General features: G+C 43.6%; 1 protein-coding gene across 1 annotated transcript; it reads left to right on the forward strand.

Moving 5' to 3' along the window:
* The first annotated feature begins 21724 nt into the window (after window positions 1–21724).
* Window positions 21725–53236, forward strand: Stmnd1 (stathmin domain containing 1). Its single transcript, XM_032885107.1, has 5 exons — window positions 21725–21811; window positions 33384–33564; window positions 37878–38029; window positions 51967–52098; window positions 52778–53236. Exons 1-5 carry the CDS (start codon window positions 21725–21727, stop codon window positions 53060–53062), a joined length of 837 nt encoding a protein of 278 aa, XP_032740998.1. The 3' UTR covers window positions 53063–53236.
* The last annotated feature ends 18853 nt before the right edge of the window (window positions 53237–72089 follow it).

Here is a 72089-nt window from a genome sequence, read left to right on the forward strand (position 1 = left end):
GAAAATCCCATATAACATCTGCGGATCACTTCTGACTATCATGTGCCATTTCCTTTTCAAACCCTAAGCTGAATTCTACATCCTCTGGATTAACTGGTAATGCTTTTGAGTCACCGAGGGGCTCTTCATTGTTCTGTGTAAGTTCTCCGAACACAAGTGAATCCATCTGAAAAGATCTTCCCTCTGTTTCCACAGGTCCCCACTCTCTGTAAGTACTGCTTCTTAGTCTGGTCCTTAGCTGGTCCTCCTGGGTTCTTCGTACACTTGCTGTACTGTCCCTAGAGGCAATCTCATCTATTTCTGGGGCTTTTCACGGGTGACTCCCAGAACTGAGTCTCTGCCTTACGTCATCCCCCTTAGCTCCTTACCCCCCCCCCCACTTGAATCTCTCCTGGCGTCCGAAATGATCATGTGTAAAACTGAGCCTTGGCTCTCTTTCTGTTCATCATCCTCCCTTCCCTGGTTCAGTAAATGTCACCTCCTTCCACCACATCCCATGTTAGATGCTAAATGGTCACCTTTGACACCCAGCTCCTGCCTCACCTGCTTTGCTCACTGTGTGTCTGGGGTCTGTTTTGTCCTCTCTCTCTTCCCTGTGAAGCCCTTGTCACGCGTCTCCTGGTGACGAGACTCTCTCCCTGTCTCCTCTCCATTCCTCCTGCTTTGACTCCAGCTCCCTTCCAAACATTTCCCCAAAACGGAAGCCAGGCTGACCTTACAGAAACGTTAATGGATCGATCGACATTTAATTTTCTGAATAAAATAAATCTCAGACTCTTAACATTATCTGGAGAGTATCCTGCCATTAAAGGACATCACATCTCTCTAGTCAGTCCAGCTTTCCTTGGGGTCAACCTAGAGCACTGTTCCCTGAGTTGGTTCTTCATCTGTCTCTCAGATATCAGTTTCTGACCATCCCTTCCCATAGTAGACCATCTTGCAGACATTTATTCTCTTCACATCATCTGTGGGATTTGCGAGTAGAGGGTTGATCATTAATCCATTGTGGTAGCCTGGCCCCGGGCTACACTTGTATCGTACTGCTACCTCTGCAGGACACAGTGCCTAAGCCTACATTAAGAACTTAAGAAGCCTATATTAAATGTAGCAGACTCATGCAGGAGCTGAAGGACAGTCAGAGCTCTTAGATAGGACTCCAAACATCCGACTCCAGTCGTATTTCTTTGAGAAGGACGCTGGGAGGATCACCTTGTGTCTGGTCTCACGTTTATTGATAAACTTTGCCTCTTAGGCATCTCCACCTGCAGCCTAGTCATTTCTCCCTTTCTCCAGAAGATTCCCCTGTGAAAGGGAAACAGGAAAAAGGGAGTAAACGCTCCCTGCTCAGAAGTCTGCCCCGCTGTATGGGCTGCTTCCCCTGATTATTACTGTTACTTTGAGAGGAGACGTAATTAGTGGATTAGTACTTAATTGTAACGTAGACAGTAGCACCAGATCATCCACCTAAGTTTATTCGGTGCCTTGGACGCCGTAGAAGCCAGAGTAGCACTTAGTATTGATGTGGTGATATCGCCCCCCAGTGGCCATTAGTGACTTAATCCTCTGTATCAGCATCTCAAAGCTGCTGTTCATAAAGAAGGCTTGCAGCTTCTGTGACAGGCTGGGAGAGAGTCACCATTTTCACTTCTCTCAGAGTAAAGCCGGAAAGTGAGTCTCTCTAGGAGCATCGCCCTAGCCAGCACCCTTTCCTTGAAGGAGACCTGAAGACATTGTTGTCCCTTCTCTGGCACTCTCTCAATAAACAATTGGCATAACTAAGAAGCCTTTTGGTCCTTAAAAGGAACACGACAGGAGTTTGTAGATCCATGCTTAGATGCTTGGACAGGAAAAATTATCTACAAGATCACAGAGCTACTGCCAAGTATGTGACATGAGATCACGGGCAACCATTGCTGCATGTCCTTAGGAAGTGCCATTGTTCAAGTGGCTTCAGGCTTCTATGACAAGTCTCTCTAAGTAGCCCAGGCTGGCTTAGAACTCATTATGTGCCCCAGGCTAGCTCAAACTCACATCTATTTGTAGGATGATGTCATTATGCAGGTGAAGGCATGTACAAGATAGAATGAGGCCTGCCATTGGACGAGAAGGAAGGATGGGCGGGAGAAAAGTTTTAGAAAGGGGAGGAGACTGAAACAAGAGAAAGGAGAAGCAGCAGAGAGAACATGGAGGTGGATGTTAAAATTCCTCTCTGCACATTTACAGGTTGTTATGAATATTCTTTTTTTTTTTTTTTTTTTTTTGGTTCTTTTTTTTTGAGCTGGGGACCGAACCCAGGGCCTTGCGCTTCCTAGGCAAGCGCTCTACCACTGAGCTAAATCCCCAACCCGTTATGAATATTCTTAAGGGATGGATGTGTACAGCGCTTTGTACGTCTAGATGAGCAAATTATATCTTATCAATTGGATCAGAGGTTATTGTGTTGTGTGTTCTTTCATATGGCAATTCAAGTTCAAGAGAGCGTGTGGTGGCTAGACACGCTAGCCCACCATGAAATTGGGATGTGTATGTCTGGCATGGTGGCAACCTGCCTGGGGAACTAGATGGATAGAGAGATTGTTGCCAGACTCAGAGAGAAGCCATCGGCAGTGTGATATGAGCTGGAGCAGAGCGGGTGAGAGGCTTTGCTGACTGAGATGAAGACATCCACCAGATGTCATGGGGCTCCTCGGTGCCGGATCTAGTGCGGGATAAAAGACAGTATTGTTTATAATTTTACAGTAACACCTATTCTCCTGCCTCAGCCTCCAAGAGAAAAGACTACAAGTAGGAAGAGTGTTTTGAGGGGCATTATTTTTGTTTGTTTAGGGGGTTGGTTTTTAAATCTTTGGAAACTGATCCAAAGACATTGCCAGGTCTTTTTCTTTACTTCAAGCATGTTTCTATCTCTCCCCTCCTCATCTTGTGCTGTGATTTCATGTCGTACACTGTATTTTCCAGTTATATATTTTGGGGGTGCGTGAAACTGTCTATGTGTTCATGATACTGGCCCTTTGGGGTTTTGATTCTTTTTCCATCGTAAGTTTTATTTGGGATAATTTCATTGCTATTTCTTCTGGGTCTCTCTCATCTTTTCTTCAGTAATGTCTAATAGGTTGTTAATTCCATTCAATGTACTTTTTAATCTCATGCATGAAAGTTTCAAATGGAAAAGTTCATTTGGACTTGGCAGTGGTGGCACATGCCTTTGATCCCAGAACTTGAGAGACAGAGCCTGACGGATCTCGGTGACTTTGAGGCCAGCCTTGTCTACACAGTGAGTTCCAGAACAGCCAAGGCTGTACAGACAACAAACAACAACAAAAAAACAACAAACAACAAAACAAAAGCAAACAAACAAATGAAGAAAAGAAAAAAAGCCCATTCAGATCTTTTTAATGTTTCTCACAGTGGTATTCATCCTCCTTGATTCTATGAGTCTATGAGTGTGTGTGATACAATAATAAAATGTGTCCTAGTGACATTTAACTGTCATTTAGACACAGCCTAGAGTCACCTGAGAAGGAGGTCTTGATTTTGAGAATAGCCAGATCTGATTGGCTTGTAGACAATGTCTGGGGTCAAGGAGATTGATCAATTATAATTGATTATTAATCGATGTAGCAGGGCCCAGCCTGCATGGGAAACAACATTCCCTGGACAGATGAAGCGAGAACAACATTCCCTGGACAGAAGAAGCATGTGTCTTAGGGCAAGCCAGCAATCAGTGTTTGTCCACTAGGGCAAGCCAGCAATCAGTGTCTGTCCACGCCTTCCCCTTGAAGATCTTGCTTGAGTTCCTGCCCGGATTTCTCTCAATGACAGACCGTGACAATGAGGAAGTGCCAGCCAGAAAAACCCTTTCTAAATTGCTCTGGTTGTGGTGCTTGTCACAGCAACAGAAAGGGAAGTAGAACGAACACTAGTGTCTTTGTTTATGATTCAAACATCCGTGCTATTCACGGAGAAGGTCTGACTGATCTCCTCTAGTTACGGCTCCATGTTTTCCTGCCTTCGTTGCCTGGCAAGACGTCAGGTAGACGTCAGATTTAATCAGCTTTCACTTTTGGGGGTGGGGGGAGGTCACAGGGTTGGTTTGGGTCCAGTGTCTCTAAACTGGGTTCTGCTGTGCAATTTCATTGCTTGGAACTCAGTTTCGGGTCTTGCTCCTTTCTCTCTTATTTGGCGCTAGGTATGGAACTCGGTGCGTCCCGCATGCATGCTCACGAGGCAATCGCCCCGTGGCTAAGCAACATGCCAGTGCTGGGCCTTTCTTTACAGTAGGTTAGGAAAGATCACACAGTCAAGAGCGAAAGGCTAACTTTTCCCCACTACTAAGTCCGTCTTCCCATCCGACCAGTGTGAACGGGTGCCTCCCACTGTGCCCCGCCTCCTCTCTGCTCCCCTGTAGTAATTTCCCTCTCTGCTTTGGGTAACTTTCTCTGCTAATGTAAATGAGTCCTCACTACTCCAGTCTCTGCACCTCTCCACAACCCTCCCCCTGGCTAACCTGAGCTCCCGCGCTCTTTTTTTTTTCTCCCCCCCCCCCAACTGGGGACCAAACCCAGGGCCTTGCGCTTGCCTAGCAAGCGCTCTACCGCTGAGCTAAATCCCCAATCCCGCTCCCGCGCTCTTATGAATCCTAGCCATCCTTTTCCTGCCCGGTCTCTCTTCTCAGCTGAGTCCCTTCCCCTTCCCTCTCTACACTCCACTTAGGTGTGCTGCCCTGCACTATTCATAGCCTAGAGACTTTCTCTGGGCAGACACTTGGGTAGGGGCTCACCCAGTTGGTGACCATTTCACAGAGATTCCCTGTCTCATGCTGTCTGGTGCCCCAGGTCTCAAGGACTTGACAGCCAGGTGGCATATATGGTCACTTGTTTTGAAGGACAGAAAACACCTCTCTCCATGAGTCCACAAGGATGGGAGGTTGAACTCTCTGGACCACCATACGTCAAGAGAAAAGGCTATAGGAAGTTATCGTGATGTCATGATATATGGTAATTGTACAGTTGGGATAGTTTTACTCTCTACCTTGCCTTTTCCTCATTCTGTTGGTTGCTCTGTTTTGTGTATGTGATGTGTATGCATTTATGTACTGATTTTTTATTTGAAAAAGGGTCTCACTTAGCCCAGGCTAATCTCCAACTCATTATGTAGCCCAGGCTGGCCTTGAGTTCTTGATTCTTCGATCTCCACCTACAATGAGTGCTAGGATTACAGACATAGACTACCGTTCCCAGAGTTCTGATTGTTGTTTGTTTGACGGGTTGAGTTTGTAGACATTCACCCTATGCTGTGTAGACCAGGCTGACCTCCAAGATCGTAGCAATTCTCCTGATTCAGCCTTCCAAGTGCTGGGATTGCAGGCCTGTGTCAACCACACCAGGTTTCGCATTCTATGTTTTACTAAAACAGATGGAGGGGAAGGAGAAAATGGGGTGAGGAATAAAAATATCTTTAAGCCTTTGCTAAATTTTCGTTCAATCAAAGCTAGAACTGTAAGGGACTAGTAATCTGAACACTTCCCTGCTGCCGTTGGAGCGCAGTCTTACCACGCTGTTCTGAGCCCTTTGCAATTAAGATCTTCCCTGCTAAGTGACCGTCTTTGCTAATGTCACAGCAGATAACGGTCACTCTTACCTTTTCAGAGCTCATCTGTAATTGCTCACTCGGTCTAATTGCAAGTCCACCAGAATCGACTCTAAGAGGGCATGGGGAAAGGAATAAACTCGGCAGCAAAGTTTTCAGGCTAGCCCACTCCGGATATCTCTTCAATTACTCCTTCCAAGTCATTGGAGGTTCTCTGCGGCCAAGCACCAATGGGGCTGCTGGCTACAAAACCTGCCAGGGAGAGGGACGTCTCCCGCCGCCGCAATGCTTTCTGGGAAGTAGCAGCATCTGACTATAATCCCCTTCGCAGCATCCTCCTCGATTGAGTGCTAAGGAATCTGGATTCTGGGATTCGCACAAAAGGAGGTAGAATTAAGGCCACTGGGAGTGATCACGGCTCGCCTGTGGCATGGCCTGTCTTGGACCTTTCTTACTTAGTGCCAAAATGTAAACATGCGGTGACAGGTAACCCCACTGCTAACCTAGCCACCTGCAGACTCTTGGGCAGTGTGAAAAACCAACATGGAGCCTCGGATTAGCATATCCCCTTCCAAACTAGTACTGACCTTTGGGTTTGTTTTTGAACAAGGAATGTTCGATGATTTCTCGTTCTTGATCTCCCGGAGTCTGAAAGTCCCCACTGCTGGGTTAACGGTTGTCATTATATGGCCTCTGCCTGGTGAGCAGAGCTGGGTGGGTGAGTGGAGGCACTTGTCTAGCATGTACCAGAGTCCATGCCTGGCATCTCAGACAATGCTATAACAACGTCCCCCACTGCTGCCGCTGCTGCACAGCTGAAGAGGTGATCCGAAGTGGCTTGGACTGAAATGTGGCCCCGAAGACTATCAAATAGATGCTCAATAATTATTTGAGGAATAAAATCTAGGAGAGCCATTCCTGTAAGCAATGACGGTGTTGCCACCAGTTGTGTGGTACAGCCCAGTGAACCCCAGAAAGCTGAAGGACTGAATTCTTCTTTTCCAGTGGAAGCTGGTTCAGGGCATACCTAAAACTATTGTATTAGTCAGGGTTCTCTAGAGTCACAGAACTTATGGAACGTCCATCTCTGTATAGTAAAGGAATTTATTGTAATGACTTAAGTCTATAGTGACTTACAGTCTGTAGTCCCACTAACCCAACAATGGGCAGCTGTGGCTGGGAAGTCCAAGAGTTTGTAGTTGCTCAGTCCCACGAGGCTAGTTGTTTCGCTGATCTTCTGCAGAAGTAGGTTCCAACAGATGTGCTGGCAAGTAAATGCAAGCAGTCGAAGAAGAGTGAGTCTTCCTTCTTCCAATGTCCCTATGTAGGCCTCCAGCAGAAGGTGTGGCCCATATTAAAAGTGTGTACCACCCCATTTGGATCTGGGACTTACTTTTCCCAGGCTGTCCTTGAACTCAGAGATCTCCTTGCCTCAGTCTCCTGGGCATAAAGGTGTGCACTACCTTGCCTGGGCCTAAACTTTCATGGCCACTATGCCTCAAGGTCTCCATGCCAAGATCCAGGTCAGAAACTTGTATCTGCCAGTCTCAAGACCTGGATCATAGGTGAACCCTTCAATTCCGGATTGTAGTTCATCCCAGATAGAGTCAAGTTGACAACCAGGAATAGCCACCACAATCCACCCCTTGTCAACTTGACACAAGTCATATCTCATGTCCAAATGAAACAATAGCCATGTCGTAAGTATGCCTAACATGATATAACTATTCCTCGTGCAGTCACAAACACATTTGTAAATTTAGAATAGGTCAGTGTCCCTTGGGAACATTCTTTTGCTATCTCAACTTAAATACTGATTGATGGTAAAGAAATTGGGAGAAAACACCAAAAGCTATACAAACGTGTTCTTAACAAAATAAAACAGAAGCATTCATACTACTTTATAATCTTCATTTCTGCAACTGGTCATAAGGCCTTAGATGGTATTTATTTTGGTTGTGAGCCTAGCCTTTAACGGCTGAGCCATCTCTCCAGCCCCTTAGATGGTATTTATAACTACCTTCCTTTCCTACCCATTCTGTATTTCCTCCACCCTCTGCAAGCCCCTCAGCAGGTCTTGGCTCTTTTCCTGGAGGAGTGACCCATACCTTCGGTCCTGACGGGTCAGCGCCCTTTGTCATCCTGCTTGGATTAGGCGGTTGTAGTTTCCCACTGACTTTAATCACAGGATATGTTAGTACTAAGAGACATCCTAAGGGATCTCTTGCACTCCAGACACAATCCTTCTTACCTCCATTGTGGAGAGGCAATCCAATTTCCCCATGGTAATCTGGATCTCTCACCCTCCAAACACTGTTATTCTTTTTTCAGCCTGCAGGCTTAAGGGCATTAGAAGCCCAAAATGACCATAAGGGGGCTGGCGGGGGTGTGTCTGAGCTTCCAGCTCAAGGAATGTTTGTTGTGGCTCCTGGCAGGAGCACTTCCCCCGCTCTGGAACCAAAACGTCTAGGCCAGCAGAACCTAGAGTTGTGGGGACAGAAGCAAAAAATTTCTTAGAGGGCCACTAGGAGTGATAGTGAGTGGAACTATTCCCCTTTCCGCCCCTTGAATCCTGGACCCATGCATGGATCCTGGCTATGGGAGAAACTGTACCATATGTCGGATACTGATTCAAAGCATATGCGGCCTTCTGAAGATCTCTGCCCCAGCCCCCCGTCCTGCTGCCACCTACGTGGCACTGGGTGTCTTCAAAAGGCCATTCCACCTTTGTATCAGACCAGCTGCTTCAGGAGGATGGGGAACATGGTAAGACCAGTGGATTCCATGATCACGGGCCCACTGTCACACTTCTCTGGCTGTGAAATGAGTTCCTTGGTCAGAAACAATACTGTGTGGAATATCGTGACGATGGATAAGGCACTCTGTAAGTCCGTGGATGGCGGTTTTGGCAGAGACATTAGATGCAGGAAAGGCAAATTCATAACCAGAATAAGAATCTACTCCAGTAAGAACAAAACATTGTCCTTTCCACGAAGGAAATTGTCCGATGTAGCCAACCTGCCACCAGGTTGCTGGCTGGTCACCTTGAGGAATGGTGTTATATCTGGGGCTCAGTGTTGGCCTCTGCTGTTGGCAGATCTGGCATTCAGCAGCAGCTGTAGCCAGGTCAGCCTTGGTGAGTGGAAAACCATGTTGTTGAGCCCAAGCATAACCTCCATCTCGGCCACCATGGCCACTTTGTTCATGTGCCCATTGAGCAATGACAGGGATGGCTGTGGAAAGAGGCTGACGGTCCACAGAATGGGTCATCCTATGCACTTGATCACAGAACTCCTCCTCAGCCGAAGTCACCTTTTGGCGAGCATTTACATGGGACATAAATACAGTCACATCCTTTGCCCATATCTATTCACATACTTCTTCCCCAGATGTTCCAATCATGATCTTTCCAAGTCCCTGACCATAAAACCAATCCATTGGCTACAGCCCATGCGTCAGTGAACAGTTAGTTATACATCTGGCCATTTCTTCTTCCAAACAAACTGTAATTCCATGTGTACCGCCCAAAGTTCTGCCCACTGTGAAGGTTTTCCTTCACCGGTATCTTTCAGGGTTGTCCCGGCAAGGGGTTGTAAAGCTGCCGCTGTCCACTTCTGGGTGGTGCCCACATAACGTGCAAGCCATTAGTAAACCAGGTCCTAGTCTCCTCTTCTTCAGTCAGCCGATCACAGGGAACACCCCTTGAGGCTATAGGTGCCTGCTTGGCAGAAGACAGCATTGTAACAGGAGTAGAGACCATGGGCATTTGAGCAACTTCTTCATGTAACTTGCTTGTGCCTTCTAGACCTGCTCACGCCCAGTCACATATACACCACTTCCATTTGATAATAACCTGCTGCTGTGCACGTCCTATTTTATGTTGGAGGGTCTGATAACACCCAGCTCATGATGGGCAGTTCAGGTCGCACGGTAACTTGGTATCCTATCGTCAAACGTTCAGTTTCGACTAAGGCCCAATAGTGGGCCAAGAGCTGTTTTTCAAAGGAAGAATAGTTGTCTGCAGATGATGGTAGACTTTTGCTCCAAAGTTCCAAAGGTCTCTTCTGTGATTCACCTACAGGGGCCTCCAGAGGCTCCAAACAGCATCTCTATCTGCCACCAACACCTCAAGTACCATCGGGTCAGCTGGATCATGTGGTCCAAGTGGTAGGGCAGCCTGCACAGCAGCCTGGACAGGTAGAGTCTTCTCCTGTTCCAGGCTTCACACACAGCTAGCAGCTTTCTGAGTCACTTGGTAAATGGGCCTGAGTAACACACCCAAGTGAGGAGTGAGCTGTCTCCAGAATCCACATAGACCCACTTTCTTCGTGGTGGGAGGGGCCAGGAGCAATAACTTGTCTTCACCTCAGAATTTCACTGAGGTAGATGGTCCTTGAATTTTGGTTGGATGTATTTCCCATCCTCTGGTACACATATGTGTTACCAAGGAGTCCCAAGTGGTTGTTACTTCCTGCTCACTTGGTCCAATCAGCATAATGTCATCAATATAGTGTACCAATGTGATATTTTGTGGAAGAGACAAACGATCAAGGTCCCTTCTAAGTTATGACACAGGGCAAGAGAGTTAATATATCCTTGAGGCAAAATTGTAAAGGTATACTGCTGGCCGTGCCAACTGAAAGCAAATTGCTTCTGGTGGTCCTTAGGGACAGGTACTGAGAAGAAGGCATTTGCTAGGCCAATAGCTGCATACCAGGTACCAGGAGATGTGTTAATTTGCCCGAGTAATGAAACTACATCTGGTACAGCAGCTGCAATCGGGGTTACTACCTGGTTTAGCTTTCAATAGTCAGCTGCCATTCTCCATGATCCATCTGTCTTCTGCACTGGCCAGATAGGAGAGTTAAAGGGAGATGTGGTGGGAGCCACCATCCCTGCATCTTTCAAGTCCTTGACAGTGGCAGTAATTTCCGCGATTCCTCCAGGAATACGATACTGGTTTTGATTCACTATTTTCTTTGGCAAAGGCCACTCTAAAGGCTTCCATTTAGCCTTTCCAGCCTTAATAGCCCTCACTCCACAGGTCAGGGAACCAATGTGAGAATTCTTCCAACTTCTAAGTATATCTATCCCAATTATGTACTCTGGAACTCGGGAAATGACCACAGGAGGTGTTGAGGAACCTACTGGACCCACTGTGAGTTGGACATCAGCCAAAACTCCATTAATCACCTGTCCGCCATAAGCCCCTACTTTACCTGGAGGGACACAGTGTTTCTTATTAGCACATCTCCTGGTACCCCCTATGCAGATATTGATCTAGCAAATGCCTTCTCCTGGAATCTCCTAGAATTTCCTGGGATCAGCGTCAATTCAGAACAAGTATTCAATAGACCCCCAAAAGTCTATTCCCTTTCGCCCAGTACACAGTTACCCCTGTAAAAGGCCATAGGTCCCTCTGGGGATGAACTGGAGAAAGGCTAACAGTAAAACTTTTGGATGTCATATCAAGATCCTTCCTCGGGGGAACCTGATCACTCCTTCATTGGAGGGGTTTTGGGTCTGCAAACTGGCTCAAGTTTGGAAATTGATTCACTGGCCGAGATTGCCTTTTGCCATGATCCAATGTGGCCTTTCTTTCATTTGTTTGAGAATTTTCCTGCTTATACAGATCAAACAGATATGGAGTTGGCTTCCGATCTATTTCATGCCTGGAAACAACGTGAATGATTAGCCAGTACCAAAGGTCCAAACGAGTCGTGCCATTATAAATTTCACCTCTCCTGTGCTGGCCATTACAGGCTATGTCATTATAAACATTGTTTTGTCTATGCTGCCCATTATAATAACTACGATCACCTTGTCTCTGGCAATTCAGTGCTGCCACCTGGCCCTTGGTACCTCGAGGCCCAATTAAACCATTGCATTTAATTCATCCAATTGAGCAGCAGCGTCTCCAACTCTAAGTTCTGGCACAAGGAAAAGGGCAAGAACAAAACCCTTCAAATGTGCTGGTGCCTCTCTCACCAGTTTGCATCTTACAGGATTTGTGAAGGGCGTATCTTCTGGGCCTTCCCCATTGTGGAGGATTAGGTTTTACACGATGTATCCACTCTAGCATTGCAATTTCCCTGACCTTAAAATCCCTTCCTCAACACTAAGCCAAGGGATATCAGCCATCTCCAACTCCCTCTCGGTAGGCCATCTTTTGAGGAATGCTTCAGCCAACCATTTGAGGAAACTTCTGACACTTTTTAAAACTGTACGAGCTTCCATATTAAGCCTAGGATCTCCAATCAGAGGGCTCATGTCAATAAACCCAGTTTTATGTTCCTTCCACCATTATCCCACGCCCTTAAAATTCATTCCCACACACATTCCCCAGACTTCTGCTTGAATGAATTAACAAACCCATTAAGCTCCTTAGTAGCGTAGCACATCTCCTCATGGACAACACTTTCTACCTCACCTCTTGAGGCCTGCTTTGCCTTGAGTCTGGTTATGGGTCTAGAAGAAACTATCGGTGGATCTTGAGGAACATCATTTTGTCTTGTCCAGCATTTTCTTTAGAGAAAGTCACCGCTTGTTTATCAGACTCTGATGGATTAATTTCTTCATGTGAAAGAGGCATCATTTCAAGGGGTGGGGCTGAGGGCACTACTTTCTCAAGTGGGATAAACCCTTGAGAATCTGAAGATTCAAAACTCTCAGCTTCAACAGGATCTTCCCACACATCCCCACCCCAAGTTACAGGATCCCATTCTTTGCCAATTAATGCCCTTAATTTAGTGGCTGACACCCCCTGAGGCTGAGACTTGAATTTTCGCTGTAATTCAGCCAACCTTACAATGAGGGCTTCAGTTTGATTTTCTGCAACTCGAGCTCTATGGCTGCTGGAGGGAAGATTCTCTTCAAGGGCACGCTTAGAAACTTTTAGACTGCTTACTTGCGTCTCCAGCCGTTCGATTTTTTCGTACAACTCATTCTTTTCCTTCATCAATTTTTCCAGAGACACTAAGAGCAACGAGCCATCAAAATCATTTTCTTTTTTTCCCCCAAATTGCACAAAATTCTGTATACCAGAATTCATTGTCAGTTACAGTCGAAGGATCAAGATAATCAAAGGCATTAGCTTCTTTAAGTTTGAAATGTAGTTTGCACAACGGCCTTCAATAGTCTCTGAGCTCCCAAGAGAGTATCTGGAGAGGTTTCGGTAGTTGAAAGTGCTGGTGAATAAGAAGGTATGGGCAAATTATTAAGCCAATTCCAGATTCTTAAAACATGTAGGATGATGTCACAGGTGAGGCAGGTACAGGATAGAAGGAGGCCTGTCATTGGAGGAGAAGGAAGGATGGGTGGGAGAGAAGTTTGAAGGAAGAGGAGGAGACTAGGGGAGAGACAGGAGGGAGAGAGGGGAGAAGCCGTGGCAGGACAAGATGGCAGGTGATGTTAAGACTCTGCTCTGTGTATTTACAGGTTATTATTAATGTTCTCAAGGGATGGATAGTACTGGGCATTGTATGTTTAAGTGGGCAATTATATCTTACCAATTGGATCTAAGATTATTGTGTTGTGTGTTATTTTATGTGAGGGTTTGAGTGTAAGAAAGTGTGCGACTAGGCTGTGTTTCCGCCAAGATATCTAGCAGATATCTCTGGACACCGTGATAAGGACCTAGCGGGGTGAAAGACTATACTTCATTATTTTTATAATTTTACAACAACAAAAACATTCATCCTTATCTGTCTTCTCCTCTAGAACCACTCCTGGTACCAACTTCAGTCTTGGTTAAGGTTTTACTGCTGTAAACAGACACCATGACCAAGGCAACTCTTATAAAGGACAACATTTAATTGGGGCTGGCTTACAGGTTCAGAGATTCAGCCCATTATCATCAAGGTGGGAGCATGGCAGCATCCAGGCAGTACATCTTCATCTGCAGGCCTCTAAGAGAAAACTCACTTCCAGGGAGCTAGAACTAGGGTCTTAAAGCCCACTCCCACAGTGACACACCAACTCCTACAAGGCCCTGCCCACTGCTACAAGGCCACACCTCCTAATAGTGCTACTCCCTGGCCCAAGAACATGCAAACCATCACACCTATGCACCCTTGTCTGTTAAGGAAAAGCGGCTTAACACTCACTCTCATAAACTGCCTCGATATCTAACTATCTGTCTGTCTATCTATCTCCCTTCTCTCTCCATCCCTCTCTCTACTTCTAGATCTACCATCTATCTACCTATTAGCTATCTAGTCTATCATATCTACCTAACCACTTACTTTCCATTTATTCGCCATTTATTATCTGACTATTTGTTCTTCTATCTATCCATACAGCTATTTATCTATATAATTTCCTACCTCCTATACTCATCTGTCTAATTTTGTCTATATCTCTGATATTCTCTCTCTCTCTCTCTCTCTCTCTCTCTCTCTCTCTTCTCTCTCTCTCTCTGTGTGTGTGTGTGTGTGTGTGTGTGTGTGTGTGTGTGTGTGCCCTCTCCTAATGCATGTCTCCTGCTCCCCTTCTCTCTCCTCCACAGCAAACCACATTTATCTCAGTGTTTCCCAGTCCTCAGTGAGAGAGAAATCAATAGAGGCCTCCATGTGAGGCTCAGCTGGCTTTCTTGAAGACCCCTAACCTCCCTCCAGGTCATTTTGGCTCTCAGGCCTTTGCTGCAGCTGTTTTGTAAGAGTACAGAGAAGAGGCAGCTCGCTGTACTGCTGTCACTATGGCGCCAGGTGAAGGAGAAGAGGGGAAGGCGCTATAAAGAGCAGTGGAGGGTTGTGAAGATGTACAAAGCCATCCCTACTCAGAGCGGAGCTCCCCAGGGGAAGAAGGGCAGGGCTAGAGTCCAGTGAGATGAGAGGAGACAGCACTGGCCCGGCGGTTTGATCTTCTTAAAGCTTTTAGCCGACACATCAGGCCAGAGGATAGCTGGGCTGTGTTGGTATAAAATGAGATAAGGGTGGGCTCTGGGAGGAGTTGGGGGAAGTGGGGGTTGGATATGATCTAAGTATAATGTGTTCATCTATGAAATTACCAAGGGCTGTATTCTAAAATGAGATGGAATTGAGCTCGTGGGTTTAAAAGAAACTCTAACTACAAACCTAGTTTAGTTTACTTGCAAGGAAGTGAACTTGATCACTGGCGGCGGCGTTCAGCCCGAGTTTACAATTTTACTGGGTTTTCCCATTTAAAAAACAAAACCGGAGAAGCCGTGGCAGGACAAGATGGCAGGTGATGTTAAGATTCTGCTCTGTGTATTTACAGGTTGTTATTAATGTTCTCAAGGGATGAATGGTACCAGGCTTTGTATGTTTAAGTGGGCAATTATATCTTACCAATTGGGTCAAAAAAAATAATAAAAATTAAAAAAAAATAAAAATAAAAAACAAAACCAGGGTTGGGGGTTTAGCTCAGTGGTAGAGCACTTGCCTAGCAAGCACAAGGCCCTGGGTTTGGTCCCCAGCTCCGAAAAAAGGAAAAGAAAAAAAATAAAATAAAAAACAAAACCCCTTAAGTAGCCAAGTATGGATTAAGCCACCTCAGTGCCCTGCTTTGCATAATGACAGTGAGGGAAGGCACTTGGCAGCCACAGCTCCCCCTTTAACTTAGTGGACAGACAACACTAGGAAGTAGTGACTGCTGCTCTGTGTGTGTGTGTGTGTGTGTGTGTGTGTGTGTGTGTGTGTGTGTGTGTGTGTGTGGTGAGTATCGTGCATTTGTGTGAGGGAAAGCGCATGTGCATATGTGTCAATGCCATATGCCTATTCAATGGCTCTCTACCCTGATTTTTTTATAGACAGGATGACTCACTGAACCTGGAGCTCGCTGATTGGCTGTGGGTGGCTAGGTGAGCTCCAGGGAACTGCTTGTCTGGCTGCTCCCAAGCACTGGGTGTTGTGTTTTATAAAAAAGATCTAGAAGAAGGGGTATGTTTGGAGGGGGCGCAGTATGATGTGGGGGAATGGGGTGCCTCTGTGGGATCATGCTGAAACAGCCACATGACCATGACAGTATAGTGGAATAGTATAGAACAGAGTTTATTCGGGGCATGGGCAGGGGAGCTGAGAGAAAAGCAGAGAGAGAGAAATAGAGAGAGAGAGAGAGGGAGACAGAGACAGAGACAGAGAGAGACGGAGAGAGACAGAGAGAGACAGAGACACAGAGAGACAGACAGAGACAGAGAGACAGAGACAGACAGAGATAGATAGACACACAGAGAGAGACAGAGACAGACAGAGAGAGAGTATAGGAGTAGAGGCCTGCCATGAACACATGGAGAGAGATGGGGGATGGGGCTGACAAGCTGGGGGAGCAGGAGAGAGAGGACAGAGCAAGAAAGCAAGAGAGAGAGAGGAGGCACCAGCAGTCCCTTTTATAGTGAGTCAGGCACACTTGGCTGTTGCTAGGCAACTGTAGGGCGGAGCCTAGAAGAAATGCTAACATTCGTGTCTCAGATGCAAGCAGCCATACCCAGCTCGAGTTCTGGGGATCCTAACTCGAGTCCTCATGCTTGCATAATGATTACTTTACCAGCCTACTATCTCCCATCTTGAAGACTGAAACGAGAAAACGAATTCATTTCCCAAGGTTTAATTGCCAGCACAAAGGAATTACAAGCACAGATTTAATCTATCTGTTCATGTTGCTGAGAATCTGCACGATGGCAGGCATTAGAGACGATTCCAGAACAGTTATGATAGGTCTAGCTTTGAGAATCAGAGTTCCAAGAGCTGGTGACTCCCCAGCCTCTCCGGGACAGCCCCCTCATCTGAAGAGGGAGGAATTAGTACTCCCTCCCTCCCTAGATGACTCCCAAGAGGCTAGTCTACAGTCCAGAGCAGCAAAGCTGGGACCATATTCTCACCAGCTGGCCCAGCGTTCTTCCCGGCACATTCCAGCACACGAACTAAAAAAAAAAAAAAGTCAAGTTTCTTAGAGAACTTTCTTCTTTCATTTTCCCCCCAGTGCCTTAAGCAGCCAAACTCCCCTGGAGCGTCAAACAATATCCTGAAGGCCAGCATGGGAAAAATCACACCACTAATTCAAAAAGTCTCAGCGCTTTGTGCCCACGTACTGCCAAAATTAGAAGGGGAAAAAAAATCGCTTAAATATTACTTTTCTTTCATTGTGAGGGTATCAGTGTGTGAAATTGCCATGCGGAAACTGAAGGAGTTGCTGCCGGTTTCTGAAAGGCAGGCTCGACTTCCTAGATGCCAGTTAGCAGAGACTGCAGCCTCCTCATCCACACCCCCCACGGAGCTCTCCCTGTACTTAAAGTCTAAGCTGGGTTCAGCTCACACCGGAGTCACAAGGGCGGATATCAATGAAAGTCTCATAATTCCATGGGACTCTGTCAGCTTCTTACTAAATTGCCCTTCTCTGATTGGTGTCTCAAGATCAGTGCTCTCTCCCTGGGTTTACCCAGTCTGTATTGAATGCGCAAACATCAAGATTGTTGGCCTAACGCCAAGGAGGCCCGAGGTTGGGCAAACAATTGTTCCCCTGTTTATGGGCTTGTTTGTTTCTGGTTGCTCTGTGCTTGTCACACCAAGTCCCTTGAAGGGGCAAAGCAAACATGCCTGCATTCTGCATTGGGGTCAACTCTATTTAAATCTTTGGCTGGTATTACTATGAGGGCCGGCCCGGGCTTTGTGTTGTCATTTTGTGTGAGGCGCATGGATGCCAAGATTTTTTTTGGTGAGAATACTTCCCCTCTTCACAAAATGCTTTGCGGACTGCCTTGGGAGTAGACTCTGGTAGAGTGAGTTAAGAGACAGAGAGCGCAGCTCTGAGTAACACGACGGATATGGAGGTCGCAAGGGTTATTTCTCAGAACCACAGTTATCAGGTTGAAGTAATCATAAGAGGGATGCGAAGACCTGGAACGCGCGGCTTTAAAATGAGACCTTCGGGGGCTGGAGAGGTGGCTCAGTGGTTAGAGCAATGGCTCTTGAAGAGGAACCAGGTTCCATTCCCAGCATCCACTTGGTGGCTCACAGCCATTCCATAACTCTAGTTTCAGGGGATCCAACGCCCTCTTCTGGCTCCCACAGGTACTAGATAAACAAAATGAGATCTTTGAAATTAAGGTAGCCCTTGAACTTGCTACCCCTGTCTGACAGTCTGCTACTTTCCTTTCTTGTTTCCAGAAACTGCAAAGCACACTCATCCCCAGTTCTGATGAAAACCAGAAAATCAACCAAGCAAGGTTTTACTCAGCACTGTGTAGTTTTCTTGTGGAGTGGGGCACTCCAGCAAAGGGGAGGGAGGGGCTGCGCAGCTGAATGGAGCCACATTCAGTGTCTTACAGGCTGGAAGCTCGGCTGTTTAATGAGTTTACCCACCTCCCTACTCCTAGCCCTGTGCCCAACACACACACACACACACACACACACACACACACACACACATAAACACATGCACACACACCACATATACATGCACAAGCAAGCACACGAATGCACAAGCAAGCACACATACATGCACACATACACACGCACAAGCATTTACACACGCACATGCATGTGCACCCTTTTAAGTGTAAACATGAAGACAAAGTCAAGATCCAGAGTCAAGACCCAGGCAGGCACCGATCATCACAGCACAGAAGAGGTTTGAGGCAGGAGAATGATGAGTTACACCGAAAGACCCTGTTTCAGAGAACCAAAATATAAACAACAGACAGAAGTCAAGAGCCTTGACTATTTTCTACAAAGTCTAAGTAGTAACTGTCCTGAGCTTCGCAGGTCATATGTTCTCTACGGCAGCTACTTAGTTCTGTGCTCGGTGATGCAAACGCACCATGACTGGTATGTAAGCGGGCCAGATGGGCCAGATTCCGATAAAATTTATTATAGATGCAGGGTTTTGAATTTTGAATTTTTAAATTGCTAAATAAAGGTTGTCTCTTGGTCTCTCTCAACCCTTTAAAAACAGAATCTATCCTTAACATACGGGTCACGTAAAGGCAGGCTGTGGGGCAAAATTGGTTTTAGGTCCTGGTTACCTAACCCTACTGAACCAGTAATAGATTGATGAACTAGAAATAGAAATCATCAACTTCGTTTATTAACCTCATCCTTAGCAAGTGCTCAAGGTGTTAGCTATCACTGTGACCATGAAGCAGTCTCGAGTGTGTGGGGACGAAAGTCAGGGTAGGATCTTTTGATGCTTTGAAAGAAGGCTTAAAGACACGGTGAGCCGGAGTTGACACCCACTTTTTGCAAATGCCTAGAGTTGGAACTAAAACTGGAAGGCTTTCAACGTTGAGCGCCATGTGCCTCTTACTCCATGTGCTCCCCTCTGACTAAACTAGGAGTGTCCTGTGTGGATGGAAGGTCTCACTGCAGGTTAACCGCCCTTCCCAGGCTGGTAAACTTCCTAGAAAGTGGGGTGTGATTGTACACACCTAATCCTAGCATTCCTTGGAACCTGAGAAGGACTGTCATGAGACTGAGGAAAGCATTGGCTATGTAGTGAGGGAAGGGCCAGCCAGAGAAGAAGGGATGAGAGAGAGACAGACAGACAGGAGAGAGAAAGGGAGAGAAACACATGCAGAGAGAGAAAGAGACAGAAATGGGAGGGGGTGGACAGAAACACAGAAAGACAGAGACAGACACAGAGAGATAGAGATAGAGACAGAGAGAAACACATACAGAGAAAGAGACAGAAAAGGGGGACAGGGAAACAGAAACACAGAGAGAGACAGAGAGACAGGGGCAGAGAGAGATAGAGAGACAGAGAGAGACAGAGAGACAGCAAGAGACAGAGAGACAGACACAGACAGAGAGAAAGACATAGACAGAGACAGAGACAGACAGGGACAGAGAAACACACACACACAGAAAGAGAGACAGAGGATAGGGACAGAGAGAGAGGTGGGGGATGGGGGAAGAGGTGAGTGACAGAGGGGAGAGAGAAAGGGAGAGGGGGGGAGACAGAGACAGAGACAGAGAGACAGAGGAGGGAAGGAAGAGTAGAAAGAGAGAAACTGAGTTTTCTGTCTTTTACAAGCCAACTGAACAAAGACCCCTTCTCTACCCCCAGGAAAAAGGGACAAGAAGGTAGAGTGCATCACAAATCCTGCTTGTAATTTTGGTATAGAGATCTCTAACCAGAGGCCAATGTGTCCCTTCCTTCAATAGACTTGGTGATCATTACCCCCACCATTTTTTTCCTCACCCCTTCTCTTCCCTTTCTTCCTTTTCCTTTCTGTATTTTGAAGTAGTAAGGGATACGCCATTGCTACTCCTAGTCCCTGTTTGTTTTAACTGTTGTTTTTAACATAATTCCTTGTAAGGTTATGAGATTTAATTCTGATACCGGCTATGTTTAGCAACTGGGACCCAACAGTGCTAGCTAAGGGCTCTTTTGAGTCAGCAGGAGTCGGTCCCAGCACACTCCTAGGAAAAGAGTGCTTTCATAATTTTGGACCACAGTCTTAGGATGCTGGCCTATAGAAAATGGCCATATAACTCATTTCGGTAACTATCCCATATATTCCCTGAAGACTTCTGTCTACAGATCACCTTAGAGAAAACACAGGCATCTGCCACAGTTACCCTCCGGTTTTATCAACACCCATTGAGCTTTCCAAGGAATATTTTTTAAGTGTCTTTTGGGTTGGATAATCCTAGGTGAGATTTTTCCAAACTAACTTAGTTCAGCCATGAGCCTGTGCTTCCAGAGGTAAACATCATTCATAAATCTTCCATGTTCGGTCGGTGTTTCCTAATTATAAGACTTGGGTTTGGGCTTGATACATCTTTCTCCATGTAAGTAAGACTTGCCAAACAGCATTATTTGAGCAGCAAGAGAGCAACAGAGTGTCTGTAAAACAAACCTCAGGATGGCGATTCACATTTAGAATCCCAGTACTTGAGAGGCTGAGGCAGGGGGATTTCTATGAGTCAGAGCCGGACGTGTGTTCTATACTGAGAACCAGGCTACCATAGGAAGACCCTGTCTCAAAAAGAAGGCCAAAAATAAAAATTTTAAAGTAATTTCACACCATGTAATTGCGACACTTGTGAGGCAAAGGCAGGAAGATCTGGAGTTCAAGGTCATCCTGAGCTATTAGTAAGCAGAGGCCAGCCTGGACTTCGGTAAACAACTGTATTTTATAGAGCAGCTCTATAATCTAGCTATTTACAGCAGAGCTGGCCTCTGCTTGGGAAGATCATGGGAGCTTTGAATTTCCAAGAAGCCTGTGTTGCATTTTCCAGTTGTCTGGAGATGTGGAGGGACAGAGCTGGCCCCCTGGGTCCTGGTCACAGCTCCTTCCTAACTAGCTCCCTGGAGATCTTGGGAAAGTCACGTGGCTTCCCTGAGCCTGAATTTACCGCCTTGAAAACAAAGGGTTGAGACAAGTCAAGCATCTTTTCAACTCCACTTTCTTAGTCCTCAAAAATGAAAACGGAGTTGAAAATAAGATTTAAGAGTTCTGAAACATGTGCTGCTCATGGGAGCAGCCCACAGTCCCCTGACCCACCCCTTTTGACCCCGGCGAGTGGGCGTAGGGGGTGGGGAACAACCCCTGTTGGTTTCATTCTCCGCAGAATTTACGTATTACCACCCCCACCCCCACCCTCCGCTGCCCAACCACTCCTGAAATGGACTTTGCAAGTCAAACAAGATTTTAAGACCCGCTAGCAACCTCAGAGCTATTTGTGGTCCTGGGTGATTTTCATCATGCAGTGGGGTTTATTTCTTGTGTGACCCTCCTTTCTGAGGTCCCACATCCTGTGGCATTTCATTGTCCTCTGCTGTTGTGGCCTGCCACGACAGCAGCTTGTTGATGTGATGCCTGGACCAGGTAAGGGGTATGGGGGCGTGCCCCGTGGTCCTGACCAAGGAAAAGAAATGAGGTCCAGCAGGCTGCTTAGACTAAGCGCTTCCCTCTCCAACCCCCTAGTAGAGATTTGGATAGCTTCTCAGATCTTCTAGTTTTCCCTTGCAAAAGTCACATCCTCGTCCTTGCTCACTCAGGTCCCAGGTCTGTGTGACTGTGACGCCCGTTTATTATGGCAACAGTTTCCAGCAACTTCCCAGATGCTGAGCCTGGAGGTATGGGAGGAGGGAGTGCTGGGCCCTGACCGAGGAACAAGGACTCCAGGACCAGATAGGAGCTCCCCCGGCACAGCCTAGAGAGGAGGAGCGAGCAATGGGCTGTGGACCTTCCCAGCAAACAGAGGACCAGAGCCAGAGCCGCATGCCCTCTCCCAGGAAGGGCTGGGAAGAGGGATCCAAGGTAACAGACAATCACAGACCTTGTGGGAGCACACGCCTGCACTGCATAGTGAATACTGGAGCTGCACGCAAGAGACACTGTCAGAGAGAGAGCGAGGAAGGGAGGACACAGAAAGAAAAGAGAGGAGAGGGAGGGAGGGGAGGAGAGAGGAGGGGAAAGACCGAGATTTCCCACACTTTCATACTTAGGAAGCTCTGAAGTGATCTGGAGCAAGTGGGCAGTAGATATGTGACTGAAGGTCTAAATCAAGAGACAGCGAGTTTATTCCGCCACTGATGGCTGGTGTCTCTAAAGCCAGAAACTGTACCCGTCTCTGTGTATCCGTGGCTGCAGACATACGCATGCGCATGAGATCACAGCCCAAAGCCCGGGCAGATGCAGGTGGAAGGGTCCTGGCTTCTGCCACCGGCCCGATGTCATGAGAAGGTGGGAGATCCTGAACATTGCCAGCTAATGTTGGTCCTGGAACTGCTGCCCTCTGTATTTCTTTATAGCACACAAAACTGTCAACCATCCAGCCACACTGTCTGGGTAGTTAAACTCTTTGGGGGACAAAGTTAGAGAGAACCTAGTTTTTAAGATGCTCCTTCCCATCTACTATGCCTTTAGCTTGTATCATTTACCTGGAGATATTGGGGGGAGTTCCCACGGGGCAGTGGGAGCCACAGGCTGGGTTTTTTTTTATCATCCTTCCCCGACCAATAACAGTTTGGCCCCACCCGACAGACTTAATAAGTTAGGCTTGGCCATTTATACTCCATCGATCTATTTAAAAAGTAGTGAAAAGCAGGGACATTTTAAATTTTTTTTCAATGTGGCCGCACTGGAAGATGAACAAAAACAGAGGTTCAGAGACTCCCGAAGTCTGTCTTTGGGGTCCTGATGTAAAGCGTAGGTCTGAAGTGAGGAAGAGACGGCTTAGTAGGTAAGGGTATTTATGCCTAGCCTGAAGTCCCAAGTTCAATGCCCTGGTGCCACGTGGTGGAAGGAAGGACCTGACTCCTGAAAGCTGTCCTCTGAGCCCCACCCCTGTGTGCACACACATACGATGTAATTAACATTTTTTAGGGCAAGAAGCACTGATAATTAATCAGGTCTGATGCCCGTCTGGTCTTGCCCGTCACTGACTCCACTGTGGTCGCAGCTCCCCCTCTATCAAATGTGGTCTTTCAGACCTGTGCGAAAGAACCAAAGGCTGCCTCTGGTACAAACTCAGCTGTTCTCTCTCCTAGCCTGAGACTCGGGGAGAAATTCCAACTTCTCGGGCACTGTTGCCTCACTAGTCTAATAGCTAGAGGGAAGGGCACAAGAGTCTCTCTAGAACTTTTTTGCTTCTGTCGGGACAGTTTCACCAATAGAATGGGTATCTTATCTCATTGGTATCAAGACTTCAACTCACTGGGGTGACCCAAGGAGAGGTCCACTGCATAGTTCACCATCAAAATTGCACTTTCGAAGGGTGAAGGAGAGCCTATGACCCCCTCTCTCAGGCTGGGGGAAGCAGCTCACTGCCACTCAGGGCTGCCTTTTCCACAAGGCATTCTTCAGGCTGCTGTGTGAAAGGCATACACTGTCTTCTCATTATACATGAGGTGGCCGTGCTTTGGGGCCAATGATAGCACCCCTCACATGTGTGGCACATCTGAGCTCCCAGAGTGGATGTAAAAAAGCAAACCCAACGTATGGGGTTTGTGGCTCAGTGGGTAGAGTGTTGGCCTACCATGCACATCATTTCATCCCACCGATGCGTAACTCAGGGCATGCCTGTGACCCCAGCACTCAGGAGGCAGGAGAATCATGAACTCAAGGTCATCATCTACTTAGTGAGTTCAAGGCAAGCCTGAGACATGTGAGACCCTATCTGTAGATAGATAGATAGATAGATAGATAGATAGATAGATAGATAGATGGATGGATGGATGGATGGATGGATAGATAGATGGATAGATAGATAGATAGATAGATAGATAGATAGATAGATAGATGGATGGATGGATGGATGGATGGATGGATGGATGGATGGATGGATGGATGGATGGATGGATGGATGGGCAGATGGATGGATGGATAGATAGATAGATAGACAGCCAACTGGGCTGTGCTATTGAGTTGTGTCTCCAGGCTCAGTCCCTCATGCTATGAGAGAAGCCTGTGTCCAGATGCCACCCACACAAATGCTGTGCTGTGCTCTCTGTTCCTAACAGTGATTGAGTTTAATTAAGGTATGAATATATTTTGGGGGGGCAGGATTTTGTGTAGCCAAGGATGACTTTGGGCTCAGAGTCTTTTGCTTTTCTTGACACAACCTAACTGCTCCACCAGCCCTCTGCCCCCTGTCTTCTCAAGAAAGACCTCTCCATCATGTACTAACCCTCCATCCTCGATTGCTAATGTCGAGTTCTCTGTACTACCCTTCCTTTCTCACAGACTCTTGCTCTTACAGGCCAAATGACTACAGTGCTTGCTTCTGGGCCTGTCCACACCTCCCTGCTTTCCCCATGCTGTTCCCTGGCCCTGTGGGAGGTCCTTCCTAGACCTGCTCCTCAGCAGGACTGAAGAGCTTCCGATCCATCCCTCAGTGCAGAGCTCCAACCCCAGTTGGTGGCCCAGCATCACTCTCTGCTTTGAAGGCCCTTCTCTTCCACAGGCTCATGAGCTCTAAGGCAGCCCTCTGGGCACCTCAGTTATTGTTGCTTTGATCCTACATTTCCCCTCTCTTTTCCCCAAAATACATTTACGAAACTTAGATGACGACGCTAAGACTCCTTATCTTTTTAATTAATTTCTCAGGTAGGATTATACATAGGAAACCTTTCACTATTCATATGTCTTTTATAGCTGCTTTCATTTGCTCAACCATATAGTTATCACCAAATATGGTTTTATTATATAGGCCAGGTTTCAGGGCCACAAGTCAAGTCCTTCCAAGTGTCTATCACTTAATCAGAAGGATTAGTGTATTTGTTAAGCCACCATAGAGCCCACAAAGGGTCCTGGATGTCTGTCCAGTTTTCTTTCTGTTGTTGTGACAAATAATACAACCAAAAGTAACGTTGGAGGGGGGTTTATTTGGCTTACACTTCCAGATCACAGAGACTTAAGGGGGAACTTAAAACAGAAACCATGGATAAGTGCTGCTTGCTGGCTCATTCACAGGCTTGTGCTTACTTAGCCTTTTCTGACTAAGGAATGGTGCTGCCTACAGTAGACCGGGACCTCTTACATCTATTGACAGTCAAGACAGTGTCCCACAGACATGCTTATAAACCAATCCTTTAACCTCTACAGTGTCCATTTTCCTATCTATAAAATAACAGAAATGGTAATATCTATCTTTGTTCAGTTTTTATGAGAATTGAGTGAATTTAATTCACATAAGGTGGCCATACCCATATTTAAAATAGAATAGCAGCAGAAGATAAGTTTGGGTAATATTTATATTGTCCTGACATAAAATCCTTACCAGTCTTAGCTTAGTCATCCATGTTTATCCTTGAGCTGACCCTGACACCTTCTCCAGCTTTCTCCTTCCATCATCCATGTTTTAAGCAAAAATTTCATGATGGTCAGTGGGTACTTTCTTTTTTACCCCAAGGAATCATTGTACCCACCATTCTCCCCTGTTGGGTTTTCCCTTCTTCCTGTATAGGTCACACATCCAATCTCTTAGAGAATTCCTAGTCACTCCTCCCTTTCCTGCTTCTGGGCACCTACTCCTGACAACCATGCTGGCCAGGTTGATCTACCTTCTCCTGTTGAACTGAGGAGAGGGCTTACATTGTTTATTTATTGTATCCTCCCACTGTGAGCTGTCCCTACAGACAGAAACAGTCTTTGTCATTTTATCTGTTAGCACACTGATTCAGACAAACCAGCCACAAACGAATACCTTGTGATTCCATGCTGTCCCCTCCCCCAGTCCCCAGATTGCTTACCTCATTCCTCTCTTCCAGCAGCATGAGTCGAATGATGATGGCTAGGAGGAAACTCAACGTTAAGATCACGGGAAAGTCGACTCATTTGACTCCCGAATACATCTTCTATTTCCATGCCCTTGACTTGGCAAATCCGAACTGGGAAGGGTACGGTTATTATTAACTAAACACTCAGTGACCATTACTATAGCAATGCCTCTATGATTTCCCCTCGAGTTTAGGCGTTCAGAGATGTCAACAAAGTAAATAAAACACTGAGGGGAACGTGTTTGCTTATATGACACATTTACATCTCTTAGCGCTTTTTACTTTAAAATGGATTCTAAGTCGAAACCCTTGGGAGTTGTCTATCGACGTCCTGCTCACTTTTTTTTACCTTAGTCTAAATAGGTGTGAAGGCATTGCAGAAAAACAATGCATCATGGTAGGAAAAGCATGGGCAGCATGGGTAGGAGAAATGCTCTTTTTCTATATGAGTAACTCAACATTCCTGGTCTGAGATTAGGAGAGAGAGAGAGGGAGGGGGAGGGAGGGAGGGGAAGGGAGGGATAGACAGAGAGAGAGAGAGAGAGAGAAGAGAGAGAGAGAGAGAGAGAGAGAGAGAGAGAGAGAGAGAGAGAGAGAGAGCGCACTTAGAACTTAACGAGTGATCATGGAGGACCCTTCATAGGTTTTCTCTAACATCTGATAAAAGCCTTGCTTTTTGACTGCAAAAAGAACTAAGTTATTTCTTAAAACAGTGTGTGTGTGTGTGTGTGTGTGTGTGTGTGTGTGTGTGTGTGTGCATGTGCATGCGAGTGTGCAAGCATGTCTGTGTGGGAACACATGTGTACCAGAGGAAAGGGAAAACGGTGTGTGCACCCATGCATTTCTGGAAGCCAGAGGTCGATGGTGGGTACCTTTCTCTGTTGCTCACTACAATATTTGTATTGCATTTTATATATTGCGTGTACACAGCAGTGGAGGTCACTGAACAATCTGTGGAAGTCAGTTCTTTCCTTCCGTCATGTGGGTCCCAGGGATCATATTCGGGTCCATAGGCTTGGCAGCAATTGCTTTTCCTGCTGAGCCATCTCGTTGACCTGTGCCCTATCTTTTAAGAGAGCACCGTGGTGCTCATTCATTGGCTAGCCTGGCTAAGCAACAAGCCCCTAGACTCTCCCTGTCTCTCGGCACTGGGAATATAGGTGCACACCACACTCAGATTCGTATGTGGAGATTCGGGCTCATAGCCTCATGTTGGCACACCAAGAGTTTCACCTGCTGGGCCATTTCCCGGCCCTCTTAAATCTTGTTAACCAGTCATTCCTGAGTGGTTCTTGAGGGCTTGCTATTTGTAATTAAATTACTAAAAGTAAATTAGCAAAAATTCTACTTCTGAAGAACAAAATCTTCCCATAGGTCCATAGGCAAATGTATTTATACACACTTCTGCTTGTGAAGTGATTGAAGATTTCAGCTCAGGGAGTATCAACGGGTAATTCCTGCCAAGCTGTTTGGAAAATATGTTTCCCAGAAGAAGCTACAGAAGTACATACAGTACTACACACACACAAACACACACACACAAACACACACACACACACACACACCATAAAAAGCAAACAACAGACACCTATCCATAATGAAACAGGTATCTTTTTTTAACTGGTGTCTTTTTTTTTTTTTCAGAATGCTGGTGACACTCTCTCTCTCTCTCTCTCTCTCTCTCTCTCTCTCTCTCTCTCACAGCTGTTGGCTTGGGACAAGCTGTTTTTAATGCTTAGCTTTTAACACTAAACTTGATAAAAAGTGTTATCTCCAAAGCACTGAAATATACAAAATATAGAAACACACTGACCATATATTTTTGACAACTTTGTCTTGGCAAAAGCCTTCCACCCTCCTTCTGTGACAAAGCCCAGCACCCTTTCTTATGTAACACAGATATGTCAATACGTACTAGTGTGAAAATATAAACCTTGCATGCATAGGGCAGATCTGAGCCCTGCTGGCCACATCCCCAACGAGATTCAATTATTTGTCAGGAAGGCTAGCGTCTTTGACTTACAGCTACCTCAATCTAGATCATGAAATGGGGCCAGCGTTCTTAAAACATGTTACAAATTGACATGACATTTGAAAGATGTTCTTAGTTTTCCAAAGAGAAAAACCTTTCATCTCTTTCTAGAAACTGAAGGCTGAGATATGTTAGGAGATGCTGAAAGATCGTGTTCTGTCTGTTACACATTAAGTTTTATCTCCTGCCAGGACTCTAAAGCGCCTGTCTGTAAACACAAATGGGTAGAGATTTTTCCTGGGGTTCCCATCCCAAACCAAGCATCTCTGGTAATGGAGAAGCCATTGTAAGGTCATTTGAAGTTAAAGTATTGGAATCTATTCCAAGCACAATGTAGGGAAGAAAGCCAGCTCTTTCTGGTTTATTAACACTCAAATTTGTGTTCAGTTCCTAAATGGTGTTTTGTCATTATTTTAGTGTGACTATCATTAAGCCCCTTGTATTTTTTCAATATCTCTACTATAATGACAAAAATCATTCCTTACATGCCCCAAGGCACATTGGTGGTTTTAAAAATAAAAAAACCTGAGTCTGAAAAACGCAATGAACTCATGAAAATATCCCTCTTACTATTACTGGCTTTAACCATCTGAAATCTAGGGGAAGAACCCACAATCGGGCTTTTACATCTTTAAGCTCAATAGGAACTATGACCTCCCCCACAAGAGGAAAGTATCAGGGAGAATCTTGGTTAACTATCAGGTGGACACATCCTAAAGCCATCTGAAGGCTCTACACCATCCCTTAATTGAGGGATTACCCAGATCAGATTGGTCTCTGGGCCTGTCTGTGGAGGGATTGTCTTGATTGCTAATTGATGTAGATGGAGGAGATCACACCCCACTGTGGGTGGCACCATCCCTAGGCAAGTGATCCTAGACCATATTGGAAAGCTAGCTAAGCATGTGCCTCCAAGCAAGCCAGAAAGTGATTCATGGGCAACATTACTCCATAGTTTCTGCTTTAAGTTCCTGTCTTGAGTTCCTGCCCTGACTTCCTCCAGTGATGGACTATGGCCTGGAAGTAGAAACAGGATCCTTTCTTCACCTAAGTCACTTTTGGTTAGGGTGGTTTTGTTTCAACAGGAAAGAAACTAGAGCAGTCTCATTTTCCTTTTCTAGCCATATCAAATACACATGTGTGTGCATGTTATATATTGTGTGTGGTGTAAGTATGTTGTATGTATGGGCTCTCGTGCTGGTTACTTTTATATCAACTTGATGCAAGCTATAGTCAACTGAAAAGAGGAAACCTCCATGAGACTGGGCTATAGGCAAGCCAGTGGAGCATTTTCTTAATTAGTGATTGATGGAGGATATTGTAGGTCGGGCCATCCCTGGGCTGGTAGCCCTGGGTTCTATAAGAAAGCAGGCTAAGCAAGCCATGGGGAGCAAGCCAGTAAGCAGCACCCCTCCATGGTCACTGCATCAGCTCCTGACTCCAGGATCCTGCCTTTTTTGAGTTCCTGTCCTGACTTTCTTTGATGATGAACAGTGATGTGGGAGTATAAGTCAAATCAACCCTTCCTTCCTGGAGTTGCTTTGATCACGGTGTTTCGTCACAACAATAGTAACTCCAACTAAGACAGCACCTCTCGGGAAGCTGCTTTCTCATTATTGGCGATGATGCCTGTGACAGTGAACAGGTGGACGAAAGACACACTACATTTTTATTCCTTTGCTATGAGACTATGAAAAGTTTCACAGGGACCTGTGTCTTGTATTGGTGGCTTGCAGGCTGTATAAGCCATGGAGCGGGGACTTAGGAATTGATGCAGTGCTTATGGAGAACCCTCTAGAAACATATAGAGTACTGAAAGTGCATAGGCTTTCAGGTAGAATGTATACATCTGGGAACTGTAACAAAACCAGCCAACAAATATGTATATGAACTAGCCTGCTTTATAATAGCAGAAAATTAGACGTCCCAGGAATGGGCTAAATAAATTATGGTGCAGTTACATGGTATATAAGAACTAACACCATTGTCCATAAATAACTACTCTTGGCCATTAAATAGAATGAAGTCAAAGTGGGCAAATGTCTCCAATATGTTTTCAGTGTGGGAAAAGAATGTCTCACACAAATATATGACTTCGAAAAGAATCTATCTTACTTTTAATAACAGTTTAATTGTAGTATAATTCATGCACTGTATTGTTCATCCTTAAAATATGCAGGTGACAGCCATTTGTGTCATCTATTTTCAGCACATTCTTCCCCCAAAGAAATGACTGCCTATGAGCAGCTCATCCTTTTCTCCTCACTTACCCCCTCCCCCAAATCCCTTTGCCCTACACAGCCTCTGAGCCGACCTAGTGCAACTGAGTTCACCCGGTCTGAGATTGGACAGTCTCTGTGAATTGACTGGACCCTCTCATTTAAGAAAGTTTTTCAATGTCTATGTTATGACGTGTGTCAGTATTTAATCTCCTGGTATTGTTAAATAATATTTTTCACATGATTATGATACATTTCCTTTCCCTAACCATCAGTTGATAGACATTTGAGTTGAGTTGTTTCCACTTTTTGAACATTATGAATAGTAATTATAGGCACCATGCATACGTTTTTACCTAAATGCTATTTTCATTTTTGCTAGGGCACAAACTAGGGAGTGGAGTTTCCACGCCTCACGGTTACTCCATAATTAACTTTCTGCAGGACCTTTTAAATTTTATTTTGTAGTTCCCCAAGAACTGAATGATTCTGAACTTCTTTTCATTGGCTTTTAAGACAGCTCTAATTAATCTTTTTAAAGTCTTCGATGAGCAAATACACTTAGTCAATAATACCAACATGTAGATAATGCTTCTGTCCAGGGGTTGGTACTTAACCATTTTCTACTGAGCTTCTGTATCAGTCAGGATTCTACCAGAGGAACAGACCCAGAAGGACAAACAGACAAATGAGTAGATGAGTGGGATGATGGGTGGAAAGATAAATGTATGACAAAGGAATGTTTACAGGAGAGTGGCCAGACATGCCCAAACTCTACAGGATGGGACAGGAAGGGGCAGGCTAGAAGGTGAAACTGCAGCCCATAGGCATACTTTTTTTCTCCCTTGAGCAAACCTCAGGTCTACTCCAGAAGCCTTTCAACATCAGTGGGAAGAGACCCACCCAGATGGCCTAAAGGATCTCTTCTACTTTAAGTCAGTGGGTTGTAGGTGCAATTATATCTACAAGAACCCTTCTCCACAATGCTTAGGTTTGACTGGAAAACTGGCTACTACAGCCTATCTCAGTCGATACAGACTTGATCACCATGATCCTCCTCTATATTAATTGGTCACTTTAATGGGTTCTACTACATGTTAAACTACAAAGCTGGCATTTTTAAAAATATTCATTTTTATACAGTGATATCTCTAGTTTCATACCTAATGGATGACTGTGAACTTGTTCATCTTGGTTTTCCCCAGTAGGGCTCAAAATGGTGGCTTTGAGCCCTATTGTGCAACCCCTTCATATGGGTTAAACTAAGACTTGCATCAAACCCTTAGCTGTGAGTCCACATTAGAAATTACAAAAGCTGCAGCGAGCATAGCTTGGTGGTAGTACATTTGCCTACGGCCTACATACAAGGCCCCAAATTTGATCTCTAGCAATGATCAAAAGAAACATAGGAGAAAATGATAAAGTTATATATACTTCTAAAGTGCAAGCATGCAGATCAAACATTTCTGTTCCAAAAACGAGGAGTGGGAAGGAAGAGACCAAACCAGACTGGAACTCAGCAGGCAAACTGAATTTTCTTCTTTATATTCATTGGGTATCAGACACACATGGTGGCAAGATGCGGACCTCAAGGGCTTGGTGAACCCCACCTCCACAGCCTTGTTGGCCAAAGCCCATTCTCCCTTCCCCAGTTGGCTGTGATGACTGGCAGAAATTTCCTCAGATGTTCCTTGCCCCTGTTTTCCATGACATCACAGGATCTCTACTGAAGCTTAGGTTTCACCCTTACAACTTCTTGTTATGCCCTTTCAAGGACACACCTGCAAGCATATTAACCCTGCCATGCAGATTGCCTGGGTCCTTATACTTTCCTCAGTAATCTTGGTGGAAGCCACCATTATCCTATAACTCTTGCCTTCTAGATGCCTTAAAAACTAGTATCATGTGAATGATGCCAAGGACTGTTACTAGGGGGAAACATCCTCTGATGCTTCTATGTACACGAATGACTAAGCACAGAAAAATGCTTTCCAGGTAGGCCTGTATAGGCAGGTTCTCCAGAGCTCTCATCTCAAAGCAAAGTCTTTCCAATGAGTTATAATTAGCTATTGATGGATGCTACTAGGCCAACTCCTGATGTTTATGCTAGGTACTTTTCCTATTATCTCAAAGCCAAATACTTGGTGATAATTTCCTTACCAACTATAAACATAGTCCTTTTTGTCTATATGGGTAGGTTTTTTTTTTTCTGTTCCTTTTGCTCTTATTTTTGCTACCAGGTTTCACTATAAATTGGGCTAAAAGAAGCCAGCAGTATCCATGCTACAATGTAAATATATTCTTCCTGAGAATGTTCTCTAGCAAATTAGTCTGTCTGTCAATTTGAAATTTAGCCTTACACAAATTCTCAGGGCTTAGGTAAAATGTAGAGACCTTTACCGGAATTTAAATTTATGAACCCTTGTCCAATTCCCACTAAAGGCCTTATTTCCATTTGAAACCTGACAAGAACATTTTTACTATCAGCATTTCTATTGATAATCTGGACTTCTGTGTTCCATTCATGACCTTCCCACTGAACTCTGCTTACATTATTCCTGGGTTTCTCTAGCCTGTGTCTCCAAACTTTCCAAAGTTTCTCCAAAATCCAGGTCCATAAGGTTCCGAATCACACAATCAGTAGTTACACTACTGTAACTACTTCTTAGTATCAATAATTTTCCATGTTAGTAAGTTTTCTGTTTCTATGACAAGTATTTGAGATAAACAACTTAAGTGGAAATTATTTTTGCCAGAAGTTTCAGAGGTCTCCATCCATGGGTGCTTGGCTCCATTGCTCTGAAGCAAAGCATAACAGCAAAGAGTTTGATCAAGTGGAGTTGCTCATCTTATTGCAAATTGAAAGTAAGAGCAAAAAGTAAGGGTCTGAAGACAAGAATACATTCCTCAGTGTCTCATTTCTTTAACTATGTACCACACCCTAAGCCCATTCAGCTATGATTCACCGAGGAGACATTCCATTGAGCAGATTATCATTCTTGTGATTCAATCTCCTCTTAACAGGGCTACCAGCTGGGGACCAAGCCTTCAATACATGAACCTTTAGGGGTATTTTATATTCAGACCATAACCCTCTCTCTCTCTCTTCCTGTCTCTTAGAAGAACAATTGTGATTGCATCTGGGGTTCCCGTGAAACATTCCAATAGCCTTACCATCTTGGGAACATTACTTAATCACATCTGCTAGCTCACTTCGCTGTATACCAGAACATCACAGGCCATGATTACTAATGAGAGCACTGCAGACACTAACTGGTAAATGCTCACAAAGTAATCCCTGCTATCTTGTTCTTTTCCTACGAAATCTTGACCCTTACCAAGCTGTTCTTTTTTCACAGGCTGATGTCAGAGTAACTTCTTCCAAAGAGAATTACAGTCCCCAAACTGAAGTTGCATGGCCCAAGGACACCGTAGACAACGCCAAGAGTCTGGACCAACAAGCACAGATGGGAAGTTTGCCTGGGACTATTCCAGAAAATTCTCCAACTCCTAGTAACACAAACAGGAGAATAAATTCAGGTAACCTCTGCCTCTGTTCATGTTGCTATCCGCCAGACATCTGGTAGACCTCTAAATATATAATGCAAGTATCTGACAGCCCATTGATCACTTCTTTTTGGGGTCATAGTATACTTTATATGGCAAGGCTCTTATCTCCAAGACATTAGAATTTAGTCTTAGGCCTTTATCGTGTGCGTAAATATCGCTGGTCATTAATCTTGTGGATGAAGTAATTAAAGCCATCTTTAAAAAAAAAAAAGCAAGAGCCCTTGTTGAGAATTGGAAACACATTTTAGGAGTTGAAATCACAGGGCTTAGGGGAATGTAAACCCCACTATGTTGGCATCTTCTTAAGGGAAAGGTTTACATTTGTAAAAAATAAAATAAAATAAAACCTTCATTAAACTGTCCTCCTACCTGTTCCCATCCACAACATCAGAGAATACACAGTAAAAACGTAAAAAACAGTAATTATGATCTAGTGTGCTATTTAAACTCTATTTGTGGCCCTTCTGAGGCAATGCTGTGGTTTTCCCTCCTTTGAGCTCTCCTTTGCTGATGAGTGCTGACATCTTATTTATAGTTGGTCAGCCTTTGGAACAAAATGAACGGCACAGATCTGGAGGGGATGAACATTGTTTTAGTTTAGAGGAAAATAATTTCTTCCACGTCCCCCTTGTTTCTTCTCTGATTCCACATTAGGATCAGAAAATAGCCAGGATTGGAGCCAGAGTGATGGCTTTGTGGTTACGAGCACTTACTGCTGGTACATAGGACCTGGGTTTGGTTCCCAGCACCCATGTCAGGTAGCACGCAACCACTCGTAACTCCGGTTCTAGGAGATCTAACTGTTAAAATAACGTTTGCATTACATGGGGTACATATGAGGATACAGGTGCATGTGCGTGAATAGAGGCCTAAAGTTGACATCAGGTATCTTCTTCAGTTGATGCCTACATGATATAGAGGCAGGGTGTCTTGAGAAAGCCAGAGCTTACTGCTTTAGCTAGACAGCTAGCTCTGGGGAGTCCCGTGTCTCTGCTTTCTGCCTGCTGGGATTCCAGGTGGAATCTCACATTCACCCAGCTTTTCTTCTGATTCTTGGGATACAAACTCCAGTCCTTATGTTTGCACAGCAAGGGCTCCTCTTGCCATGCCCTTTCTCTATCTTTTAAGACCTTGATATATTCATGCCTTTTGTTTCCTACACCGTTCCTCCATTCGGGGGTCTTTATGCTCTCTGTATTTACTGTGGTAACCAAGCACCCCTTTAAGTCTCAAGTGTCAACTCAATTAGATCAAGAAAAACTTAAGACGAGCCTGAGACAGACACATCATAGCTGTGTCTGTGAGGATGATTCCAGAGTGAGTGAACCAAGGGAAGAAGACCCACAGTGGATGTGGGTGGTCCCACCCCATGAGCTGGGGTCCTAGAAGGGATTAAGAAAAGAAAAAAGGAGGAACCCATGAAAGCGCAGTCTTTGCTTCTTGGTCAGTGCCACAGATCAAGCTGTTCCCAGTGTCATGTCTTCATCTCCATAAGGCTGTACTTCTCCCAACCGTGAGTCAAAATCAAACCTTCCTGCCTCCCTTAAGTAGCTTTTTAGCTTAATAGCTTTTTGTCAGCCATTTGGTCACAGCAGTGAGAGAAGTCATGAATGTACTTCATAATAAAACAGAAGCACGGGGTTATTGTTAACCTCCACCCTACCTAATATGCTCCAATCTTCCAAAAAAAAAAAAAAAAAAAAAAAAAAAAAAAAACAGTAGAATGAATTGAAATGACTAGCATTTCCTGAAGAATCTCGTCTAGGCTCAATATTCTATTTACCAAGACAAATACCTTAGTAGACTCAAAAGACAGTGGGTTGAAGTGGTTACATTCATTTCTTTATGTTAGTGATACCTTTTGGAAATAACTGGGAGAGGTGGAATACCTGTGGTTCAACTACTCCTATATCATATTTAGGAAAGAGACTAGTGAGGTTGAGAAACTTGGTGTTGAAATTGAATTCAGTCCGAGTTACCACTCTAACTAGTCTCATCCCCTTGAGCAATGAGCTTTTACCATATCACTGTACTTAATGTAAAATAGGGATTATAGCTCTGCTCTCACGGATTGGTAGTTGAACTGGGTACTATACAGACTATAGAGCAATTAGCGTAGTAAGGTGAGTAAAACACTCAGTAAACAGTAACCATTACTATGTTAACCCTTCCTGGTAAGTCCACCAGGACTTTTGTTTGCTTGTTTGCTTGGATTTGGTTTTGATATGAAGTCTCAAATAGGGTTGACATGAAACACCTGATTTTCCTGCCTTCACCTCGTGAGCTCTAGGGTTACAGGCAAGCCCACCTCTTAACAATAACGATAACAATAAAATCATTCTGAATCCATGGAGGTATTTACTTATGACCTTTACATTGAATTGTCCTCTGTGTTACCAAGTTCCCGGTCTGCTTACATGTTTGAGTGCTTTCCCCAAGACCATGCAGAACACTTGGCAGTAAGAATGGGCCCCATTTCACACACTGAAGAGCCAGCCCTGGAAAGTACTGAGCTGACTGGCCCTTTGTTCGTGCCATGTGACGGTCAGTCAGAGCCCTCTCTTGTGACAGGTGGATTAATGGTCTGAAATGAGAAACAGCTGGGCAGCGTGTGCAGCCTTCTCTGCATATGTTTTCAAACCACAAAAACTCATGAAAGTTGTCTTTGTAAGCACGGGGGTTAGGGACAGCTGCAAATGACTCCATCCACCGACAGTGCACTTTCTGAAGAGAGCTCCCCGCGGATGACTCTGCACAGTGTCATTTTCGACTTGAGCGGCAGGCCCGTCTTTAAGACAACAAGCAGGCACCCTTTATTTTACGATGTGGCGGTGTGGAGGTGGCCGTTTCTTCACATGGCTGATTTGCAATGAGGAGGCCTCGCTCAAGAGGGCAGTCCATAAATCCTCTCCTGTGGCTGGTTCCAGAGCTCATCTTGAAAATCATTAATAAGCTCTGAGCTGACAGTACTCCAGCCCCAATTCTGGTCTGACTCAAGGACTCTTCCCGAAAAGGCATGCTTCCTCTCTGTAGATTTAGCAGATGGTGAAACTGTACACCAGGGCTGCAGAACCAGACAGCCCTTGGCAACTTCGGGCTGTTTACCTTTTGTATACAAAGCCTAGAAACCAAACGGCAGCTCATAGGAGTCAGCAGAAGGAGGTCTCAAGCCTTAGCTGTAGTTGAAGCCTTGTAATTAGTGAAGCAAATCAGTGACATCTGACTGGAGTGTGTGAATGCCGTTACAACAAAAAGGCTGTACAAAGCAGCCCAGAGACAAGGCATGATTGTGGTCACGTGAGACTCACTCCATGAAGAATAGATTATGCTGATTCATTTCCTCTATAAAGACAGCAAAAACTTGAACTCAAAAAAAAAAAAAAAAGCACAGAGCTTTATAATGGAAACCAGATACTAGGGCTGGGGATGAGCACTGCCAACCTGAGTTCAATCCTTGGAAAGCCCATGGTGGAAGGAGAAGACCAACTCCCATTGCGTTAAACCCTCAAAACACACACACACACACACACACACACTCACACACTCATACACACTCACACACATGCACTCACACATACACGCATACACTCATACTTGTGATAGATAGATAGATAGATACATACATACATACATACGATAGACAGATTAATTGATAATGATTTATAGATGATGGATGGATGGATAGATAGATAGATAGATAGATAGATAGATAGATAGATAGATAGATAGTAAAAGTGTTTAAAAAAAAAACCCAGATATTTAGAGAAAACTGTTGAGACAAGATTTTACTCAGCAATTTGTATAAGACATGCACTTAATATTTTTTAAATACTCTGTGTGTGTGTGTGTGTGTGTGTGTGTGTGTGTATGCATGTGTGTGAGGATGGTACATGGGTGTGCTGTGTATGCCAGAGTACGTGCGTGTGCATATGCCTGTGAGCACAGAGGCTAGAAAAGGATGTCCAAGTGCCTTAATCTATCACTTCTCACCTTGTTCCCTGGAGATGGGGTCTCTGACTAGATCTGAAGCTAGTCTGATGGCCAGCAAGCCCCAGGGATCCTCTTGTCCCAATTCCCTGTTTCCCTGCAAAGTACTGGATTTGTAGGTATAATGAATTTGTCAAACATTTTACATGGGTGCTGAGGATTTGAACTCAGGTCCTCATGATTTTTCAACAAGCCCTCTTAACCCATAGAGCTGTCTCTCCAGCCTCCATTTAGCATTTAAGTGATAAACTCTTTACTCTTACATTTCTCTTTCTTTATGCTTTTCCTTTTGGAAGACCCAGTGGCCAATGGATTGACCAACAAACCCCAACTCCTGGAGAGTTGGGAGAGACCAAAGTCATCAGACATTCTGGAAGAGCTGATTGTCCAAGGAATCATACAGAGCCGGAGCAAAGTATTTAGAAATGGAGAGTCATATGACGTCATGGCAAGTGATTTTGCAATTAATGTTTGCTTATACTTAAAATTAGCAACAAAATGTGATTGATCACAACTCATTATTTCCAGTATATAGGACCTACAGTATAAATGATAGCATTTATCTAAGTCAGATTTGTCCTCCATAAATTCCGTTATTTCTCTGTGATTCCCAGTGGATTCAGAATCACCCTCATCATTAATGATTAATGAGGCCAATAAAACATTCTTCAGGCTTTGCTAAATTTGGACATAATAAGACCCAGTAAATAACGAGCTTTCATACTATCAGCAATTTTTATTAAGCGTTGCCCTGTGGAATATAAAACTAAACTAAGTTTATTCAAAAGGAAAAACAAAACAAAACACTAAAGCTGCATCAGATGTGCCTACCTGGGAACAGGTGTAACCACATGGAAACAAGAAGATTCCAGAAATTGTCAAGCTGTTACTTTGTTACTTTTTTTCATTGATTCTTCTCATTTTGTCTTTGTTTGATGTAAATGTGAAAAATATTTTTCCTCTCATTTTAACTGATTTGATGAATGTCTCCAGGTCTAAATTTTTATATAAGCGAGTGTGTGTGTGTGTGTGTGTGTGTGTGTGTACTGTGACCCAACACAGATCTCCCTTTTTTTTTCTCTTAAAAATTATACCTGTGAAGTCGTCGGTTGATGTTCTTCTGCCTAAGTCAGAAAGCAGCTACTTTAATTTTTCTTCCCCACTTAAGGAAGGATCTCTGGGGGAAAACAGGTGTTTGGGTGTGGTTTACGCCTAACACAGGATTGGGAGGGACACCTGCTGCTGTGGGGGAGAGGTCCTCTTCAGCCTCAGCTGCAGGAATGTGAGGCAGCTGGTCTCATGCATCTACAATCAAAAAGCAAAGCATGCTAAATGCTCACATTCAACTCACCTTCTCTGTTTCTTACAGTCTAGGATCCCAACCCAGGGAGTGGTGCCACCCTCAATTCTTCCCAGCCTAGGGAATGGCACCACCCACAGTTCTTCCCATCTCTAATAACCTAAGAACGATGTCTTAGAATGGGCTGGGATGTGGTGCTATGTTCTGATTGGTATGTTAATTAGGTGAACCAAAGGGGGCTTTTGATTGCTGGACTTCAATCCTTTGGTAGCCAGACTTGGTAGTTAGCCTCAAAATGAGGGAGTAGCCAAATAAGAAGAAAGACTTTGGTGACTAGCTTTAAGAATGTAAATTAATGGTTTTTAGCAGGGTACAGGGAATGGGGGAGAAGGACAAGGCCTGTCAGAGCCTTGCTCAACAGGCTTGAGCTGACCAGAGTCCCTTCAAAGACTTTGTAGCATGTTGGATGGTCTGTATCTAGAACCGTAAGCCAAAATAAACTTCCTCCTGCAGTTTCTTTTACTATGGTGTTTAAACACAGCAAGGAAAAAGTAGAATGTCATTTGACATTCCTACAATATTGCCACGATTCAGTACAATTTGGAGCACGGTATTTGAATATACTAGAAAAATCTCTCTGCAATGAAGGGGTGGGGCTATTTTTTCTTTACCAACTATGGGTGTCTCTGGGGAACAACAAAGAAACCATGTCAAAAGACGGGAGAGCAATTCCAGTGGAGGAAGACATACAGAAACACTCCGTTGCTAAGTGATGCCTCCTTAGGGGAAATGCAGTAACGTCTTGATGCTAACACTGGTGGGAATACAATTTCAACTTACTTACGTTAGCGAGTCAGTCACCAGAGGTGAATGAGTTCTGACTTCTATCTAACAAGAGAATGCACAGGTTGGTTAGGGAGAAATCCATCTATTTTATGGACAATGATGGGCTTGACTTTTGATATCATTGAGTTAAAAGTAAATTTTGATGTAATATAGGATAGGATAGTGTAGGGTAGAATAGGATAATGTAGAATAGGATAGGATAGGATAGGATAGGATAGGATAGGATAGGATAGGATAGGATAGGATAGGACAGGAAGCATGAATAGAACACCCTCAAAAGTACTTTATGCCACAGTTCACAAGTATACCACAATTATTTTCCTCTATGGTATTAAACCCTCATGTTCCAGTATAAGCCAGGCTTATAACAGGCCAGAGCAGCATCACACAACCCTGTTTGTTTTATAATCCAATGCCTGGTTTTTAACCTGATGTTGGAGTAAGTCACTCAGAAAGACTTTTAAACCCCTGGGACCCAGATCTCACCTTGAACTAGTGCCTAAGCACAGGACATGGGTTCCATGCTTTCAGATTCTTCTAGATGACTCCATGGGCAGCCCAGCCTGAGAACCACTCCCGTGGCCATAAGCCTGCACATGAAACTGAGTTCGTCACCAGGTGAGAATGGCTGAAGTGTTTGTAGTTGTACTCCACAACCCTTTCTTGTAAAAGAGATTGCTAAAAGATTCCTGAAAATACATTTTCAAGAAAGAAAAGGCACTGAGATTGTCCCCCTCCCCCCAAAAAAATCTCAGAAGTAAAGAGGAGGAGATATGAGTGCTGTGGTCAGGGATGAAGCCTTGTCCAGCTTGTATAAACTTAAGTGTGTGACAGCACATACCTTGTACAGTTGGTGGAAAGTTGGGGACTAAAATAAAAAGATCACAGTTAAAATAGGATGATGGACGGAGTCATATAAAACCCGAGACGTTACCCTGTTCATACTTTAAAGTATTTTTAGAAAGCCTCATGATTGACTAAAAATCTAGCCAAGGAACCAAGGGAAATACAGAGAAAATCATTTCAAAATGGACACCAATGCCAGCAGTTATCAAGATGCAATGAATCCAGTCAAACACTCAAATAGAGCTTCTTCCCTGCTCTGGGGAATCCCAGCTTTGTTGGTTTTTGTTTTTCTGAGGCAGAATCTGGCTGCATAGCCTAACGTCGCTCAAACTTGTCATCTTCCTGGGTCAGCTGACCAAGCGCTGGGTTTACAGATGGGTGCCACCATGCCTAGCTGGGAGGAAATGAACACGTGTTATGAGCGGCTAGAATGAGTGTGAGAACTCTTGAAAAGACGTATGGTGTGGGGCACTGGCATTCACAAACACAGGGGAACTCTGGACATAGGTCTGTCCTCCCCTGGCCCTCTACTCATCCTTCCAAGCATTTTGCATTGAAGTATAAAAGAATAGAGGATGGACGTGAGGTGCCTTTGTTAACACGAATCTGGCTCAGTGAGAGACCCTGTGAGCCAGCTAGTTTCATGCCATCTTGACACAGGCGAAAGTCACCTGAGGGGAGGGAATTTCAATTAAGAAAAAACGCCTCCGTAATACTTGGCTGTCAGCAATCTCATAGGGCATTTTCTCAATTAGTGATTGATGGGGGAGGGCTCAATTCATTGTGCGTGGTGTCACCCTGGGGTGGCGGTCCTGGGTTCTATATAAAAGCCAACTGAACAAGACATGAGGAGCAAGCCAAAAACTATCAAGCGCTTCTCTGCAACAGGGGAGTGGGGAGGTGGAAGTGTAATGAAAATTAACCCTTTCCTCCCCAGCGACCTTTGCTTGTGGTGTTTCATCACAGCAATAATAACCCTAACTAACGTACCCTGCCTCAATAAATAAAATACAAAGAAATAGAGTGAGACACCCAGCACCCACCTCTGGCTTCCACATGTGCACACGTGCATACGCATGCATTCCTGCACACAAACGTGTGCACACACAAACACACTCACACACAAACATACGGAGAGGGAACCAGTAAGACGCCGAGTATCTGCTCAGAAAAGCAATCTTCCAGGTATTTTAAAGCATTACAACGAGACTTGAGGTGACCGCACTGTAAGTGTGCGTAGGCTGTATGTGACTGGGTCAATGCATGTGGTGGTAGAGATCAACATTTGCATGGACGCATGTCTGGCTTTCATGCACTCCTGGGTGTTACTGCCTTCAGGTGGCTTTGATCTCAAACTCCCGCCCCTGTGCCTCTGAGCATACCCTGGCTGCTTTTCACCAACTTGGTGAATTATTGACTAATTCCCCCTGTCTGGTCAAAGTTTGTTGTCATCTCTGTTTCTGGACTGGGTCACCTTGGAGACAGTTCAGGAATCCACGTTGCAGCAGCATCTCTAACATTATGTGCCGAGCCTCGTGGAGAGGTACGGAGGAAGGTGGTTGAGTTAGGACTCAATGTGCCAGTGATCACAGTGACCTGCCTCACGGAGGGCTGGAGGCCAAAGGACAGGAATGGCCATGTCTGCTGCAGGGAGCTTTGGCCTCTTCTGTGCAAGAGACTTCCTTAGGAAGCATAACCAAGGTGGGTTCATTTGTAGGTCAAGAGCTAAATTAGGAAAGCCCTGAGGAACATGAATGGAAGCAAGACAGACCTGCACACGTTAGCGTGGGCAAAAATGCAATTCATCTCTTAGTACCTAATGCTGTGCTCAGAGTTGTCAGTCTTCTGATGCTATTCCCGGTGAACGCAAACTTAAGTGATAGCTTCTCTAGACTTCAAGGTATTTGAGATTTAGCGACATCTCTGTGCATCATATGAACACCATTAAGTAACCTGTGAATGCCATGGTTTCGAAGATTCTGCCTACCTGAACTTCATTTGTAAAAAATACAAATCCGTTTATAGGGTTCTCTTTATTCTGTTTTCTTTGTCTGTTTTGAAGCAAGGTCTCATGTCACCCAGGCTGGCCTTGAACTCACTCTTTAGCCAAGGATGATCTCACCGCTTCCACCTTCTTCGAGCTGGGATCAGAGAGCCATGCACCGCCATGCCTGATTTATACAGTAGAGGCGATTAAACCAAGATCTTTAGTCAAGCTAGGCAAGCACTCTACGAAGTGAGCTACCCCCTAAAGCCAGATTGCTATGGTGGTGGCTTTAGCATAATATATCGAACTCAAGAAAGAGCAAGGGTCTCAGGGGCAGATTCCACATTTCAAACAGAGGCAGAGGGTGAAACCGTAGGCATTGTTTCGGGATGGTCACAGGAAGCATCTTTCCCAGTCAGAAAACCCAAACTGCTGGCAGCTTTATTGACTCACAGTTTCTGTCAAGATTCAGACTGCTTGGAGACGTCTGGCTTGCCGTTCCCTCATTGACTCTTGGGCTACCATTTTCTTTTAGTCTTCTGCAGGCAGACATCCCAAATAAGGGTATGTTCCTCTTTTCAGCAAGTGGCATTTGCCAGCAGGAAGCTTAAGAACCAGATACTACATAAAATCTTCCCGATGGTTGTAAAGAGTTCAGTGAGCATTTTCCTTTTTAAAGACTTCCTGAGATGGAGCTGGAAGATTGGCTTGTTGGTTGAGAGCACTGGCTACACATCCAGAGGCCCTGAGTTCAATTCTTAGAACCACTGTTCATAGCCATTTGTAACTCTAATCCCCGGAGACCCAGAACGCTCTTCTATTCTCTTTGGGTACTATATACATGTAGTACATATACGCAGGCAAAACACCCATAATAAACACCACTTTAAAGACTTCCTAAGGATCCTAGATCTTAAAAATGGAAGCATATCAATCCTCTGTCCTGTCATGATTGTATCTGCTTCAACACTTCCTGTTCTGGTTTGTCATCTGCTCCCGGTGGTCTTCCTGTCTGCACATATCACTGTGATAATTCTGTCGGTGATTCTGATGTTCCATGTTGCCCTTGAAAGCAAACATTGGCCTCACTGAAAAGAAGTTGCCTTTGCTAAGTGGAAATTACAGGCTTTCCCCTCTCTTGAAAGCAAATAAGAACAAGACCAGATCCCGTGAAAGGCTGTTAGTCTGCGTTGATGAGGACGTCAAGCTCACGGAGTGTATTAGCCACTTGTAGAACATCACTTTGGAGATCCAAAGACAAGCCTGAGTTCTCTACTGTGTTACATGGCCTCTCTTTGCCTGCCTGGTTTATTTTCCTGATGAGTCAGTCTTTAGGAAATTATCATAAATGTTAATAGCTCTGGTGTCTTTAAAGAAAAATCTCTCTAGAGATTACCCAGAACAACATATTGGTTCATTTTATAGTGAAGACTTGGGAGCTCATTAAACACTCCCCCCAGTCATAATAAATCTATATTCACTGACCTAGGAAGATGTCCGTATTCAATGAAGAAAGCGAACATGGGCAGTGTGTATGGTACAATCCTATTTAGATCTTGTATTACAGATGCCGTGCATATGTATGCCTTTTACCGCCTCCTCATTGCTGGATTACAAACACGTGCCATCCTGTCTTGCTTTTTTTTATTTGGATTTGGGGAGTAGGAGGTGTCAAACTTTGGTCCTCGTAATTGTGAAGCAAACATATTACTGACTGGACCATCTCTCTAGCCTGTGCAAAGTTTCTGATAGATAGATGGATTCCCAATTATCTTTCCATTGTGTGTGTGTGTATGTGTGATGCATTACAGAGAATATCCAGAAAGACAGAACACATTCTTTAAAAGGAGGAGCTGTGGAGATGGCTTAGCCAGGAAAACAATCCCTGAGGGCCTGAGTTTGGCTCTCCAGAGCCCACATAAAGCTGAACACGGTCATTCACGTCTACGTCATCCCAGCTCTCTGACAGCTGAAGGGAAAGTGGAGACAGGTGGATCCCATGCACCTCTAGGGCCAGCAATCCTGCATAAGCGCTAGTAACTAAGTGTTCTTCTCTGAAGCACAGTGGAGGCAAGGCCAGCCATCTGAGGTTAACGTCAGACCTTCATGTATGAACCATAGGATGAACATACCTGCACCCATGGGGAGGGAGAGAGATTTAAAAACTAGGTTCCCATTGAAGGATCGGATGGGGTGATCGAGGAGAGGTTTAGGAGGGTGTTCATGTATTGTTTTTTTTTTTATTAACTTGAATATTTCTTATATACATTTCGAAAGTGTTATTCCCTTTCCGGTTTCGGGCAAACATCCCCTCCCTCCCCTTCCTTATGGGTGTTCCCCCCACCCTCCCCTATTGCCGCCCTCCCCAACAGTCTAGTTCACTGGGGGTTCAGTCTTAGTGGGACCCAGGGCTTCCCCTTCCACTGGTGCTCTTACTAGGATATTCATTGCTACCTATGAGGTCAGAGTCCAGGGTCAGTCCATGTATAGTCTTTAGGTAGTGGCTTAGTCCCTGGAAGCTCTGGTTGCTTGGCATTGTTGTACATATGGGGTCTCGAGGCCCCTTCAAGCTCTTCCAGTTCTTTCTCTGATTCCTTCCACGGGGGTCCTATTCTCAGTTCAGTGGTTTGCTGCTGACATTCGCCTCTATATTTGCTGTATTCTGGCTGTGTCTCTCAGGAGCGATCTACACTTCTACACTTCTTTGCTTCATCCATCTTATCTAATTGGGTGGCTGTATATATATGGGCCACATGTGGGGCAGGCTCTGAATGGGTGTCCCTTCAGTCTCTGTTTTAATCTTTGCCTCTCTCTTCCCTGCCAAGGGCATTCTTGTTCCCTTTTAAAGAAGGAGTGAAGCATTCACATTTTGATCATCCGTCTTGAGTTTCATTTGTTCTAGGCATCTAGGGTAATTCAGGCATTTGGGCTAATAGCCACTTATCAATGAGTGCATACCATGTATGTCTTTCTGTGATTAGGTTAGCTCACTCAGGATGATATTTTCCAGTTCCAACCATTTGCCTCTGTTTAATTTCATAAAAGTCGTTTTTTGATAGCTGAGTAATATTCCATTGTGTAGATGTACCACATTTTCTTTATCCATTCCTCTGTTGAAGGGCATCTGGGTTCTTTCCAGCTTCTGGCTATTATAAATAAGGCTGCGATGAACATAGTGGAACACGTGTCTTTTTTATATGTTGGGGCATCTTTTGGGTATATGCCCAAAGAGAGGTATAGCTGGGTCCTCAGGCAGTTTCAATGTCCAATTTTTCTGAGGAACCTCCAGACTGATTTCCAGAATGGTTGTACCAGTCTGCAATCCCACCAACAATGGAGGAGTGTTCCTCTTTCTCCGCATCCTCGCCAGCATTTGCTGTCACCTGAGTTTTTGATCTTAGCCATTCTCACTGGTGTGAGGTGAAATCTCAGGGTTGTTTTGATTTGCATTTCCCTGATGACTAAAGATGTTGAACATTTCTTTAGGTGTTTCTCAGCCATTCGGCATTCCTCAGCTGTGAATTCTTTGTTTAGCTCTGAACCCCATTTTTAATAGGGTTATTTGTCCCCTCTTGGTCTAACTTTTTTGAGTTCTTTGTATATTTTGGATATAAGGCCTCTATCTGTTGTAGGATTGGTAAAGATCTTTTCCCAATCTGTTGGTTGCCGTTTTGTCCTAACCACAGTGTCCTTTTGCCTTACAGAAGCTTTGCAGTTTTATGAGATCCCATTTTTCGATTCTTGATCTTAGAGCATAAGCCACTGGGGTTTTGTTCAGGAAATTTTTTCCAGTGCTCATGTGTTCCAGATGCTTCCGTAGTTTTTCTTCTATTAGTTTGAGTGTGTGTATCTGGTTTGATCCACTTGGACTTAAGCTTTCTACAGGGTGATAAGCATGGATCGATCTGCATTCATCTACATGTTGACCTCCAGTTGAACCAGCACCATTTGCTGAAAATGTTATCTTTTTTCCATTGGATGGATTTGGCTCCTTTGTCAAAATCAAGTGACCATAGGTGTGTGGGTTCATTTCTGGGTCTTCAATTCTGTTCCATTGGTCTATCTGTCTGTCTCTGTACCAATACCATGCAGTTTTTATCACTGTTCTGTAATACTGCTTGAGTTCAGGATAGTGATTCCCCTGAAGTCCTTTTATTGTTGAGGATAGTTTTAGCTATCCTGGGTTTTTTGTTATTCCAGATGAATTTTGCAAATTGTTCTGTCTAACTCTTTGAAGAATTGGATTGGTATTTTGATGGGATTGCATTGAATCTGTAGATCGCTTTTTGGTAAAATGGCCATTTTTACTATATTAATCCTGCAATCCATGAGCATGGGAGATCTTTCCACCTTCTGAGGTCTTCTTCAATTTCTTTCTTCAGTGTCTTGAAGTTCTTATTGTACAGATCTTTTACTTGCTTGGTTAAAAGTCACACGAGGTACTTTATATTATTTGGGTCTATTATGAAGGGTGTCGTTTCCCTAATTTCTTTCTCAGCTTGTTTCTCTTTTTGTAGAGGAAGGCTACTGATTTGAGTTAATTTTATACCCAGCCACTTTGCTTTTGAAGTTGTTTATCAGCTTTAGTAGTTCTCTGGTGGAACTTTTGGGATCACTTAAATATACTATCATATCATCTGCAAATAGTGATATTTTGACTTCTTCTTTTCGATCTGTATCCTTGACCTCCTTTTTGTTGTCTGATTGCTCTGGCTAGAACTTCAAGAACTATATTGAATAAGTAGGGAGAGTGGGCAGCCTTGTCTAGTCCCTGATTTTAGTGGGATTGCTTCAAGTTTTCTCTCCATTTAGTTTAATGTTAGCCACTGGTTTTGCTGTATATGGACTTTTACTATGTTTAGGTATGGGCCTTGAATTCCTATTCTTTCCAGGACTTTTTTATCATGAAGGGTGTTGAATTTTGTCAAATGCTTTCTCAGCATCTAATGAAATGATCATGTGGTTTTGTTCTTTCAGTTTGTTTATATAATGGATCACGTTGATGGTTTCCGATATTAAACCATCCTGCATGCCTGGGATGAAGCCTACTTGATCATGGTGGATGATTGTTTTGATGTGCTCTTGGATTGGTTTGCCAGAATTTTGTTGAGTATTTTTAGCGTCGATGTTCATAAGGGAAATTGGTCTGAAGTTCTCTTTCTTTGTTGGGTCTTTGTGTGGTTTAGGTATAAGAGTAATTGTGGCTTCATAGAAGGAATTAGGTGCAGTGCTCCATCTGTTTCAATTTTGTGGAATAGTTTGGATAATATTGGTATGAGGTCTTCTATGAAGGTCTGATAGAATTCTGCACTAAACCCGTCTGGACCTGGGCTCTTTTTGGTTGGAGACCTTTAATGACTGCTTCTATTTCCTTAGGAGTTATGGGGTTGTTTAACTGGTTTATCTGTTCCTGATTTAACCGGTACCTGAGTATCTGTCTAGGAAATTATCCATTTCCTGCAGATTTTCAAGTTTTTTTGAATATAGGCTTTTATAGTAAGATCTGATGATTTTTTGAATTTCCTCTGAATCTGTAGTTATGTCTCCCTTTTCATTTCTGATTTTGTTAATTTGGACACACTCTCTGTGTCCTCTCGTTAGTCTGGCTAGGGGTTTATCTATCTTGTTGATTTTCTCAAAGAACCAACTTTTGGTTCTGTTGATTCTTCTATGGTCCTTTTGTTTCTACTTGGTTGATTTCAGCTCTGAGTTTGATTATTTCCTGCCTTCTACTCCTCCTGGGTGTATTTGCTTCTTTTTTGTTCTAGAGCTTTTTTAGGTGTGCTGTCAAGCTGCTGACATATGCTCTTTCCTGTTTCTTTCTGCAGGCACTCAAGCTATGAGTTTTCCTCTTAGCACAGCTTTCATTGTGTCCCATAAGTTTGGGTATGTTGTACCCTTCATTTTCATTAAATTCTAAAAAGTTTTTAATTTCTTTCTTTTTTTCTTCCTTGACCAGGTTATCATTGAGTAGAGCATTGTTCAATTTCCACGTATATGTGGGCATTCTTCCCTTATTGTTATTGAAGACCAGCTTTAGGCCGTGGTGGTCCGATAGCACGTATGGGATTATTTCTATCTTTCTGTACCTGTTGAGGCCCGTTTTTTGACCAATTATATGGTCAATTTTGGAGAAAGTACCATGAGGAGCTGAGAAGAAGGTATATCCTTTTGCTTTAGGGTAGAACGTTCTATAAATATCCGTTAAGTCCATTTGGCTCATGACTTCTCTTAGTCTGTCTACGTCTCTGTTTAATTTCTGTTTCCATGATCTGTCCATTGATGAGAGTGGGGTGTTGAAATCTCCTACTATTATTGTGTGAGGTGCAATGTGTTTTTGAGCTTTAGTAAGGTTTCTTTTTACGTATGTAGGTGCCCTTGTATTTGGGGCATAGATATTTAGGATTGAGAGTTCATCTTGGTGGACTTTTCCTTTTGATGACTTTTAGTTGAAAATTGATTTTATTTGATATTAGAATGGCTACTCCAGCTTGCTTCTTCCGACCATTTGCTTGGAAAGTTGTTTCCCAGCCTTTCACTCTTAGGTAGTGTCTGTCTTTGTCTCTGAGGTGTGTTTCCTGTAGGCAGCAGAATGCAGGGTCCTCGTTGCGTATCCAGTTTGTTAATCTATGTCTTTTTATTGGGGAGTTGAGGCCATTGATGTTGAGAGATATTAAGGAATAGTGATTATTGCTTCCTGTTATATTCATATTTGGATGTGAGGTTGTGTTTGTGTGCTTTTCTTCCCTTTGTTTTGTTGCCAAGACGATTAGTTTCTTGCCTCTTCTAGGGTATAGCTTGCCTCCTTATGTTGGGTTTTTACCATTTATTATCCTTTGTAGTGCTGGATTTGTAGAAAGATATTGTGTAAATTTGGTTTTGTCATGGAATATCTTGGTTTCTCCATCTATGTTAATTGAGAGTTTTGCAGGATACAGTAGCCTGGGCTGGCATTTGTGTTCTCTTAGGGTCTGTATGACATCAGTCCAGGATCTTCTGGCCTTCATAGTTTCTGGCGAGAAGTCTGGTGTGATTCTGATAGGTCTGCCTTTATATGTTACTTGACCTTTTTCCCTTACTGCTTTTAATATTCTTTCTTTATTTTGTGCGTTTAGTGTTTTGACTATTATGTGACGGGAGGTGTTTCTTTTCTGGTCCAATCTATTTGGAGTTCTGTAGGCTTCTTGTATGCCTATGGGTATCTCTTTTTTTAGGTTAGGGAAGTTTTCTTCTATGATTTTGTTGAAGATATTTACTGGTCCTTTGAGCTGGGAGTCTTCACTCTCTTCTATACCTATTATCCTTAGGTTTGATCTTCTCATTGAGTCCTGGATTTCCTGTATGTTTTGGACCAGTAGCTTTTTCCGATTTACATTATCTTTGACAGTTGAGTCAATGATTTCTATGGAATCTTCTGCTCCTGAGATTCTCTCTTCCATCTCTTGTATTCTGTTGGTGAAGCTTGTATCTACAGCTCCTTGTCTCTTCTTTTGGTTTTCTATATCCAGGGTTATTTCCATGTGTTCTTTCTTGATTGCTTCTATTTCCATTTTTAATTCCTTCAACTGTTTGATTGTGTTTTCCTGGAATTCTTTCAGGGATTTTTTCGATTCCTCTCTGTAGGCTTCTACTTGTTCTCTAAGGGAGTTCTTCACGTCTTTCTTGAAGTCCTCCAGCATCATGATCAAATATGATTTTGAAACTAGATCTTGCTTTTCTGGTGTGTTTGGATATTCCATGCTTGTTTTGGTGGGAGAATTGGGCTCCGATGATGCCATGTAGTCTTGGTTTCTGTTGCTTGTGTTCCTGCGCTTGTTTCTCTCGCCATCAGATTATCTCTAGTGTTACTTTGTTCTGCTATTTCTGACAGTGGCTAGACTGTCCTATAAGCCTGTGTGTCAGGAGTGCTGTAGACCTGTTTTCCTGTTTTTTTCAGCCAGTTATGGGGACAGAGTGTTCTGCTTTCGTGTGTGTAGTTTTGCCCTCTACAGGTCTTCAGCTGTTCCTGTGGGCCTGTGTCTTGAGTTCACCAGGCAGGTCACTTGCAGCAGAAAAGTTGGTCTTACCTGTGGTCCCGAGGCTCAAGTTCGTTCGCGGGGTGCTGCCCACGGGCTCTCTGCGTGTGGCAGCAACCGGGAAGATCTGCCGCCTCTTCCGGAGCCTCCAGGCACCAGGGTTCCAGATGGCCTCGGTGTTTTCCTCTGGAATCAGTAATGTGTGCAGAGAGCAGTCTCTTCTGGTTTCTGCAGGCGTGTCTGCCCTCTCTGAAGGTTTAGCTCTCCCTCCCACGGGATTTGGGTGCAGAGAACTGTTTATCCGGTCTGTTTCCTTCAGGTTCCGGCGGTGTCTCAGGCAGGGCTCCTGCCTCTCCTGGGCCCTCTCCCACGGGAGCCCAGAGGCCTTATACAGTTTCCTCTTGGGCCAGGGATGTGGGCAGGGGTGGGCAGTGTTGGTGGTCTCTTCCGCTCTGCAGCCTCAGGAGTGCCCACCTGACCAGGCGGTGAGGTCTCTCATGTATTGTTTTAATTTCCCATTGTAACTGTTTGCTATTTTTTGCTATATTTCTGGAGAACAATGCACATTAAAACTTTGCAGCCCTTTATTATAATTTTATTATAATTTTACTTTCCATAACGAGGTAAGTCGCTATCCCTGTTCTGAACTGCTGAAAGAGTAGTCACTCATATAAAAATGGGATTTTTTTTTTTTTTTTTTTTTACTGTTGGCAAACACCAATGGCAGAGCCCAGGAAAGCGTTGTTGCTCAATAACAGCTAATGATCCCTCTCCATCATAAGATCAAAAAGTAATAAAAGCTAATCTCTAGCCAAGCGAAAATAATTTGTAACACATGGAATATTATGAAATCAATTGCTTATTGAAGATTATAGAATGACCAATCAAACAACCTGAATTTCTTACACTGAGCCAGACTTTCACACCCCCATCTCCATATTTCCGTTTAGTTTTCAGCCTTGAGATCTCTCTCACGAGTCCTCTGCAGCTGGCTTCACAGAACGCATTCTCGGCCTTTGTCCTAATAGCCTGGTGTTTTTAAGGCATGAAATACATTTTACCACTGACACTTCTGTGGTTGGGCCACCAAGATGTTTGTGTCTCAGTAGATAAAGGTACAGATGCCTACATATCCATGCCCTTTTACACACACACACACACACACACACACACACACACACACAGAGAGACATATACACACGCACGTAATAGTAATAATAATAATAAAGTAATTCTGATCTTAACAGATTTCAAGTTTTTATTGCATTTATCTACCAGTTGAAAGTTTATATTTTGAAATGTGCATTTTAAACTGTTTCTCGCCCCCCGTCCCTCTCCCAGGCCAAGGCAATAAGTCACTTCTCCATTAAAAACGAAATGTCTTCCTCCAGGTGGGCACTATGGAGAAGCCACTGAGAAAGCCACCAGCCAGACTGAAAAAGCTTAAGGTGAAAAAGGAGGTGAAGGATTTCACAATCCAAGACATAGAAGAAAAGATGCAGGCGGCAGAGGAGCGCCGAAAGGTATGAGCGATAGATGCTGATTCTGAGGAGCCGATTGCTGGCTCGAATGAGCATGCACCAGACCTTGCCTATCAGCAGCCCGAGACAGAATGTGGGCGTGGACACTCTGCATTTCAACGACCTGCTCTCACTGGACACATTGCTCCCCACCCCCCAAAAAAAATTACTTTTGAGTTGTGTGGGAATGAAACAGCACCATGAACTCGGTTGAAAATTGTTATTTCATCTACATGGCCCAAATAAATACTATTCATTATTCTGAATTAAGTCAAGTTTGGGAAACTTACCATTGGGGTTGGAGGAAGGAAGACGACCAGGGCAGGGGTGGGCATTGAGCTAAGAGTGGGTTCTGAAGACCATCAGATCAGCTCCTGCAGTTTTGAGCGCCTGAACCCACAACCGGAAGCCCACCTTTCCTCAGGAAACATAGCTTTAGTCTGGCGTCCTTCGTATCTGCCTCCCTAGTTGGCAGCCCTGGGAGCAAGGACTAGACTAGGAAGCCTAGGAGGGCAAGCCCTGTGTTTTTGTCTCTTTCAACATGGGTTCCCCAGCAACCATCTGTTCCAAGGTCGAGCAGTCCAACAAGAAAAACCAAAGTGCTCGTGACAAGCAATATGAACGGAACATGTACAAATCCAAGTCACCAGGGTTCTTTTCATTCTTTAATATTACTTTTCAGACAAAAAAGGAAGAAATAAGAAAAAGGCTACGGAGTGACCGGCTTCTGCCCACCGCTAACCCTTCGGATGAAACGGAACTGGGCAGGGTGGAGGTGCCTTTTACAAAAGGCCTTCCAGCTGTGAGTGCCCCTGCTCTGGAGAAGTCTTATACACCGGAAGGAGAGCCACTAAAGAGGAAGAAGAGCGAAAGTGATGTGGCCCAGATGAACCGCAACTACTCCTGCACAGGTTTGGAGCTCGTGGAGTCAGACATGTATTATAACCAAGAGGACAACATATTCTAATACACCATTTTAAAAATCATTTCACAAAATGGTCCATATTCTCCAGTAGGTCTTAGTGTGTCTCACTGTCTTTTAAAAAAAAATGACTATGTCTCTACTTGTAAAGACTTCTGCCCTGGGTTTAGGGATGGTTCTGTGAGCATCAGGGGATGGATTTTAGTTGAGTGAATTAAAGGCTGTACTTTAAAAAAAAAGGGGGGGGGGTAGCTTCAGAATGGCTTCCAGCACTAGAGATCTTAGATTCGGAAGTCCCTGCCAGCTTACCTGAATTATGTTTGTGCCAAAAGAAATTCTCCCTTTTCATTTCTGACCTTGGCCATTCGGGATGAGTCCTTCACGACAAAATACATAGATGTGTATTCCATGTTGTTTTAATTTTCTGCGTGTTTCTTATGTTTTAATTCTCTGCTGTTTGAGAATAAAGAAGTGCCTTGAGGTTGGCTCAATTATCTACATCATTTAAGGATTCTGTATCCAGTGGTCAAAGTAATGTCAAGTAGGAGGGGTGGGGATGGCGCCATCCCTCAGGGGAGCTGCCCTAGCTCACCCTTTGCATGGGAAACAAAGGAAAACAAAGTAACAGAATTGTCTGAAGTACTACTCATTATTCATGTTGATGGAGAAAAACTCTGATTAGGGGAAGAGTAGGAGGAGCTACGGGGGCTGAGGGTCCACCCCATGCTTCTACTTTTCCCTCAGGCTCTCTGAGCTCAGGAGCCTCCTGCATTCATCTTACTGGAATTATGTCTTGGGTCTCCCCCACCCCTTAACCACCTACATCCAGTCAAGAACCCGATCTTCCAAGTTTACATTCTGAAGATCTGGACCATCCATTTTTTTCACATGTTTCTCCTGGTCCCTACCTTATCCATCACCATCCAACAGTTTTCCCAGCCTCTACACAACCAAGGTCTGTTTTAAGACCTGTTCCACCATTTCTGGCCCCTACATCTAAACTGTTAAAATAAAAACACATATTGCCTGTATCTGTGGCTGGTTTGTATAGTGAAGTCCATTCCTAACTGGAAGATCACCGGTTTGCTTCCGCTCTTGGGCTGGCGTTGTAGCCTCGTTTGAAGAGTGCTTGTCTGGTATACACCAATCCAGGATTCCATCCCCAGCATCACGAAAACCAGGCATGGTAATACATCCCCATAACTGAGCATCTGGACAGTGGAAACAAGAGGATCAGAAGTTCACGGTCGACTTCTGCTACATAATAAATTCAAGGCCAGCCTGGGCTACATGAGACTACCAAACAAACAAAGCAGGCTCTGAATTGCTGGTAAGGTACTTAGACTTTACACTTCACCCAAACTGGACTTCTCCTAGTTCCTTGGAATCAACAACACACACACACACACACACACACACACACACACACACGCCTATTGGTATGTGCATATGCATACCTTATGTTCCTTTTCCCTTTATGGCTATTGAATGTCTGTGTACTGGCTGGTTTTGTGTGTCAACTTGACACAAGATGGAGTTATCACAGAAAAAGGAGCCTCCCTTGAGGAAATGCCTCCGTGAGATCCAGCTGTAAGGCATTTTCTCAATTAGTGATCAAGGGTGGGAGGGCCCATTGTGGGTGGTGCCATCCCTGGGCTGCTATTCCTGGGTTCTATAAGAGAGCAAGCTGAGCAAGTCAGGGGAAGCAAGCCAGCCAGCAGCACCCTTCCAATGGCTTCTGCATTAGCTCCTGCCTCCAAGTTCCTGCCCTGTGTGAGTTCCTGTCTTGACTTCCTTTGGTGATGAACAGCAATGTGGAAGTGTAAGCCAAGTAAACCCTTTCCTCCCCAACTTGCTTCTTGGTCATGATGTTTTGTGCAGGAATACAAACCCTGACTAAGACAGTCTTCTTGATTCTCTTGTGTCATCTCAGAGGTCACTTTCTCAATCCCTGCTCAGTTCTTGACCATCTCTCTTTGTCTCTCACTTTCACACTTAGCATTCTATGTAGAAATGGTCCCCAGCAGATGTCTATCTTGACAGTAGATTATTTTCAGTTCCTTCAAGGCAGAGCGGTGGTTGTTCTGTGGCAATACTTCTGTCTTTTGGATCTTGGAGAGTTTGGGGTACAAAGCAAGTGAGGTGTAAATATTGTTTAAAGCAAGTGAGGTGTAAATATTGTTTAGTGGCAAATAAGTCTTCCAGAATCAGGAGTAGCCTTTCCCACTGTGATCCAGCAGTTGGGAACAGTCCTGACTTGATCTGGGGACTTCTAAGCATCTCCCATTTGCCTTCCCTTTGGAATTTTGCATAAACTTCAGGTTTCTCCTTGTTCAAGAACTTAGATATCCTTAGGCCACTGAGATAGCAGGCAAGGAGGTCATTGTAGAATCAATACCAGTCAAGCAGCAGCTACTCTGGTATGACTTTGGAAAGCTATAGAGACTTTGTGTCTCTGTCTTGTCTGCTCACTGCAGATACTCTCCACTAGAGGGATGCATCAAATGAAACGGTGTACTTAACAATGCACTGTAAACTAGGATATGCCCCAATATTTATAGAGTATTATTTCATTAAAGCCACGCATGAGCAACACAATGTTTTATTATCCATCCTGGGAATTCTTCTGAGAGAGAGTGTTCCCATAGTGACAGTTGCCAATCTCACAAAATGGTCGCGGGGCTGAAACAATTGCACAAGGAGACAGGACACACTGAGTATCACTCTCGTGTCTATGAATAATGTTTAGATAGCCATATACTATATCCAGCCAAGCATGTGGTACCTGCGAATAAATCCACAAACTCCATAAATATTGAAATAATAGTTTTTCCTGAACTCCTGTGCTCTGGTTTGCAGTTCTTTAGGAGGCTTGAATGACATGTTTGTTGAACTGAAACACAACAGCGATTCCTCTGTGCCTGTGGAGTTTTCATCTGGGGATTCAACTAACTGCGGGAGAAAGTATTCAGAAAACAAATAGCATCTGTGCTGAGCATATACAGCCATTTTTCTTGCTATCATTCCCTAAACTATATAGTATGGTAGATGTTTATAGGGCATTTACATCGAATTAGTCACACTAAGTAATCTAGAGATGATTAAAGAATGCCAAGGGATGTATGCAGGCACACAACATCTTGCATGAGGGAGAAAGCATCCTTAGATTTCAAGGCCCAAGGGTGGCTCTAGATCCGGCACTCCCATGGATGCAGAGGGATGACAATGTAGTGTAAAGGTGAACATCATCATTGTCACCCTGTCTTGAAAATCTCTCTACTTAACATAAAGTTGAACATGCATAAAGGTAGCAGAAGCAAAACCTTTATGGTAGAGTAGAGTTCTTAGTGGGAACCTGGCAAGGCATGTGAACTTTGTGTCTCCATAAAGACTCTTGAATAATAACTACTTACGTTCTTAATGGCACCATTCACATCTGCAAGATGGGAAGAGAGTTGACTGGAACATCCAACAGAGAAACTATCTATAAATGCTTTCAGTAAACATTATTTAAGGTATAGATACACCAGTCTTAAGACTCTCAAGTTGACCATTATTAGACAGAGAAAAAATAGTTTTCTTTAATTTCCTTAATTCATATCTGCTCATTAAAGCTTGTGTTTGAATAAATAATTCTTGAAACATTCTCCAGGAACCTGTTCCCACTCAAGCCAGAGAGCAGTTAGACTGACTGCAGACCTTCACCTCTCCCCCAACTCCTTCAAATACAATCAAACCCCCAGTCTCATCCTGGGCTCTGGAAAAGATTGCCTACTGGGAACTCCCCTTCCTCCCTGTTTCCATCACAGTCCATTGCACAGATCTCCCCTCTAAATGTCCTGCCCTCTGCCCATTGCTTTATCCAAGCCCCAACCCCAGCAGCCACTCCCTGGAACCCACAGGCCCCTCCAGCCAATGGAGAGGTAGAATAACTGTAGATCTTCTCCCCCAGCCCTTCCAAGTTTAATCCCCCAGTCTCCAGATCCATAGCAGACCACCTGCTTCACTTGGCTCTCCTCAGCCTCTGACCTCATTCCCAGGGGATTAAGCAGATCATAGTGGAACACCCTGCTTTCCTCCTTCCTGTAGACCCCCACCCCAGTAACCCATTCCTAGCTCATCCCCATTTTTACCTGACAGTTCTTAATCTAGAAACACATTTTACCTGGGACCCCCAGTGGCCACACCAATCCCAGAATAACATGCAACACACCGTCATCACACTCTCCTAAGAACCAGAGAGCAACAGAAACTAAAGAAAAAAATACCACTGAACAAAGACAAGACCAGATAGCAGTACCTAGAATTAGTCTTCCCAAATGCAGATGCCTGGACTCTAGCATAAAAACATGACCAATAACATCCAGGACAATATGTCTCCACTAGAGCCCACAGTATTTCCTGAGTATTGCAGAATAGCTGAAACAAAAGAAAAGGACCTTAAAATAGCCTTTATGACTGTGATAGAGGTCCTTACAGAGGAAACAAATATACCCCTTAACAAAATCTATGAAAACACACACAGCAGAAGGAAATGAAGAAAATGCTTCAAGACCCAAAACTGAAAAGGGAATAAAGAAAACACAAACTAAGAGGGGAAATTCTAAAATTAGTATAAATAGAGGAAAGGAGAAGAAACACAGGACACAGAAAATACTTTCAACAAAAATCATAGAAGAAAATTTTCCTAACCTAAAGAGATGTCTATCAAGGTATAAGAAACATATAGAACACAAAAATATACTGGACCAGAAAGAAAGCCCCTTCAGCACATAATAAAATGCTAAACACACAAAACAAAGAAAGAATATTAAAAGCTGCAGTGGAAAAGACAAAATAACATATAAAGGTAGACCTATTAGAATTAGACCCAACTTCTCACTGGAAACTCTAAAAGCCAGAAGATCATGGACAGATCTTCTAAAGAATCTTAGAGACTACAGATACTAGTTCATGCTACTATAGCCAACCAAACTTTCAATCACAACAGATATATAGAGAAAAATATTCTGAGATAGAACCAAATTTAAGCAGTATCTATCTGTAAACCCAGCCCTACTAAAGGTGCTAAAAGGAAAACTTCAAACTAAAAAAGATTAACCACACCCAAGAAAATGCAAGGAGTAAATAATCCCAGACCAGCAAATCAAAAGAGGAAAAAAACGCACACCACAAAAAACAAAATAGCAGGATTCAACAAATACTACTCATTGATATATCTCAGTAGGGAGGGTCTCCACTGAAAAAGATTAGGAATAAAAAAGAATTGCTGTGAGAACATGACCCATCCCATAGTCGCATCCAAGAAATATACCCTAACATCAAGGATAGACATCCCCTCGAGGTAAAAGAATGGAGAAAAGACATTCCAAGCAAATGGACCTAAGAAGCAAGGTGGGGTAGCCATTTTAATATCTGATGAAATAGACTTTAAACTGGACTAATCAGAAGAGATAGGGAAGGACACTTCATACTCATCAAAGAAAACATCTACCAAGAGGATATTAGACTTATTCACATCTACACACCAAATACAAGGGCACCCAAGCTTATAAAAGAAAGACTAACACAGCTTAAATCACATATTGACTTTCGTACACTGATAGTAGGTGATTTTGATGCCCAGTTCTCACCAATAGACAGGCCATCCAGACAAAAACCAAGCAGAGAAATGCTGGAGCCAAGAGATCTTATAAACCACATGTACATAACATATTTACAGATCATTTCGCTCAAACAGAAAAGAATATGCTTTCTTATTAGTACTTCATTGAACTTTCTCCCAAATTAACCACATACTTGGACACAAAGCAAATCTTAACCAATGCAAGAAAGCTGAAATAGTACCCTGCATCCTATCTGACGACCATGATTTAAAGCTGGATATTATCGGCAAGAGAAACAACAGAGAGATTGCAAATTCATGGAAACCGACAACTCAATATTGAGTGAAAAATGAGTCAAGACAGAATTTAGAAAGAATTTAAAAAGTTCCTAGAATTGAATGAAAATTAATACACAATAAACCCAAACTTATAGAACACAATGAAGGTGGTACTAAGAGGTATGCTATTGTACTAAATGTCTACCTTTTAAAAAAAGAAAAAGATATCTCATACTAGTAAACTGACAACACACATGAAGGAGATTGGGGGTTACAAATTAAAAAGGATGAAATCAAAGTATCTTTACTTTCAAATGAGATGATAGTATAAGTTTAAGTGATCCTAAAATTTTCACTAGGAAATTCCTACTAATAATAAATACTATCAGCAAAGTAGCTAGATACAAAATTAACTCGCGAAAGTCTAACTAACCCTCCTAGACGCGAACGATGAATGGTTGGAGAAAATATCAGGGAAAAAACACCTTTTACAACAGCCTCAAATAATACAAAATATCTTAGGGTAATTCGAACAAAGTAAGCTAACAACGTAGATGACAAAAACTTGAAGACAAAAAGAGATGTCAGAAGATGGCAAGGCCGTCCATGCTTGTGGATCAGGGGTATTGACATAGTAAAAGTGGCCATCCTACCAAAAGCAATCTATAGATTCAATATAATACCCTTCAAACTTCTAACACAATTCTTCACAGATCTTGAAAGGATAACTTTCAGCTTCATATGGAAGCTCACTAGATAGATAGATAGATAGATAGATAGATAGATAGATAGATAGAAATAAATAAATAAATAAATAAAGCCAGCATTGCTAAAACAATCCAGAATAATAAAAGAAGGTCTCATCATCTTTCTTGAGGTTATACTATGGAGCTATCATAATAAAAACAGCATGGTATACACACATACACACACACACACACACACACACACACACACACACACACACACACCACCGACAGATTGATCAATGGAAATAAATTGAAGACCCAGCCCTTTGGACACATCTTTGGATCCTATAAGGTAAATAAAACGGAAGAGTTCATTTGGACTAACCAAATCAAATTAATTATGTAGTTAAAATTAATGGTAGTTAACTATGTCTACCGCTGCTAAAGAATTTTCATCCTCACAAAAGTGATCTGGCTGTGTGAGTGACTGTCCAATTAGCCCAGATGACACGAAACCTGTCACTGTTCATTTTGATTGCTAGTTTGAGTGGATTAAGAAATACACAAGACATTGATGATACAAATCTTGTGGTGAGTGGGTGATGTTTCCAGAAGAGATTAACAAAGAGGCAACAATAGCCCTGCTTGCAATAGGTGGCAAAACAGCTGAGTGCCTGCATTCTACCCAGTCTGCTTCCTAATCCTCTCAGATGTGAGCTGCCCAGCTGCCAAGGTGGACCATGCTTCCAAATTATGCACCAGAGTAAAGCCTTCTTCATTGAAGTTAGTTACTTCCTATTGGGTACTTGAATTATTGGGTACTTATTGGGTAGGAAAAAAGTGAGGAATATAGGAATATAAGGCTATTAACCTTTCAGTTCTCCAATGAATGGGTATTTGTGCCTTTGTCCTTCTACACTTGTCTGCAGCAAGGTCCTTGAAAACACACGACGAAGAAGAACAAAGTAAGGAAACATCACTAGTTACGGCTGAGATAAATTTAGAGACAATCTGAGCTAAGGGGAGCAATTTCTAGCAATTTCTTCACTGGGAAGATGCCCATCTCCATCACAACACGTTGAATGGAAAATGGGAAAAGTAATATCCTTGGACCATTTTGGTTAAAGTGCTATATTAGCGATTGAATTTTGCTCACTTTAATCATTGCCTGCTGGTTTACATTATCCAAGAGCATTTCAAGGCTCATATAAGCTGCCCACTGCTGAGACGTAGATAGCCAGAAAAGGAAGAAAACTTATGCTTTTATTGAGGGACATGAGGGTCCTGGATATACCCTTAGAGAGCCTTCCAGCAACAAGCCTGCATGAGTTATCCAAAAAATGACTGCTGATTAACTATTCCTTTTCCTCTGTTTTAGCTGAAATTTTTGGAATTATTTCAGCTACCACCTTTGATGGTTAGTTCTGTCAACTTGAAGAAATCTAGGATCTCTTAGGAAGAGTCTCAATGAGGGATTATCTATATAGAGTTGGCCTGTGGGCATGTCTTAATTAAGCTAATTGATGTGGAAAATTCCAGCCCACTATGAGCAGCACCATTCCCTAGGCAAGAGATTCTGGACTGTGTAAGAGGGGATGAATTGAGCCAACTATAAGCGGGTAAAAATATATGCATCTATTTCTCTCTGCTTTTGTTTGTGGGTGTGATATGATTAGTTGTTTTAAGTTCCTGCTCCTTTGATTTCCCATCAGTGATGGACCCAAAACATTGCTTAAGTTGCTTTTTGTCAGGGTATTTTAACACAGTAATATCTATGAAACTATAACACCACCCACTTATTCCCATTCATGCTGTTAATGTACCTGTAGAATATTCTATTTTATTCCTGAGGCCAGTTAGCAACTATATTTGTGATGAGCCAACAATCTATTTTTATTAAAATTTCAGATAGACTATTATAATATTAGTGTTTAATCATTTTGTTTCTCTCTCTCTCTTCTCTCTCTCTCTCTCTCTCTCTCTCTCTCTCTCTCTCTCTCTCTCTCTCTCTCTCTCCTCTGAGATGGAGTCTGACTATGTAACACTGGCTGGCCTAAGACTCACTGAGATTTCCTTCTCTCTGCTGCCTGATTTCTGAAGTTAGATATACAGGCCACCATGCTTAGGTTTGTCTTTTTGAATGTCTGTGGGAGTTTGTAGTTTAGTTACAATATATCCTTTAACAAATGTCTCTTTTAGCATCATCCATAAATTGTGGTATTCTCTTACATTACTTTCTTTGCAGGTGAGCAGGGATAACTTGGCTGGGTATAAAACTGTAGTTCTTTTCTCTCAGAAGAATACAGCTCCAATTCTCCCAGCTTCTATTGTCAGATATGTGAATTTCCATGCCAATCTTTGTCTTTTTTAAAGCAGTAATTTGTTCTATATGTCTGAAATTTTAATGACTTTCTTATTTGCATTCAAGAGTTATATTGGGATTTGCCCAGATCTTTTCTCACCAACATTGTATGGAAATCGGTACTAGAGGCCACTATTTTTAAACTTAACTTGTACTATTTTTAAGTACTGTTTCTGAACTCCTAAAGCTTAAGTATTGGATTTGATTTTCAGCCTGTTCTCCAAATACACAGTCGTTTGTCTTCATATGTTAATTTGCTATATTTCCTCTATTGCTGTGATTTTAAATTTTATTTACTTCATTTTATGTGTATGAGTGTTTTGCCTTTGTGTATATATATGCATCACACAAGTGCCTGCTGCCACAGATTAAAGAAGGCATCAGATCCTCTGGAATTAGGAAGGTGTGGGTGTTGGGAACTGAATCCCAGTTCCATGCAAAAGCAACAGATGCTCTAATTGCACCCTGCCTGCCTGGACACTGCCATGCTCCTACCTTGATGATAATGGACTGAACCTCTGAACCTGTAAGCCAGCCCCAATTAAATGTTTTCCTTTATAAGAGTTGCTGTGGTCATGGTGTCTCTTCCCAGCAACAAAACCCTAGCCAAGACAGGGATAGAGAGACAGGGACAGCTGTATTCCAATGGACACATGCTAAAAACGCCCCTGATGGCTTAGAAGCATTTTTCTATTTGCTGTTTAATGACAGCATTTGTATTTGAGTTTTCTCAAATGTACCGTCAGTGTTTAGCAAAGCAATTATATTGCATGTTGTTTCTTTCTTCCACCCCCCCTTCTTCTTTTCTCCCTTCTTTTCTTTGCTTTTTTATGTTTGAGACAGAATCTTTCGATCTTTCTAAAGGTCCAAGACTGGTCTTAAACTTCCAGATTTTTTTGTTTTTGGGTCAACCCCTGAGCACTGGAATTAGAGGTGTATGCTGCCAAGTCTACCTCTTCCTGCTGCCTCTCTCCCCTGGCTCATTGATGGAATACATGATACCAGCATCGTTGGAGGGACAGAACACCACTATCATTCCTGGGGGGAGGGGGGGAATGACTATAACTCCATTTTTCTCTTTCTATGAATTTCTGCTTTCTTCTATTTTCCATAGACCACTGAAAACCCAAGCTTTGTGGAAGGATCACCTACAGTGGAATTCACTAGTGATTCTTCTGATGAATCCCAACCCACTGAGAGCTTTGCTCTCATTTGCTGTGATTGGAAATGTTCCTTGAAGTTAGCGGCTGGGAATCTGTCTCCAGCAGGTGGTGCCAAAGGATAGTTAATAGAAGTCAGTGTTGTGGTTTGACAATAAATACATTTAAAAATTAATTGGCTTTTGCGGCATTTTGCATTTTTCTTTCTTTCACATATTGCTTGTGCTGTGTGTGTGTGTGTGTGTGTGTGTGTGTGTGTGTGTGTGTGTGTGTGTGTGTGTGTGTGTGTGTGTGTGTGTGTGTGTGTGCTGGCATGTACAAGTGTAAATGGATGTGCTGTGTGATCTGAGGACAATCTCAGATGTCCTGCCCCTTCCACCTTGCTTGAGACAGGATCTCTTCCTCACTGCAACATACCTCAGGTTAGCTGGCCTCAGCGCCCAGGGGAGTCCCCTGCTTTTGTCTCCTGTCTCATAGGAGCACTGTGGTCACAGTCCAATTTCTGTATTTTACATTGGTTCTGGGAACCTGAATTCAGGTCTGTTCACTTGCACATCAAGTTCTTACCCACTGAGCCTTTCCCCCAGCAGAGCATTTAAAGTCTTTTCATTTAGTTAAGTAATAATCAAAACTTGGGAGAGTCCATCTTCAGATTACTTCAGCTCCTGGACCACTGCGAACAGTCACCAACATTTATCTTGTCCCAGCACTTAAATAACCCATCCCAAGTTCTCTGTTTGACTTCCCCAACATTCCCTCCTCCAGTCAACTCTTCAAAGCTCCCCTGGACAGATAGCACATTAAATTGATTATTGCTAAAGGCCAGTGGGTCCTAACAGAGCCTGGCTGTTGCCCTCGTTCATTTTTTCAACCCCATCCATGTTACCTGCAGGACGCTGCAGACTCCAAGGCCGCTGCTGCCCTTCACTCTGTGGAGACCCACAGACCTCAAGCTCATGGTCTGGCTTCTTCAGATTCATAGAGAAAACAGAAGCAATCGGAAGGCGGCGTTCACAACCCCCACATCCACCCACCTGCCTGTATTTGCGACCTCATTCTGCTCCTTACTCCCTTCCCATACTTCCGATGAAAGCCCACCCCTACCCACTAGTTCCGGGTCATCGGCTCCACAAGCCTTCTCCCGAACTCCTCTGAACTCCATTTTCTTTCTTATTCACATTGCTCATCCAGGCCCCAGCCCAGGTCTTTGCTTTCTGGCTGAATATACTAAAACGGTACACTTAGCACACAGCACCAAAGTTCTTGTCTGCTCATTGTTCTCCGTTCGATGCCTCCACGATTCCATCAAATCTGTTCTTGCTACCATCAAGGCTTGTTGAACCAAAGGGACAGCTCTGCATTGTGCTTGATGGCTTACCATGCCCTCTTTCTCAACGCATTCCCTTCCCATGCCCTCTTGACTTCCCGGAAGCTCGCTGGATGTTCTGTGTCCTGCCTTGGGTGGGCCCCACACTTAGTAACCCAGAACTTTCCCCACCAGGCGACTTTTCATTTCTGTCTATGAGTTTATCCTTGGCAAGCTTGTGCAGTGTGATGGGAGAGACTATCCACACACGAGTGGCTCCTTGCTGTTTATGGCCCTGCACATCGCCTACCCAGGCTCCTCTCGGCTTCTTCATCAGCATCTCAATAGAATACATCTGTGGGACAGCTCTCTGTTTCTCCTAAAGGCTTTTCTCTCACAGAAAATAACAACCAGGAGCTCCCTGTGGTTCAGGACCTTGATGCTGTCTTTGATTTCCGCTCTCATTTTCTCTCCCCTGGCTATGTATGGAAGAAACTTTCAGATGCCATTCCTCAAGTACCATCCACCTTTTTTGTTTTTTGAGACACAGTTTCCCATTGCCCAGTGACTGACAGAGTGAGCTAGGCTGCCTGACCGAATCTATCTCTGCTTCTCTCCTGCTGGGATTAGAAGCATTTGTCTCCTGTTAATAGAAGTCATTACACCTGACTTACAATTTTTTTTTTTAGAATGTAGATTCTCGGGGATGGAACTCAGGACAAGACCTTTACCAACTGAGCTGTCAGCCCCGCCCTTTTTTCTCACGCTAGCTAGCTAGCTTTAGTAAATCTTGCCAGGGCTCATTTTCAAAATGTATTTGCACATAATGAGTATGTCTACCCACCTCCATCCTCTGGTCCTTGTGCCGGTCACCACCCTTTCTCTCCTGGCCAATCATGAGGGTCTTTTGGTTCATCTGCCAACCCTGCCTTGTTTCCTTCCACCTACTCTGAATAGGACAGCCATCTTATTAAACTATACACGTCTGAAACACCAGAGTTTTCCAGGTCAAGCCAGAATGGGCCCAGTGTGCCATGCAGCCATGCTTAACCAGCCCCTGTTCTCGGACCTTGCTTGGATCGATTTCATGGTCACTCAGTCCAGCCATCACGTCCCTTGCTGTTGCTTGCTCACACCAGGGTTCACTTTACCCAGATGGCTTCAAAGACCATTCTTCATTCTCTTCTAGAGCAAGGTGCTCTTCTCAGACCATCTTGTTTAAAGCCACGATCTCTCACTGCTGCCACCATCCCCAAAACTGTTCCGACCATTGCCCACCAGCTCACTTCTGCCATGATTCTGTTAGCTGCACTCACTTCTCTCCATAGTGATTGGCACTGCCCCATTGCCCAACCAGAGAACAGGATCCATGCAGCGACTGGTGTTTGTTTTGTTCATGGCTGCATGCCTAGGCCAGCAAGAGCACCCACACGGCACTGACCCTCACGCAAACCTGTTAAGCAAATGAGTTAATCAATGATTACTCCACGCTGAATTAGCAATTGGATCCCAGGAGTCTTCTCGGCACACACAACATCACCCATTACTCCTGTCACGACACGCAGAGCCTTGCCTTTCCAAAGAACAACGCAGGCAGATCTCCAAGTCCTTGGTCAATGTTTTATTGAAAGAGAAGATTAAAACTCAGAATAAACCAACTCATATGCTTCTGTAAATCATTTACGAACATACGCACTGCCAACAAGTACCTTCCCTCCAGCCAATTTCTATCTGAATGTACAACTCCTAATGCCTTAAATTCTTCAACACTGGAAATGAAAGATGTGTTTTATAAAACGCCATCCAGGAGACAGAGCAAAACTTCTCATGCTCAGAATCGTTTACAGATTTAAGCTCTCCTCAGCCTGATCCTGGTTTTAGATGCTTGAAAATGGATGGCAGTAATTTGTATGTTAAATCATGCTGGATCTCTCCTGTAACCGTGCCCTAAGATACTTGCATCCATCATAATAAAAAAGGAGATGCCTTGCGTTTTTCCATCCTCCAAATTGCACCGTGTCTGATGTTTCAGAACTGAAGAGTTTTATTCAGTCATTGCCCTGCTACTTGTCAGGTAAAATAACATGTCAGTTTATTTGCTTCATGGGGTACCATGTTGTCTCTTATGGCAAATACAGTTAAAATGCCTAGCACTCAGAGAGAACAGGGTAGGAAATAGGAAAATCACATTCATTCCGACATAGAGATATGGTGGCCTGAGGAAGTTGCTTTGAGACATAGTCATCCTTTTTATAGTACCTAACCGTAAAAGCAACCTCTGGGTTCAGCTAAATTGATTAAGGAGTGGAGCTGGCTTTTTAAGGAAAAAGGGAGCCATCCCTGCTTTTCATAGCTTGCTCTTGACTATCCAGTGTTTCGTTTCGGGGAATAAATGTTTATTTAGTATGTCGTGTGTGCTGGCCACTGTGGGGAGTCTCCGATATGAAAACAATTAAATGTGACTTAATTTGTAGGCGTCCAGCATCTATTCAAAGAGGAGAGAGCCAGGCAAACAGGGAGTGAAAGGCACACAGAATAGGAACCTGGGGAGAAGAGGGGAAACTGCACACCAGTGAGGGCTCCGTGAAGGCTCCGTAAAGTGGGTGATACTTAAGCAGAACCATGGCTGATAGGAGTCTACCCAAGATAGAAACTGGAGAAGAAAACAACAGACAACAAAATATGCAACAACAACAAAAAATAAAACCTCCAGGAGAGGATGTGTGCACAAAGGCTAGAGATGTGAGGGAAAGAGAAAGGTGAAAGATAGGGAAGTGTTGTGGGACCAGACCAGGGATGAGGTGTGGCAGAAGTGCTGCGATGCCTGAGAACTGTGCTCAGTGTTTGGGCTTTATCCTGCAAAGCAGTCAAGCGTTGTGGGCACTAGATGATGGTGGTTGTCTTTGAGAGACGTCACAGTGCTCCTCTGAGTGTGGTCCCGGACCAGCAGCAGAGCATTTGGGAATCTGACAGTGATTCAGATCCTCAGACCCTTCTAGTCTTCAGGGCAGAAGAATCCATGCACTGGGCGTGGGGATCGATTGGAACGAAGTCTGTGAAGGATGCTGGTGCTCACCCTGAACTGAGAATCTTTGCACTGGTACCAGAGTGTGGATTTAATAGAATCTCTGCAGACATCCCCAAAAGTCTCAGAACTGGGGATAGTAAGCTGGATCTATGCTCGGGCAAGTCAGGATGGATTGTGGAGTGACAGAGGACACCTGAGAGGTATGTACATGACTGTGGCTAACGTCTCGGGTGACTATCAAACTGTCCACATGAACAAAAACCCATCTTCTTCCCTCTAACCCTGCCTTTCTGTATAGGGAATGTGTTATGGCCTTCTCTTCCCCTGTAGTCCTCTCATCTTCCCCAGAGTTTGAGTTTTCTTTTTTTTTTTTGGTTCTTTTTTTTGGAGCTGGGGACCGAACCCAGGGCCTTGCGCTTCCTAGGCAAGCGCTCTACCACTGAGCTAAATCCCCAACCCCGAGTTTGAGTTTTCTATTCGTGGAAACTTTTCCCCTTGCAAAGCTGTTCAACTCTTTGCTCTTTAGGGAGTTTCTGGTACCTTCCCCCTTCTCCACAGAGGATATCTTCCACTTATAATATTCAAGCTGGCAGAAACTATGACTATCCAGAGTAGACAGATCTTCATCCTGGCCACTCAATAAATCCTTTAGAAGGAAAAAAAATGTAGATGTTCAGGCTCACCCTCAAGGTAAGTGAATTAGAATTCCTGGGAGTGAAGTATTTCTAAAATATTCCCCCAGTGATTCTAATATGCAAGTGGCATGGAGAGCTATAAACTGTATTTTCATAAGGTCAGAAGAAGAGGTTCCAGGGCCTTGGAAGAATAGCTTCTCGTGTGAGTCAGATTCCCCCAAGGGATAGAGTCCTCTGGAGAGGTGGAGAGAATGATGTGGTTGTCCTTTCTGGCACAAATGCAAGACAAAGGCAGCTTCAGGGCTCTCCTCAGCAGGGAATGGGATAAAGGCAATTCTGTAAAAAGTACAAGTGCTCAAAGGAATAATAAGTGCTTATCTTATCCGTTACAAATAAATTAAAAAGAAGAAGAACTTGATGAGTCCCAGGAATCACAGGCTCATTCTGGAGTCCTGCAACATAGTATATACTGCTATCCATGTTACACAGCACAGGTATATGTAACAGATGGGGTTGATACATTTTATGTTTTCTTTATCAATCACAGATAGAACATATACACATACATACATGAATGTCAAATAGTCGTAAGGTCCACAGTCTGGTTGCTGCATTCTGAGGGACGGCATTCATATGTGTAAAAACAATTTCCATTCTCTCTCATGGAAAGGAATTTCTAAAGAAACCAGCCCCACTATAATTATAATTTTAGTCTATAATGTAGAAGAGGAATTGAGCTAATTTTTAAATTATAGTTTACGCAAAATAAAAATATTTATTGTTTTTATTTATGTGTAGCATGTATGCATGCAGTGCCAGCAGAGTCCAGAAGAGGAAGTCAAATGCCATAGAACTAAAATTAAAGAGGTTTGAGCAGCCATATGTGTGCTGGGAATGGAATCCAGGTTCTCTGCAAGAGTGTCAAGTGCTCTTAGCCACTGAGTCGCCTCTCTAGCCCCAACTTTTAATCATTTCTAATGATAAGCTAATATTAAACTACAAGTGTTCTGCTACAATGTAATCTGCATTTATGTCAGCAAGTGTTGGCTGGCTGTTCGGTTGGTTGTGGTGTGGTTTGCTTGCTGTGTGACTAATAATGATGGTTGTGTTCCATAGCAGAAGAATGGACGCTCTCTCTCTCTCTCTCTCTCTCTCTCTCTCTCTCACACACACACACACACACACACACACACACACACACACACACACACACACATTTACCTCTCTGTTTATAAAATATGTGATTATTGTAATCTAATGACAAAGATTATACATTCCAGAACTTGCTAATGTCCTCATATGCTCCTTTGACTTATATTAACTCCCCGTGACATGTGACAAGCAGGCTTTTTTCATCCCATGCCACTCGTGGTTATCCCAGGGTTACCAGCAAGTCCCACAGAGCCTCTGTGTCTGTCACATTCCTCACTTCTGCCCTGCCCTCACAGTGACTCAGATAAGTGCCACCAACTTCCCTGTGCTTGCAGAAATGATTCCTGAAAACATTAGTTCCTAGTTTTGACTGTAAATTAGAATCACCTGGGGAATCTTTATAATTCCCCAAACCCAGAATGTTCTACCTACCAATTACATTCATCTCTAGAGGTGCAGTGGGGAAGCAATATCTTTGTAAACTCACCTAATGATTCCAAGGAACACTCAGGGTTCTGTGTCTCACACAAATAACCCCTAACCTCAGGCAGCTCACAGCAGATAAGAAATTAGATGTTCCCAACAAAGCACACTCTGAGTGGCTTTAAAAAGAGTTGGTAAGCATGCACACATATAAGGAAAATCTCTACATGCAAATCTTTTAAATTTTTAACTATGTATGTTTTTATGTGTGTGTAGGTATGTATACCTGAGTGCTTGCACCTGTGGAAGCCAGTGGCCAATCTCATGGGAGCTTTAGGTTGTAAGACATCTCATGTGGGTGCTAGGAGCTGAACTACAAATACAGTACATGCTCTTAACCATTCAACCATGTCTCCAGCCTCCCCTTCACACGCACTCACATCTTTCTTAGCTATTGCTTTGTGCACCAGTGGAATCTATCTAAAAAAAACTTTTCTGCACTTAGTGTTTGTCATTATGAGGTAAGCTGCATAAAAACTAAAACTTGAGGCTGAAATATAGTTCAACTGGGAGAGTGCTTGTCTAGCTTGAATGAAGTCCTTGGTTCCATCCCAGCAGCACATAAAACTGGTGTCATCATGCTCGCCTATAATCCTAGGACTTGGGAGGTAGAGACAGAAGGATCAAAATTCAAGGTCATCCTTTTATCTACATAGTAACTTTAGGGCTAGATCAGTTGATAGGAGAAAGGAAAGGAAAGAAAGAAAAAGAGAGAATCTTATTTAAAACACATAGGTATTAAGGTATGAAAGCACACATCAGTAATCCCATCACTTAGGAACTTGAGGTAGAAGGATTACCATGAGTTCAAGGCTGACCTAGCCTACATATTAAGTACTAAGTCAACATTGTAAGACTCTATCTCAAACACACACACACACACACACACACACACACACACACACACACACACACATTTACATTTTGGGTTTAGTCTTGTGCACTGTGTATTCAGAAACTGAATTCTGTGCCCCTGTCCAGCTGATCTTGGTATACTATATTAACCAACATTCTGTAAAGAATGTTCCGCAATAGTCCTGATTGGCTAATAAAAGGCCAGGGTCTGTAACTAGGCAGGAGAATGAGGAAAGAAAATTGGAGATGGAGTAGAGAGTTTTAGGTATGGACCAGGAGGAAGGAGAGAGGAGGAAGAAGAAGGAGGTCAACACAAGACAGGACAGACCATGACCATGTGGTCAAAAGAAGCTTGCATTGAGAATATACATGAAACAGAACAAGACTCAGTTGTCAAGTAACGAGGCGTTTATTTGGTTATTCATTTCCTAGCCAGGTTAGAATAATTCAGAACCTGCTCAGCACAGTGCCAGCAGCTTGTGAATAAAATATCAAGTTTCTGTATCTTTTATTAGGGAGCTAAATGGGAAAGAGTAGGGCAGAAATGCCCTATAATTAACATCAATATTTGGCGCCCAACATGGGGCATAAAAAAAAATCTAAGCATAGGGCCTGAGACAAATCAGTTAGCTAGACAAAATAGCCAAAAGGGTGGGCAAAGTGGTGAACAGATATTGCTTACTAACAACAGTCTCTGAGGCAAGCAAGAAAATCTGGAGAGCCCATGTTGTGCACAAAGGCCAGCAGAACAGCAAAAGCTACCTGCCAAAGGAAGGGGACTATACAGCTCCAAAAGATGCAGTAAGACAAAAAAGCCCCAAACTTCTGAACTGGTAAGGTATTAAGTTTGAAAGCAATAAAAGAAGAAAATAATAAAATAAATATTTAAAAAAGCATAGAAAGAAATATTTACTTTGAAAATAAAAGGGTAAAGTCTCTGAAAGGAGAGGTGAAAAAGTAAAAACATTTTCTATGTTTAAAATGGAGAAAAATGTCAATAGCACAATGCATCTAGAGCCTAATTATCTTTTTCAACAATAATTGCAATTTTATATATCCTTTTTAAGAGAGATCAAAATAAAACAGAACTTAGATAATAACAGAACTGAAAAATGGAAGGTAATTTAGAAGAGATTAGAGGAACTGGAACCTACAATAACATCAGGGAGAATAGTTCCAGATGAGCAAAAAATCCACAGAATTATCAAGAATTAAAATGATGGCCCACAAAAAACACAATATATTGAGTTACAAATCCATATTCTACTTACGATGCTACCTTAGAGCAAAGTCATACAATAGTCTATGCACTTCATTTTGTAAAGCTTGGAGAATAAAGATATGTACATATGTTGCTCCATCATACTACTGATGCATATTCAGAATTCCAATTGACTTCTGCCTTGAATTCTGCAAAAGATGATTCTGAGATTATGCACTTATTAGAGAGGATGCCTATCTTAGAAATGACTTTACACACTGAGGAGGGTGATAGTCCTTCAACATGTGTAACCATTA

The sequence above is a fragment of the Rattus rattus genome, chromosome 14, assembly GCF_011064425.1.
Source record: "Rattus rattus isolate New Zealand chromosome 14, Rrattus_CSIRO_v1, whole genome shotgun sequence".
NCBI classification, from domain to species: Eukaryota; Metazoa; Chordata; class Mammalia; order Rodentia; family Muridae; genus Rattus; species Rattus rattus.

Coding starts and splice junctions, on each gene's coding strand:
- Stmnd1 (XM_032885107.1), top strand. CDS start 21,725: ATGGGCTGTGGACCTTCCCAGCAAACAGAGGACCAGAGCCAGAGCCGC. Junction 21,812..33,383: donor GCTGGGAAGAGGGATCCAAG/GTAACAGACAAT, acceptor CTTTTTTCACAG/GCTGATGTCAGAGTAACTTC. Junction 38,030..51,966: donor GAGAGTCATATGACGTCATG/GCAAGTGATTTT, acceptor GTCTTCCTCCAG/GTGGGCACTATGGAGAAGCC.